At 38.3% G+C, this 72,089-nt stretch overlaps 1 protein-coding gene across 6 annotated transcripts; it reads right to left on the reverse strand.

The window, feature by feature from the left end:
* Positions 1–14,463: 14,463 nt before the first annotated feature.
* On the reverse strand, positions 14,464–45,808 carry LOC148037406 (uncharacterized). 6 transcript variants are annotated; one of them, XM_087676313.1, is made up of 11 exons: positions 45,487–45,808; positions 45,246–45,351; positions 45,054–45,130; positions 29,865–29,914; positions 29,685–29,755; positions 29,322–29,391; positions 29,154–29,221; positions 28,958–29,017; positions 17,163–17,297; positions 15,330–15,384; positions 14,464–15,207 (listed from the first exon to the last, which is right to left on the reverse strand). In XM_087676313.1, the coding sequence occupies exons 2-11, from the start codon at positions 45,291–45,293 to the stop codon at positions 15,029–15,031; spliced, it is 813 nt and encodes a 270-aa protein (XP_087532439.1). In that variant the 5' UTR covers positions 45,294–45,351; positions 45,487–45,808; the 3' UTR covers positions 14,464–15,028. The 6 variants fall into 6 exon arrangements, with proteins under 6 accessions (XP_087532439.1, XP_087532441.1, XP_087532438.1 ...); XM_087676312.1 differs by having other exon boundaries at positions 14,474–15,207; positions 15,327–15,384; positions 45,246–45,348; XM_087676311.1 differs by having other exon boundaries at positions 14,476–15,207; positions 15,327–15,384; positions 45,487–45,807.
* Between the last annotated feature and the right edge of the window lie 26,281 nt (positions 45,809–72,089).

Raw genomic sequence — 72,089 nt, forward strand, 5'->3', positions numbered from 1 at the left:
TGAAGCTCAAATGCAATGGTATGACCAACGCTTCCCAAGAAGCAAAGAGCAATGGTTGCCCTGCTATGAATTGAATGCAATGTCCTTCTCAAGAGACACAAATGCATTGCCTGCTCAAGCTCTTGCTCCAAGATGCCAAGCTCTGATACCAATTTGAAGTGCACAAACCACAAAGCTTCTATGGATGTAGCAACGCAGGTAAAGAGAGAGAGAGACAGTGACACAGTATATGTGGGTACAAAGATTGTACTGCTAAGGTTTTAGATAGGTGTGTGTGTGTGTGTGTGTGTGTGTGTGTGTGTGTGTGTGTGTGTGTGTGTGTGTGTGTGTGTGTGTGTGTGTGTGTGTGTGTGTGTGTGTGTGTGTGTGTGTGTGTGTGTGTGTGTGTGTGTGTGTAGTGCCCTAATGGGTGAGCACGGGCACGATGGCCCTTTATTCCCAATAGGAAGCCCCTAAATCTATCAATCAACATTGAGTATATCTTGACAAAGCATCAGTCAACTGTGAAGCATCCAAAGAAGAAGCTACCAAGATAAGATCATCAAATATATCATGCTACACTACATTAATCTCCTCAACCTTGATAGTAAACTTGTGCGCAATGCTGCAATCATCATTCTTGTCCTACACTTTACCATTTCCCTTTTCCTTATGCTTATCTTCGTGCATTTTATAGCATTGTGGCTGAATATGACATGCTTTCCCACAATAATAAGTAAGTCTAGACTTACGACTACAAGACTATCCTTCCATGTGTCCTAAACTGAGACTTGTTAGACTCTCTACCACAGCCATTTCCATCTTGTCAGCCTCTCACAGTCAATGCATAGGATGTACACGAAGCATTCACATTCTTTCTATTCACCTCTTCTATCAAGAGAGCACTCTCAACATCCCGCAATTTTTGTCGTATAGAAAGTGTCCCGCGACTCATGTAGAGTACCAAGCATAAAAAAGGATGTAAATAATCCTTAAACTCAATATCATGAGAAGCTAAATGGCTGATCATGGAGTGAAACTCATTTAAGTGTGTAGACATAAAAGTCCCTTCCTTCATGCGAAGGTCAACTGTTTTGGCCAATATATTTGAGATGTAAGACTCCACTTGTCATAAAGATTCTTAATCTATGTCCAAAGCTCATATGTAGTTTGATTTCCAATTACAACATTATAGTGAACTTGCTTAGAGAGTGATAAAATGATTGTGGACTTGCATAGCTCATCCAAATCCTCAGGTACAATGTTTTCGGGTTTGGCATCTCTATTTTTGAGTGGTCTAACTTGCAATTTCTGCACTAAAACTTGCCATATTTGGGTCTTCCAATAGCTATAATTGGTCCCATCCGGTCTCTCAATATTAAAAGAGACCAAGCAAGTACATAGAAGGGCAAGATGGGCTACTATAATACCCTGAAAATCAGCCCCAAAACCACTACTAATCAAGCAGGAGATATGAGATACTACCTAAGTAATGAGATGTCCACAAACGGTAAGCAAAAGAGTGTCAAGCCTAGGTGACTGCTCTCAAATAGAATGCATAGAATTGAAATGAGAGATTGCTATAATTTATCGCAGAAATATGTCAACAACCAATTGTGAGCAACTAAGAAAGAAGAAGCTAGGAATAACCGACAGTAAAGACTATTGCCTGCAATGTGTCAAAAACCATACATGCAATAGGCATAAACATCATGCATAGGGTAGGTCTCAAAGGTAAATGAAGAGAACTGTCAAATGCATAACCCATTGAGAAAAGCTTAGTACATTACCCAGAACATAAATACCATTGACTATTCCTTGACATACATAAGTATAAGGTCCAAGCCAAGAGATCAAATTATCCCACAATAGGATAACTTCATCCAATAAATATCAAGAGAGCATGTACATGTCACAATGAGTTCCAATATGTCATTGTAATAAGCTCAAGCTCAATTGCATAAACCAAATGCTATGTAGTATGTCCAAGTGCCAATGTGGCTCTGTACATAAAGTCAAATAGCTCTCACTAAAGCAAAAGTCGAATGACAAATGTGCAAGAAAAGCTCAAAACATCATGTGGATGACACTTGAGTATCCAAGATCCATGGAGCATACATTCGAAAGCATTGAATCTAAGTAGTCTACATAGACTCTGACTGTGATATCCAAGTAGCATCTAACAATAGGAATGATAGCCAATGTCAAAGCATCCAAGCTTTAATCCCAGCTTAGGATCATGTCATAAACATATCCATAGGCATACATGACAATCAAAGTATCGTTATATCCAATATGTGGTACCCGAGTAGCTTCAAAGTATAATGAGCATAATCTTTATTAGTCAATTGCTTGCTTTCCATTATGAATATCATAGATATGTTAGTCAAAATTGAGTGAATGCGAGCTCAATCAAAGCCCAAAATCATTCTAAGACATGTATCAAGCATCCCCAAGTGTCAATTAAACATTCATGCATCAATATCAAGCTCTGAGAAGCATCAAATGACAAGAGGCATATGCTTTTTCCAAATAAATGGCATTGAACCTCCCTATTATAGCAATGAAACCTTTGACAAATCTAATCCAAATGTGTGCCCAAATCATCCCAAAAGCATAACCATACCATCCAAGCATCAAAATAGTATCCCCAAAGTATCAAATATGCATTATGGAATTTACTATTTGCTATCTAAACTAGAATAGTTATGTTCTATGTGAAACATAGAACAAAAAGCTACACCTAATCAACTCTATAAGCATTGAGATTTGTAGATCTTGTCATGCTCTTTGTTTCTAGCTATAGAACGCCTAAATTTGATATCATATGCAAACATTATGGCCAAAATACGACAGTGCTATCAAGTTGCTATAGCTATCCATGACTTCTACAACATGCTTTGTATCTACCCAAAATTTGATAAAATGGCTGCTCCTAAGCTCAATAAGCACTCAACAAGGCTCACTAAGCCTTGGGAAGCTCCTCAACAAGCCCAAAGCAAGCTGGAACAAGTCAAAAGAAGGAAAGACTCAATGCATACCTTGAGAGAAAGAAAGAATGGTTGCTATGAAACCTTGAGTTGAAGCTTTGAATCTAGATTGAAACAAAGAATGAAGAAGCTCCTCGATTGGTTGGCTCTGATACCAATTGAAGGGAGCGAGCCCAGATCGGAGGTATGCAAGCGGAATCAAGAGCTATGGTGGAAGGAGCAAGAGAGAGAGAGAGAGAGAGAGAGAGAGAGAGAGAGAGAGAGAGAGAGAGAGAGAGAGAGAGAGGATGTGGAAACTCCAATAGTCACAATGTGTGATTGGCCTTCCCTTTATGTGACGAAAAGAATAAAGAATGAAGTGACAGTGATGGGTTCCCGCCACCTACAAAGTATAAGTGTGTGGGTATTGTCAGTGTAGTAATACACGGGCGGCTAGGCACAAGCACCTTTACCCCCAACACATTCAACCCATGTAACCATAGGATCAAGCTACTAACTTCTAGTATATGCCCACATGTCCTCATAACAAATGGAGGGTCTTCTAGGAATGACATATTCAATTTGAAAGGTGATCCTCCTCCTTACATCCAGCCTCCAAAATGTAATCTAAAAGTGAGCAGGATATGATAATGATTAGATACCATCATATTTGGAAGAACATGGAACTTACAATCATTAGCCACCATGCTCCATTGTTAGCACAATCACATCCAAATATGTTACTTTGTAAGTTCCTCCTTTGTGATGATTATGTCATGTGTAGTGGGCTTGATCGTGATCGTGGCCAAACTAGCACAACAACTATTTTCTTTAAAGGAGCATCTAGATCCATCCAAACTTCCATGTGACCAATCTTAACATATATCACAAGATTTCCCAAGAGAGCCCAACACCATAAGCATATTCATTCCCTTTGCAAGTGAGGTGTTGAGACAAACATGAGGCTTGTTATTTGGTGAGCAACTACTAGTGAGCATTACAAAATGAGGTGTTGAGGCAAATGTGGACCTTGTTATTTGGTGAGCAAGTGCTGATGAACAATTTTTCATTTTGGCAAGAAGATTACATTTCCTTTCACTAGAACAAACATTTGAATGAGTTTTTTTAATCTTCTCTTTCTACCTTTTCTATATTCCCCCTTTTGGCCCATCCAAAGTTGAAATACCTTTTTATATTCCTCCAATTTTTCCACCATAGATTTTCTCTTATCTCAATATTTTTGGCCTTTTGTCAATCTTTTTTGCATGTCTCTTTTTTCCACACTAATCACCCCCCTCAAACCCATTGATTGTTTTCTTTTTCTAAAGTCACATTCCAATCGCCTACAAGCAAGGTAGGTTGAGGTCCCAACTAGCTATAAACCCATGAACAATCATGAGCACTTTTTATAGAACTATTTGAGGCATAAATAGAAACTAGGGCCAGATTCTCTCCTCCTATTGGCATCTCCATAGCTAGCATGAACCTTTATAAATTGCCCATATAAGATTTGGCAGTGGTAGATCCTTTATAGGTACTAGGGTTTCCCCTTTACCTCTTGACCAACACTTTGCCAAAGACAAATATCTTGGCATCGCCAATCCATTTGATTCCTTAGTGGTACATTGTAGACTACCATCAGTTTCAATCAAATATTGACATAGTATCATAAAATAATTTGAAAAGCCATTGCGTATTGGTTAGCTTAACAATTTTATGATCTGAATGATTACTAAATGGCATGAGATCAATTCCTTTATTTGTGAGAAGTGGAGGAGGAATGAGCTTGCACAAGTATAAGGTGAATAAAATAGTTAACATGGAAAAAAATTTGGAACATCCATTGCATGACAAATCATCTAACAACTTTGCTATTGAAAATACTTCGGATTTGTTTATAATGAAGCCTAGGATGCATTCACATTACCTTAAGTTGTGAAGGATCACATTATGAAAGTCACTTTGTGGAAGTTAGTGATGCAATCTTTTGTAAAGAGAAGTTAAGGAGAGACAAAGGAGTATCCTATTAGGCCTCAAATACCTTTGGATTGTTTTTCATGCGATGTCCTTTTCTTACATGCCAGTCTATCTTTGATACTGTAAATTGAATGTTGATTTAAAAAATCATAACTTTTGGAGATTTAAAGAATTTATTGTAAAGGAATGATGATCTTTTGCTTTTGCTACCATCAAGATTGTTTTTATATTATAGTATCTCTCTCAATACTCTTTCCTTTATTGTTTACATCTTCATATTAGTTAGTAATTGTTTTTTTGTTTCTCTTTCAACTTGTTTTTTGGAGTTACACAAAGCCTTCTTATTATTTTGTATCTTGCAATTCAATATCTTGCCAAATTGAGCCTCTCCAAAGTTTGTTGCTATAGTTCTTGTTTTACTTCTATTAAGACTACTAAACATTTAGTTAGGACAACCTTTGTAAGTTTTTTTACACATTGTTAACTATGTTGCCTACATGCATGCATGGTGGTTGAATATGTCCCAACAAAAATATTTCCAAATTATTAATTTATATGTATGTATGCATACAAACACACATATGAATGAATGAATGAATGAATGTATGTATGTGTAACCATGTGTTACGTCATTAATACTCATAAATAAACCTAGATCCATTACTTGCATGTGTGTATGGATACACACATCATAACTTGTAAAAACCATATACTAACAAGATAAGCTAATGAGAAAAATCCAATGGGCCTTAACATGTGTATTACTATTTATTTCCACAATACAAAACTTAATCTTGGATAGGAAGTATTTTTGGTATTTGAAACTCTATCCAAAGTCCTAAGGTATTTTTTTTTTTCTTAAACTACCCATCATGCTCAAATTGGCCAAAATGTTTACTTGTCACTTGGCATCTATGAAATGTATTCTTATTTTGATAATGTGACTTGGATGCCCTATTGGGGTCAGAGTAACTATGCAATAGAGGTCTAGGTGGTTCTATGCCAAGCTAGAAGATAAAAAATGTAAATGGAACAAATTTCACTTTCCTTTCCAAAGGCAAGCTTATAGTTCTTAAGAGTATTCTTGCTACTACTATTGTTTATGTCGGTGCTTTACTTAGTTTTATAAAGGTTGCATGGTCAAAGATTGAAAAGTTTTTAAGGCGTTTCCTACAGTCCTTCAAAGAAAGAAAACCTAGCTCCAGATTGGCTAGGAAATCCTCACATCAAACAAACAAGATCGCGGCAATGTCCTTGACTCAAGACACTACATGACAATTCTAACAAGTTATGCTTGGAACTTGTGAGAAGAATAAACAAACCCCAACCTTGGGCATGCATTCCTATCAAAGGTTCAAGTTAGATAGATGTGGACTAGCAAGGTGTGCTTTGTTGCTCACAATCCCCATCAAAATACCTCAATCAAAAGGAGTTAAAGATCTTATAAAAGTATGGAGACTATTCGTGGAAGCGGCATCATGGTGGATAGTGGCAACTAACTCCTCCCCTTGGACATAATATATGGCTAATGTCTATGCATATGACCCTCAATTAGCACTTTCAAGAGGGACAACAGGATGGCTAAACAACTACATAATTGAGGGCTTCGAACATGGGAGGATATCTAGGACCCCGAGTAGAAGTGCTTTAGCGACATTGGCTGGATGGATCTACAATTCAATCTAATTGGAAGAGAGAACGATTGCATTTGTATCAAAAGGTCTACCTCTACTCAAGTCTCTAGAACCTCCAATTAGCAACATTTTATGGCATTGCAAAAAATGTTGATTGCATTATGCAGTCACCAAGAATTCCCATGCAGGTTCAGCTACAGTGGAAGAAACGGTGTGATTTCACAAGGAAGTCACCAAGAATTCCCATGCAAGTTTGGCTTAAGTGGAAGAAACTGTTTTCCCTTTCTAAGTTCACAACTTGGAAAAGGTACCTTAAGAGTCTAGAAGGCTACTCCATCCTATTGCGTGAATATACTCGCATGTAGGCTTATGATCAAGAAGCTTCCATTCATGGGCGCCTTGGCAATGAGGATGATAATCTCATTGTTGTGCCCCCTTTTGTAGGAAGCCGAGAAGACTGAGAAGCTTTGCTATGGCCACAACGGCCTTCTTTGGTGACCAAGGGTCCCTGAATGACATAAGCTTGAAAATTATCAGTATGTTGTGCATTAAACTCTCAAGTTCATTTGTCTTATGAGAAATGTTATGGAATTCGGTAGAGGTATCAAGCAGCTCCCTATGGAAAGTATCGAGGTCATTTTTGATGATTGCTTGGCCATACTTGAAAATTTCAAGCTGAAGTGCTAGATCTACATGTTTTTTTTGTAAGAAAATGGAATTTGTGAGCATCTAGGCTTTGATGCTGCATCTCAGGATCTTGTAATTATTTATCTTTTTCTATTAGTATAGAATTTCATCACATAATTAAAAAACTCTTTCCAAGCAACAAAAATGTCAAACCTCACAGTCTCTCTAAATGTAAAAAATTTACATCAATAAATTGACCAGAGATTTTTTGAATTAGAGCTAACTTTAGAAATGTCTAAAATTAGTGCTCTCTCTCTCTCTCTCTCTCTCTCTCTCTCTCTCTCTCTCTCTCTCTCTCTCTCTCTCTCTCTCTCATCACCAAGGAGACCGCCAAAAACTAAGTCATCTCTAACCACGATATCAACATGCTGTATAAGATCAAGCTGCACCAAAGAAGTCTGTTAATCTTCATAACATAAGAGTAAATGCTTGAGGTGGCTGCGAGTGACCCAAATATGCTAGCAATTCAAAATCTGAAAAGGTGAAACAAAATTTTCAGATGGGTCCAGTCAAACCATGATATTAGCTTTACCAAACACCCAATCAAGAGAGCACATCTAGGTCCCCACCACAACATGCCAAATGTTTAAGAGGAGGGCCCAAACCTTCCAAGAAAAAGGGCAAGGGATGAATCTATGATGGAAAGACTCAACCATAGTGGTACATAACAAACAATTCCCATTAAAAATACCCCTGCGGTGAAGGGCCGATGCAAGGGGAAGGCCCCCCCCATCAACATTCTCCAAATGAATACCTTACATTTGAATGGCATCTTATTGATCCATCCCTCCATTATTATCAAATTCCACTAGGCTTCAAATTTGTGCAATTCCCAAAGTGCATTGGCTTTGATGGTCAATCATGTACAACATCAATTCAAGAAATGATAAATTTGATTAAATGAAGAAGACCGAAGGGTCAAACGCCCTACAAGATCCCAATCTTGCAATTGACAATTAGAATCCAGGACAAGAAAGGATTGCTAGTCCTACAAAAGATCAAAGACTCTATCCCAAAGATCATCGTAGCCACAAGATACCCAAAAGGCACATCTGATAGTATGAAAGGACATCAGTGTGCCTCAGGGCAAGAGTGGTATCAACCCCACCAAGGTTGAAACCATGTGACTAAATTTAGGTCTCTTCTCCAATTTACCCTCCAAAGAAAGTAGACTAGACATCACTAGAATTTCCATCTGGAATGAATTTGCTACCTATCTATTCCCTACCGGATACCATTGGGCCTTGGTGGAAAGCACCATTTTCCACATGCACACCAAATGATTAAGAAGAACATACATGCCACCACAAACTCTAAATCTTCATATTACCATGTCAAATGTCCCAACCCTCAATAAAAGCATGGGCAAGAAGAGTCTAGGGGGTTTGGTCGATATGTTGAAATGGCAAGCTCAACATGTGCTGACATTGATGATAGACCACCTAGCTAGATGGGTTCGTACATCTACACTCAGCATATCGATGGTCATTATAATCCTCACATGGCTACTGACTTATCACTTATTATATTTATTTTGTTGCACCTACCTATAGCTGACATAGTTAGAGTACCAATCGATTAGTATAGTCAGTTATGCAATGTTTGAGTTAGTAGGCCACTTTCCTTTATGTTCTATATTATCTGTACTTTATGTACATTGTATTGTATGTAAAAGAAGAAGAAGAAACTAGAATGAAAATGTTTTGGCCTCCATCTCTCTTCTTGTGTTCTTGAGGGAGCTTCCTCTTTTGTGTATGCTATGTGTTTGGTGCAAGAGCTCAAGCAAGTCCCCCCACCACACAATTTGTGACATGGTATTAGAGCAACACCATTAAGAGAGGCTAGTTTTGAAGGCTAAAGTGAAGGAGAAGAAGTAAGCATTTGAGCAAGCAAGCAATGAGTAAAAAGCTCTCCTACTCTTCCACTCTTTCTCTTGGATAATGCATGTGGAGGCACCGAAAGTAGGGTAGAGTAAAAATCTCAAGTTGCCATATCGCTACTTTTTTGGTCATTTGAGGTTGTTTTGGGCTTTGTTTTAGACCCGCAGGGTTGCGGACAACAATTTTAAAGTATACTGTGATTTCAGTTGTATTGACCAAAAGTAGATGCAAAGGTTATAAATTTCGAATGTATAAGTTCTGAGGTATTTGTTTGAAAGCAAACATAAGTTTTATCTACTAACACATTATAGATTACATGTATTGTTGAGTAGTCGATGAAAAAGACTACTTGGTATATTACTGTGTGCTTGTTATGAAAGATTACAAAAGACTTGCTTGTTGTTTTGTATCAATTTTGTGATAATAGCAAAGAACAGTGGAAACCCCATCATTGAGAAGCTAGCCAAGAATAAAATAATCAAAGGCGTGGAAAGAATGGAATGCAAAAAAAGCATACTAAGGCATCATTGAGTCGTGAATCAGGGCAGCCGTCCGAGCTAAAAACATAGCATGTTGGGTGCTATCATCAACATGAACAATAGGAGAAAAGACACTAAGATAAGAAGATTAGAAATCTCCAACTCAAGCACAACGGAAAAGAGGATAAAAGCACAAACATAATGGGCCATAGACTTGGGTGTTCTTGTTTATCCCTAGAATAGCATGAACTAGACTATTTTGAAAAGTTTTAGAGAAAGTTTTGTTGTTGTATACTCAATCTCTAAACAGGGCTGAACTTTAGAGAACTCAAGATCTAGTGTTTTTAATGATATCATGGTACTTTCTTGTGCACAAAGCTCGCCCATCTTCAAGAGATAAATAAAACTAAATCCAAGTGGCCCAAGGATATAGTAAATAACTAAGTGTTTATGGGAAAAAATGATTGGCAGGTGGATATGAGAGTAGCCAATAGAGTGTAAAAAGCAAAGCGTAATAAGGCATCTTTAGTTTTGAATCAGAGCTGTCCTCCCAGCATTCTAGGAGCTAGAAACATAGCCTATTGGATACTATCATCAACATGAACAATAGGAAGAAAGGCAACAAGATAAAAAGATTGTAAATCTCCAACTCAAGCACAATGGAAGAGAGGATAAAAGCATAAAAATAGTGGACCATAAACTTGAGTGTTCTACAAAAGACAAAAATGTGATAAATACTCTATTTGTAGTCATTAATAAAACTATACTATGACATATTAGAAGTGCAAAAACTTTATATGCAACTTGGATAATTTTTAAGAACATGTTTTTAATAAATACAAAGGCACATAAGATTCTAGTCAAGCAAGAGTTGAATATTTTAAATTAAAAAATATCTATAAGTAAGTATATTTTAAAAGTGAGAAGCATTGGAGATGCTTTAGTAGCTATCGATACAATGTTTGATAATGATGATTTGGTTTCATCTACTTTGAGTGGCCTCAATAATATGAGAAGGCCTAGAAATCATTTATCACTTCTAGGCTTCACTTAGTAATGAATCCTTTAAGCACTTCTTGGCACCAGTTGTGCTCATAAGATGTGTAGGAGTATTACTTTGGGGTCTCCAAACTCTACGTGAGCCATCTTTGGTGTGCCCCATTCTATTGCATCTAAGCCAACCAAGAGTTCAAAGCCAGTGCACCATGAGCAATTACTTGTTGGAAATTTGTATATGCAACTATATATAAATTGCCTTTGGATTTCTCTTAAGATGTGTTCATATTGAGTTGTCTAGCCTCTTGTTATGCCAACATAACTATAAAGCATTTCACCCTTGAAGCATTTTACCTTGAAATGCCATATTTCAAGATTGCAAACATTTTTTAATAGAGGATAAGAGGAACAATCATTACATAAATGTATAAATAAACGCATTGTTAAAACTCCATATTTCATGTATTTTTGGTAGAGAGAGAGAGGATCTCACTTGATGTTTTTGTTTCATGTTGTGGGAAAAAGGTTTTGTGCAGGCAGATATGTCTTGGATATCTTAAAGTTATGTTTGCATCTCGAAATCCATGGAAGGTGGGGTTGTTTTGGATGTAGAGATCCATATGACAATCCTTCATTGGGCCTTATTTTAGGTGTTGTATATCATAGCATGAATCGCGTGGTGGGGAGACTTGCTTGAGCTATTGTGCCCAATACATACCATATACACAAGAGGAAGCTTACTCGAGAACATACGAAGAGAGATGAAGGCTAAAATATTTTTTTGTTGGTTTTTTTTTAACACAATATATAATGTTGACAAAGCATATATAAGATACAACATAAAGGAAAGTGATCTACATAGTTAAATAGTGCAAATTGACTAAACTAATTAAGCAACATTATAACTATGGTACTTGTAAATAGATGTAATAAACTAAATATAACAATTGATAAGTCAATGGTTATGTGAGTATCATGATGACCATTGACGTACTAAGTGTAGATGTGTGGATCCATCTAATCAGAAGGTCCATGAATGTTTGTACATATTGAGCTTGTTATCTTAATACATTCTCTCAAGCTTAATTATATCTTTGCAGCTTTAAGTAAGCTTCAAAATTTTTGAAGCGTTTTTGTATCCAATGCCTTTATGAAAATGTCAATTATATGATATTGTGTGTTGACATATACGAAGTCAAATCTCTACAATATACTTTTCGATCTTGTCGTGCCATATTTTAAGTGCTTGCTTTAGTCCTATAGAGTGTCTTCTTTAGTTTGCACATATATATGGGATGCTCTAAATTCTTATAATATATTGGTTGCTCCATCTACGTCTCTTCTTACAATTCACTATATCATATATTTTTTCATAATTTATATCTAGCAATTGAACTAAATGTCTCTTCATAATCTATATCATATGTTTGATCATAGCCTTTTACAACGAGCCTAGTCTTATACCCACTAGCATAACTATTTGCATTATACTTAATTTTATAGATTCACTTATGACCATTAGCTTTTTTGCTCTTAGACAATGGTACTAGATTCTAAGTCTTATTGGCTTTCAATGCAATCATCTCATCCATTGTTGTATCTTAATGAACATAATCAATAGTATCCTCAAAACAAGTGGATTTAATATCCTTAATCACCTTTATTATATAAATATTATGGTGAGTTGTATAACCTTCAAAATTTAATCTTTTAACAAGGTATTTGACCTTGCTAGACTTGCATATCACTCGATTACTTAGTGAAGCTTTTACATTACCATGTGCTTTTTATACACTTGGTGTTTTGAGTGAAAAAATACTAAGCTCATAATCTAAACTCTTTGAATCATTTGAATCTTCATTAAATTTCAAATGACTAGTAGATACATCACTATTATCTGATATTTTTTAATTCTCTTTGTCTTTACTTACAATACTGGTAGATGTACTTGAAGATATAAGATTGTTTCGTTTTCCAAATCAAATGACTAACTATAGATGTAGTACTAGATGATGTTTTTGATTCAGTAAGACTCTGTGATTCTTACTTTTTTTTCAATATATAACTATCATAATCATAATCATTATCCAGTACATCACCACTAGATGCATATCAACTCCTCATTAAAAATAATATCAATGCGCACTCTGAACTCACATGCGATAAGGCTATAACAACGATCTCTCTCTTACTTTAAATAATATCCAATAAAAACATATTTTTTAACCTTTGAATCAAGCTTCTTTTGTAGCTCATCTGACACATGAACAGATACAATACAATCAAATACTTTTAAGTGTGACACATTGAATTTTTTTCTTATATTATTCAAGGATCATTTTATGAATTAAAAATGTAAAATTTTTATTTATAATATTAAAAATACTATAAATAACTTCAATCAAAAAAATATTTTGATAAATTTTTTTTAATTATCAATGCTCGTATAACTTCTACAATGTTTACTTTTTTCTTTCTGCAATCCCATTTTGTTGTGAAATATATCTACAAGTAAATTATTTTTTAATTTAACAATATCTCAAAAAGTCACTGAACTTGTTAAATGTATTATTTCTTTCTATCTGAACATATATATCAATAATTTTAGTATTCAAGGTGAACATACGACTAACTCTACTTTCTTTTGCAATCGACTTGTACTTATTTATTAAAGTCTTTTATAAAATAATATTTTGTATTAAATCGAACTTGCATCTCTTGCTCTACCGTTTAGCTAACAATCATTAAATTCTTTGTGATTGATAATATATACAATACATTTGATACTCTTTATTCGATCATCATCATACAAGGATAATAAAACTTTTTCAATGTGTAAAATTGAATAGCATAAATCATCACCTATCTACGCATAGTCTAAACTTTGTAAATTTTACATCTCTTCAAATTATTCAACATGATCGATTATATATTTAGATATACTTGAATTAATATATCATATATTATAATGTGTTCCTTTTTTGTAATAATATTCATCATATGATGTATAACAAATACTTATCTTTATCTTTATTTTACTATAAAAATGATACATAATTTTATTTATAATATTGGACTGCAATATGACATTGTCACAATAATAATAAACAATATCATAATTGCTAAAATCTTTGTTTTACCATCCACCTCTTTCTCTAAAGCTTCCCTTGTCTCTAAGTTTTTATGACCTCTTAAAACTTGTATTTTACTAAACTGTTCATTTAATCTATTTTACTAATTATCACTAATACATCCCATATCATAGTCTCTTGAAAAAAATCTATCACATCCTCTTCCTAAACTTGAGTAAAATGCTTAGATATATTCACCACTTCTTTCAAATGATTCACCTTACATATTGATCTCTTTAGTAATCATAAAAGAGATTAACTTTTTAAAATTTAAAAATAATACATACATACATACATACATACATACATGCATATATATATATATATATATATATATATATATATATATATATATATATATATATATATATATATATATATATATATATATATATATATATATATATATACATATAAGTGATAAATGATTCTAAACCTTCTCATATTTTTTAAACCACTCAAAGTAGATGAAATCAAATTATCATTATCAAACATTGTATCAATAACTACTAAAACATCTCCAATACTTTTTCATCATCAAACATTATATCAATAACTACTAAAACATCTCCAATACTTTTCACTTTTAAAGCATACTTATTTATAAATATTTTTTAATTTAAAGTATTCAACTCTTGCTTGAGTAGAATCTTCTGTACCTTTGTATTTATTAAAAACATGTTTTTAAACATTATCCAAGCTGCATAAAGTTTTTACACTTCTAATATGTCCCAGCATAGTTTTATCAATGACTACAAACAGCCAATATATCACATTTTTGTGTTTTGTGAGAAACGGGTGTTGAGTTGATGTGCTTCTGTGAACCATCACCTTTTCTGTTTAGCCATGTTGCTGAGCCTTCATACATTCCTTGTTTCCTTGGAGTAATATAATTAGCCACTCATCTTAATTTAGAAAATATTTGTATCTAACGCTATACATTCTTCAAAGTCTGCTAATTCCTGGTGATACCTTTGTTTATATATAATTTACAAATCAATAGACTCACTTGCACAACAAGAAATTTGGTAGTTGTAGTGAGACTGTACCAATACTTTGATAACCTATTAACATGGCCATGCATGAACATTTGCATTGGAGACTGTATATCCTATGTAGCATTGGTTTTTATCAAATATATCCTATGTACCATTTTACATTGGGCACACAGCATATCTTACAAGCCCATTTGTAATACAGCAAATCTATGAGTATGAGAGACCTAGTTGAGTAGATTGCACTGAGTTAAGAAATTTCTGTATGTGCAGTCTCATGCAAATCAAAAGAGCATGGGAACTACGGTTTCCTAGTGAATCTAGAAGACGCTGTGCACCACTGGCTCTTGGTCGAAAAACTTGCGACAGAGAAAGGTTCACTTTTCAAAGATGGTGTTCGGGTACCAGGATAACATGGAGTAGGAATGGGATATTGTCCCTCCACAAATTCAGGGTGTAGCAACGCCATGTCTTTCAAACCTGTTATGTCCAGAATAAAAGCCAGTCTAAATAAATGCAGACCACAACATCCAACAAGAATTGAAGTCTGTAGTCAGATTTAATCTCAGTGGGTCATTGAAAGAGTTTCATGTATCTACCACCATTAAGCACAAAAATGTTGTTGACACCTTTCTCAGCAAATAGATTCCCAGTGCTCTGCACCAGATAAAATAGTTAGCCTACACCAACCAAGAACATGGAAAACCAACACCATGAGACAAATCAAGCATCTGCTTTGAATAGTCTGTAAAAGCACACAACTAAGCTGATTATAGATCTATCAATGAAACTCAACTACACACCACTCACTCAACTTCCAGAGATTGCAATGATCAATATAATCATTCAAAGACACAAACCATTTTGCTTTGCATAGCCATGAATACATCTTGTACCGATTTACCTAGATTCAGGAATCAGTGGTCTCAAGATGCCAAGATTTGTATGCACGTACACAACCACAATAAGAAACTCCAAGAACAAAAATCATCAGATTCTTCTGAGAGAACTGTGGTCTTAGAGATTCCATGGGCAGTTTCAAAAGAAGAAATGAGGCTTCTACCCACCCATCAATGCCATCGACTACCTGATTACCCAAAATTCTTACCCTACGCCGTGCATCGATATACATCTTCTGTCCAACCACTTGTACCAGCTGTCCTACTCAGCATACAATGACATCTATCTTGCGCATACATTATATCATCCTCATACACCATATTAAGAATTATGTTACAGCAAGCCTTGTAGACATCGAGTATAAGCCATTCATGGGTACTTAAGGGTTCAAATCCCCTTGGATTTGGGCTCACCCGTTTTTGTGCAGAGCACATGTAATTTCAGTGCTCAGGACCAACTGAAAATGGTCTCAAAATAGCTACCAATTTAGCTGCAATGGAAATCACAATGCCAATGAGATGTGTCCTATTATTTTCTTTTGCCCACAAGTCTGAAGTTACACTTTGTATGGATTGCACTGATAAATGTTTCTCTGCCCTGCAGACATTGTTTTTTCAAGTCCTATTTTTGGACTTATATGTCTTCTTTTCTTGCTAACTTGAAGTCCTTGTTGTCCACTTCTTTCACTAGCTATATTGACTCCAAAAGATCAAATTCAATTCACTTATATCTTCCTTTCTTCTTTTAACTCCAATGTCAAGCATCACTTCCTTTTGCTTGTCCAGCACTGATAAATGTTTCTCTGCCCTGCAGACATTGTTTTTTCAAGTCCTATTTTTGGACTTGTATGTCTTCTTCTTTTCTTACTAACTTGAAGTCCTTGTTGTCCACTTCTTTCACTAGCTATATTGACTCCAAAAGATCAAATTCAATTCACTTATATCTTCCTTTCTTCTTTTAACTCCAATGTCAAGCATCACTTCCTTTTGCTTGTCCAGCATAGCATAGAATGCGATTCTTTCTTGTGTAAATAAACCTGCATCGCATCGTAATCATCAAACCCTCTTTGCACGCTCATAATAAAACTGTCCTTTGCTTTCTTCTTAGCCATACATGAAAATCACATGTATCATCAACAAAATGTTAACAAACACTATGCCAACAAGATAGCCACAAAATCTAGGGGGGCAAGCCAGAATCTTATCTTTATGCATCAGCCTAAAACCCCAAGCAGAAATGGTATCCAAATGATGGCAAGTATCACAGACCAATGCAAAATTGTCGTAAATACATATAAACTTTACTGCAAATGGCAATCACAATGCCAACATAGTTCAATTGCCTCGCAAATTTTTTGTCAGCCTCTATGAGAATGGGACTGGAATCATCTGGAAAAACATGCCTGCCAGCTTCTCAGGGACATGCTGAACCTACTAAAGTTTAGCACAGGAGGCTTACTCAATTCAAGTCCAGAGCCTTAACTGAGACCTCGTGGAAAACCAAGAGGCCTTTTGCAAATGGTACTTAGAAGCCACCTGTTGAAGCTCGCAGCCTCCTAAATAAGCAACTGAAAGCATTTGCATTGTGAGGCTTGACTCAACATGGAAGCATGGAATATGAGGAGTGCTGTTTGGATAACTGCTGCATCCTGGATGCTGGTCTGTCTGCCCCTGCAATAGCCAGACTCCAAACTTGAATACGAGGGTGGGAGGTCTAGGAAGCAGGAGTCTTCTTTGTATGCTGAAAACCACTGTTTTTCAAACTGTAACCCTGCTTAATACGAAGCTACACCTACTTACTAACAAAAGATGAAAATAAGAGTCGGACGGTAGCTCATATATTCCACATTCATCCTTTGGTGACAATACCACATAGACATAAGAGACAGGACCTTACAAAAGCTAACTCTCATCAAAGCCCTTATTATACAGATCAATCACAAGCATATAACTCCTGTGACAAAAGGTTGTTAAAAGCAGCATGGCAGTTGATACCGTTTAAGGTGCAAGCTTCACGTGAACAAACGATGTTCGATTATAAAGAAGGGGATACCAATTCTGCCTAAGAACAACCAGCTACCATGGCGCAAACAGAAGGCAATGGAAATTCGACTAATCTTCAGCCAGTCATTGTGTACGTGTTTGACAAGGAAGAGCTAGAGGCATACATCAGAGATCAACTATGTGTTGAAAAACCACTTCTTCAATTTACACACTTCATTTAGGGTTTCACAATAACAGCCCCAAAAAGGACTGGTGTCCACATTTCGGACACTTTTTTAGTGGATACCCACACAGTGATGCGCCACCCTAAACAGCTTATGCCTATAAATATTACGCCCAAGAGTTCTTTCTCATAGACCTACAAATTTCTCTTTGTACCATGGAAAACATGACTCTCATAAGCAACCACACGGCCATCTTGCATTAAAACAGCCCCAATGCTATTTCCACACACATCACATTGCATAACAAATGACTTCCTCAGATCAAGCAACACAAGCATATAATCCGAAGTCATCTTTTCTTTTAATACATCAAATACTAAAATTTCCACTACTCTCCATCTGAATAGCATGTTCTTCTTCTACAAAGCATGCAATGGAGAAGCAATTTCAGCAAAGTTCCGTACATACTTCCTGTAGTAGGAACATAGACCCATAACGCTGCAGATCTCATGAACATTTCGAAGATGTGGCCATGAACGAATTGCCTCAACCTTAGTAAGATCCATACGAATGCCATCAGCCGATACAATGTGGCTCAAAAAGTGAATCTCATGCAAAAAGAATTCACTTTTCTTGTCATTAATCAACAACTGATGCCTGCACATCTCATGGAATACTATTGCCAAATGCTTGCGATGCTCAACCTCACATTCGTAAGCCCAAATGACATAACAAGAAACTCATACAAACCAAAAGATGTTCGGAAGGCTATCTTGGGTACATCTTCAAGCCTAACCCGAATTGGATAGCAAACACTTTTTAAATCTATATGACTGAAGATGGCTATCCCCTACAATCTATCCAAGATATCATCGATCCTAGGAATTGAAAATCTATTTTTTATCGTGATTTTGTTCAAAGCACGATAGTCAATGCACATACACCATAAACCATCCTTCTTCTGTACTAAAAGCATTGGAGAACAAAACAGAGATGAACGGGGCTGAATTAGCCCTTTCTCTAATAGCTCATTGACCTGACTCATAATCTCCTATTGGGCTGCACTAACTCTATAAGGTGGCTTATTAGGTGGGCTACTACCGAGGATCAAATCTATGCTATGATCCTTGGGCCTTTCAAGTGGCAAGTGTCCTGGAAGTGACTGAGAAAAGCAATCAGCATATATTTGCAAAAATGGCATGCGATAATTATCCAAACTAGTCACATTCCCAACATTTCCATTACCACTCTTATCCTTGGTGAAAACCAAGTAAGCTGAAAGATGATTTCTCATTACTTTGGAAATAGTAAAAAGCATATACAACAAGGATAGATTCCCCTTTCAATTTTACATCCAAAGTATAAACTTTGCCTCTATGGAAGAGGGTCACAATCTTATCATGAGCATCAATCAATGCATTCACACGATGGCACCAAGGCATACCAAGCAAAACATCACATCCTTTCAATGGAACAATCAAGAACTCTTCACTGTCCACATAACTCTGAATGTGCAAATGAAGCTTTCCAATGATAGGAGTGACAGGCTGTGTGTATCCCTTGCACGCCATACCCATCTCACCCATGGGCCCCATCTCATCCTCTCTGGTACCTAAACGGGCTGCCATATCAAGAGAGATGAAATTTGATTGTGCCTTGGGATCAAGAAAAACCAATGTGTGCTGATCTCTAATTTTGCCCCATGTCCTGCAAAGTTCAGTGCTATCATCATTGGGTTGATCTGCCACTACATCACACACTGAACCAGCAGTGGTTTTGTCTTTCTTTCCCTTATTATCATCCTTTTCAGCTTCCTATTCATTAGGACAATTGCATATCATGTGCCCTTTCTATTTACACTAAAGCATTTATTTGCAACCATCAGCTCCTTACGTCATGCATCATTTTTTCCACTCTTTCTCTGCAATCTGTTCCGCTTTCCAGTCCTATTTTTAGATATGCCTTGATTTTCAGCTTTATATTCAGATTTACCATTTTTCTCAGCCTTGGCCTTAGTGACATGTGACTTGGCATTGCTATCTTGGAATCCTGCATCCTTTCCACACAGCAATGTGTCGACTGTAGTAGCAATTTCTATAAGCTAAGACATGCTAGAAATAGTGGACTTAATGCAAAAATCCCAAATACCCTTTGGCAAACCACAAATATACTTCTCCACTTGCTCATGGAGGGATATTGTGCAATAAGAAGTAACTAGCAGCAATGCATCCCAAAACTTCTTATTATACTAATCCAAGTTACTGCAATCTTTGGAATTCAACTTATTCCAAGCTATCACAATGTCTACTTCAAAGGTACTTGTCAACCAATTTGAAGCAAACATTCGCTTGAATTGGACCCAAGTGGTAGGTGACTTCCCTTGAATAAGAAGTGTAGACCACCAGTGCAATGCATTTCCCTTCAAAAATGTGGTTGCCTTTCGTATCTTAGATGCCTCTATGAAGTTGCCTCTAGAATAGGCTGCATCTAGCTCCTAAATAAAAACATGTGCTTTCAACCTATCTTGTGCACCACTGAAAGGCTCAAACTTCACACTTTTGCCACCTTCATCATAGTCCTTCGACGAACCTATGTGAGTCAAGTTATCATAACTAGGTTGCTGCAAATAGGGTGCATTTGCTGTATTTACATGATAATCACCACTATGAGATTCTCCTACATGAACAGCACCAAATCCTTGTGCTTCGACAGTCCCTAGGGATGCAAATACATATCCATATGGCCTGCTTTGTGCCCCATGCATCATGCCTATGCTGCCATACATGGGATTAGGCATTCCACTTGCATTACCCAAATACATTGGGTGTTGTGTGCCATGCATTGGCTGCTGCATACCATAAGGATTTGAGCCATGCATTCCCGTATGGGATGCTTGTCCACCCATACCATGAAAAATGGTACCACCACCAAAAAATACTTGTCGTCACATGCTTGCATATGCATAATTACCTTGCTGTCCATGTTTCTATGGATTAGCACTACCAAGTTGGCCATGCATTTGCACTTGCTGCCCCACGTGTACCAATTGTTTGTGCTCATCAAGCATTTTGGGCTCTTCCAAAGAAGGCTTAGGCATTTCCTTCAATTCTTATGGCTATCCCGAAGTTATAGAAGGTGTCTTCTTATCTTTGCCTTTGCTGTCCTTCCTTGGGGCATTCACAAATCGAGAAAACTGGGGATCCTTTGCCAATTTAGTAAAAAGATTTGCTGTTGTACGCATTCGATCCTTGAACCTATCATTGAATTCTTCAGCCCCTTGCTGGTCATCAACCTCTTTATGCATTGAAGTGCCAACATTTGGATCATTTCCCACAATTTCAACTTCTTGTCCATACTGGGAACCATTACCAACATCAGTCATTGCATTTCCCCCCTCACCACATGATTGACCAAGGAGTGATGCATCCTCTTTACTTGATTCCATATCACCATGTGAAGACACACTTGTTGTAATTCACTACTAAGAACAATTTCAGCACTAATGCAATAGTCCCAAGCTGTAATCAAGTGCCACGGGCCCACCAATTCAAAGGATTTGATGGTATCTCGAAAATGAAACCATGAAACCAGCCTTCTTTTCGTATAAGGGTAGTAATTTCTTGATTACAACTTAGTTACAGCAACAATATTTATTACAAAACTCACAAATGCAAATTAACTCACAATCTTGGACAATGGACATCCTGTTGGCCCCAAAATTGGCGCCCCTTTCAATATTTCTTTAACTTGATTGAAGAGGAAGTTGGTGTACAATGGGATTTTCCCAATCCCTTTCGGTATTCCAACTCCCCTTGCTATCCAAAATGACCAGCAAGCCTTCAATCTGATTTGCCCCTTGATTCGGGCAGTCAATTGGCCTTCACCCACTTTGATGGCGATGAAAAATGCCCAAATTCATTGATTTGCTGGTCTCTGCACTTGAATTTGATTGAAAATAGCTTCAACCCTATTGAATCCAAGTCTTGGAGCTTCCAATTTCTGACACACTTTCCGAGGTTACTACTAAACCCTAGTTTCTACTGCAGATTAAGATTTACAATAGAGAAATATGAAATTTCTCAGCCTCTAGTGATTTCAATGCTATAATCTTCAGAGGAAGGCTATAGAAAGGCTGGGAGACGACAAAGAATGCTAAGGAGAGAGAAATTTCAGACTTTCAGCATTCATTATGGGGTGGTAATAATGGGACATGATATCTTTCTCCTTCTTCTATGGTCATCAACGCTCTAAACAACAATATTGACTCATGAAGATACTTTACTAACAGAATTTGTGGAGTAAGGGACCTATTTCAAGTAATTTGTGTTGGGGAGATTGATAAGATAAAGACTATCTGGTCTAACGAGAAGAAACCGGCCTTCTACATTGACCATGCATAGTGTTGTTATCATGTGAATCTAGAAAATAATTAATAGACTCAACGTTTATGAACAAGCTTACTAGAGTCAAAGGTGATTTTCTTGATCAAGAAATAGCGTGGAGGATTTCTATCAGCAAAGACTGAAGAAAGTCGTTCATTTACTCTTGTTGCCTTTTCTAAACAGCTTGTAGATTATGTCATCTACTGTTGGGAACCCACTTCCTATTGTCGCCTACAATAAATGTTGCCACCAACAGCCTAGATGTTGTTGCCTACAGTTTGGAGCTACTTAATGTTGATGAGATTATTCAAAATGCTGAATTGGTGAACATCACACTAAACTCTCTTCCAAAGTCATATCTAGGTTTTCACACCTCTTTGATGTTGTCATTAAGGGGGGGGGCAACAGCCCCTTACTTTTGTGGAGTTGAAAGGCCTCTTGTGGCAAGAGGAGCAAACTCGAAAGAATGTTGCATTGCAATCAGGTGATGTGGTTATGCTTTCGAAGTTTAAAGGCAAAGGTAAAGCTAGGCAAAATGCACAAAATCAGCAAAAGGGTAATGTTGGACATTCATCAAAGAAGGCTGTCCAAGACTCAAATAAGTCTAAAAAGAAGGAAAAATGCCATTATTGCAAGAAGCTTGGTCACCATATTGATGCGTACTAAAAGAGATTGGCCAAGGAGAAGAAGAAAGACTCCGGTTTGGCTGTCCAAGAGGCATCAGCCAACAAATTAGCAACTGGTGATGCTTTAATCAACTTGGTAGAGGAGGATTATGCATTTCTTACATGTAGTTATGATTCTTCTATGGCTGATTCAACATTTGGTACTGCTAAAACGTAGCAAACATGGTATTTTGACAATGGTGCTTTAACGCACATCATTTCCAAGAAGTGCTTGTTTACTTCTTTGCATTCAACCCCTATGGGAAGTATGTCGTATGTGCTAATAGCAACAATTATAATGTGTATGGCATTGAGACAATCACTATTACTGCTGCAGATGGTTCAAACTTAATGCTTCTCAATGTATTATTTGTGACTGACACTACAAATAACTTGTTATCTATTTTTTCCTTCAATATGCATGGCTTTCAAGTCATCTTTAAGGATGACAAATGTATTGTTAAAGATAGAGAGGGACACTATGCACTCAAGCTGTCCGATACCCTGTACAAGGGTTCATTCTTGTTAGACACTTATGGCAAACAATCTCATGATGCTCTCTGGCAATCACTAGTCTTACGCTCACTGTGCAGAATGCAAGGCTTCGGCATGCCCATTATGGACATATAAGCTTTGGAAGTTTGATGACCCTCCAAAGGTGTCATACAGCAGATGCATTGCTTCCAGTGGAGACTCCACCTCCTCATGCATGCAAGGAATATATTTTGAGCAAAATACACAAGTTTGCCTTCAAAAAGAATGGTGCAGTGCATGCTGTCATAAAAATGCATCATATTCACTCTGATGTTTGTGGTCCTATGAGGACACGTGCACTTAGGGGTCATCTTTACTTTGTTACATTTATTGATGACTACTCAAGGTTTACATGGATGTATGGGCTGAAGCCTAAATCTAATGTATTCATGCATTTTAAACACCTTGTGGCAAAGCTTGAGGTTGAAACTAGTTTAAAAGTGCAAACACTTCACACAGATAAAGGGGGGGAGTACATGTCTCGTGCATTTGAGACATATTTGTTGGATCGCGGCATTATGCATCAAGCCACTGTTAGAATGACTCCTTAGCAAAATGGAGTTGCTGAAAGGAAAAATCGCACTCTCATGAAAATGACTCGTAGTATGTTGAAAAGCAAGGAGCTGCCTCATAAATTTTGGTTAGAAGGGCTTCAGTGTGCCAATCATGTATTGAATTGTGCACCTACAAAGGCTTTGAAGATGATCACACCATTCGAAGCTTGACATGGCAAAAAACCCCAAAGTTGACTACTTTTGGGCATTTGATTACATAGCCTGCGTGCATGTTCTGAAAGAGCTTTGTGGGAAGCTTGATGATACAACTCTAAAATGCATTTTTATTGGCTACAGTCCGGAAAGCAAAGGCTATCGAATGTACGACCCGTGCACAAAGGTGTTTGTTAGTAGGGATGTCATATTTGCTGAAAATGCAGCACTTTCACATGACCACTTTCAAATGCCAGTCACACATGACATTGGTGATGTTTTTGAAGGCCTTTAACCACTTTCTTTGGAGTCTATGCCTGCTGCAAATGGCAAGACAGACCAGCAAGCTGTTGCTACTCCACATGCTCCCAAACAGCAAGGTATTGATGAGGTTTTGCCACATGCAGTGGAGGCAACAATTCAGCATACAAGGGCTGCTGTAAATACAACAAAAATAGTCCCGAGATGGTTGTCACAAACTCTCCAGGAGAGTAAAATGGATGCCCCATAACCTCAACATACTAGATGGGCTATTAGGCATGCAACACATGATGCAAGTGACGCACATTTGGTTGATATAACAGAAGTAGATGATTGTGATGAGCATGTTTTTATGAGCTCACTATTGGATGATGATGAGCCTACTTCCTTGGACGAAGCTCAACAAGATGTAAATTGGATGAAGACCATGCATGATGAGTTGGACTCCATTGCCACTAACCCTACATGGGATCTTGTGGATTTACCATCTGGCAAGAAGGCCATTGGCACAAAATGGGTTTTTAAACTCAACACAAGGCTAATGGTACAATTGACTAGTACAAAGCACGATTGGTAGCAAAAGGCTATGCATAGAAGAAGAGCATAGATTATAAGGAAATTTTTGCTCCTACATCCCATATGAGTCGTCGAAATAACAGGTATACTCTAATACCATGGCAAACTAAGTCACAATGTAGAGAAACGAAATAATTTGCAGAGAGTAACATATAGTGTGTACAGCAAACACAAAGAGAGAAGAGAAACCCAAAAACACAAGAAGAGCACGATGATGATACACCGAATCATGCTATGAGAAAAAAAGCTAATACAATAGAGCTGAAGCTCAGAAGATAATTGCATTGTTCTATATGAATCAGGAGATACCACCTGTGGAAATCTGCACAATGAAGGGAGTGAAACGCAATCCTTCAGGTAGTGGGCTATCAAAGTAATCACTGGAAGGTAAAGGACAATTGTTGAGAGAACGAACCACAGTCCTCTGATCCTGTTGGAGATGTAAAAGATGATCACCAGCTATTAAGAGAGCAAATTGTACTCCTCTGGTGCTGAGGACTGACCTGGGCAGCAAAACGCAAATCCCAAAGTGTCCGAGCTATCAAACACAGGGAGAGCAGCCCAGATGCTGACGCCAAGTGGATAATGATGACGCTAGATGATGGAAGATGAGCCGGGCTGCAAAAACACATGTGCCAGCAACCTCTATGCTGCAGACGAGTGATGTCAAGTGATGGAAGAGGAGCCAAGCTGCAAAAACACAAGTCCCAACAGCCCTTGTCATAGACAAGTGACGCCAAGTGATGGAGGAGGAGCCATGTTGCAAAAACGTAGGTCCCAACAGCCCCTATGATAGAGGAATGATGAAATAACGGATGCTAGGTTGTGTAGACTATTGCCAAAGGCTAGGGTGCTGTTGCCAAGCTGGAGATGTTGACAGCAGGCAAGGAGAAGACCTCCAAACTGAAAAACGCAAGTGAAGGTGGAGCCTAAAGAAAAAGGGTGCTGACACGAAGCAAAGAATGGTGACATTAGGTGAAAGATGCTCCAAACGCAAGGCCTAATACTGGAACAGAGCACCTAAAGCAGAAGAGGAAGGGTGAAGGCAACCACAAGCCACAAACCGCAATGTCCTCCTGAAGGAGTGTGAGGGCAATGGAAGGGGCTGGTACGAGAAGGGAAGTGGTAGTGGTGACCAAAGAAGGTGGTGAAGAATTATTGAAGAGAATGGTGAAGAATAAATGAAGTGACTGCCTATTTATAAGCATGTGAGCGACCACTGAAAAAGTGGCCAAAATATAAACACTAGTTATTTTGGGGCTATTAGTGCAAAACCCTAAATGAAGTGTTTAAACTGAAGAAGTGGGTTTCTCAACATGAGTATAGTGAGATGTGTGATTACTATGCCTGCAAATTGTGGCTAGAAAGAACATCAATTGGTCATTAAGATAGCATTCTTAAATGGGGATTTACATGAGCACATGGTGCGCAAGCTATGTAAAGCTCTTTATGGTCTCAAACAGACTCCTTGTGCATGGTACTCTACAATTGATGCTTATTTAGCCAGCAAAGGGTGTCAAAAATAGTCCAACTACTCCCACTCTATACATTAAGAATGAAGGGAGAGGCTTGCTGATTATCATTCTTTAAGTAGATGACATGCTGCTCATTGGACCTACAAAGGGAAATTTTGCAGATTTTAAGACTGAATTAAAACATGCACTTGCTATCTCAGATATGGGTTGTCTACACTATTATTTGGGGATTCAGTTCACCCAAAATCAACATGGCATCATCATGTCATAGTCACACTATGTGGATAAGCTATTATATAGGTTTAATATGCAAGATTGCTAACCTATGTGCACTTCCATAGAGCCAAGCTTAAAGATGTCTATGCATGATAGTGAAGGGATGCATGATGTTGCAATTTACAGCCAAGTTGGCTACCTTATTTACCTTTGCAACACACATCCTAACATTCAGTATGCAATATCTCAAGTAAGAAAATATATACACAACCCATGGACCATACATTGGTAAGCTATTAAGCAGATCTTCAAATACTTGCAAGGTACTCAATCATATGTATTATTATTTCCTAGGGGAGAGACTTGCACTTACAGGCTTACAATGATTCAGATTGGGCTAGTGATGCAAAAACTAGGCAATCTACTAGTAGACATTGTTTCTTTCTAGGCCGTTCATGCATTTCATAGCTAAGCGAGAAACAACCTACGGTGACTACCTCGTCTTGTGAGACTAAGCACAAGGCAACCTTCACCGCAACAGTGGGATGTATATGGCTGCGTAGATTGTTTGCTCATCTCCAGATTTCTTCAAAGGGTCCTACACCCATTCTTTCTAGAAATCAAGGTGCTATTGCAGTGGCACGGAATCCTACGTTTCATGCTCTCACAAAACACGTTGAGATACATTATCATTATATCAAAGAGAGATGCTATGCATGGAGAGATCACAAGAAAATGTTGCAAACATTTTCACCAAAGCACTTCCTCGTGAGAAGTTTGAGGCTTTTAAAAAGTCTCTAAACTTGCTATCCTTTGGTGATTGATCTTCTTGTACTTCTACCACATTGGCACTACAAGGGGGTGTTAGAATTTGCCAATTCTATGGGTAATGCCCAATGTTTTAGTTAGTTGGTTTGTAGTGTGAACACTACATTAATAAGTTGTGCCACCACTTCTAGAGTTAGTTCTAGAGTTAAATTAAATCTAGTTGAGACTTACTTAAGACCTATTGTACTTTCATTCTTTCATTCAAGCACTTGCAATCTTTTGAGTGTGAAACTGCTGCCCACTCTTGCTCATTGTCTTGTGTTCTCTCTCTCTCTCTCTCTCTCTCTCTCTCTCTCTAACAAGTGTAATGTCCCTGACATGGACCCCTCTAACTGCTGTCAACTGACCACGCACCATCTGCCATTGCGTCTTCTCACATCTCATTATCTCACACCCCCTAACATCATCCTTCACAACACCTCTTCTGATCTTGTATTTTGACTATTTAAGCAAGCATGAATAAACTGATGAGGGGGGGTTTGGCTTCTCCTTTGTCTCATTTGCACAGACCTCCACACACACACACACACACACACACACACACACAGAGAGAGAGAGAGCACACAGTTTATTTGTGAGCATTTTACAAGACACAAGACCATTGAAAAAAACCCTAAAATGGGCCACAGCTACCTCTATCCAGCACCAATTAAAGGCTAAACATAGTACATAACCGTAAGCAGGCAGATGCAGCATAGAGCAGGCAGACACAAGTAGAGCGGTGGTGCTGCTGCTGCTTGTGGCCTACAACCCTACAGGGTCAACAGGCAGCACATGTGGGTAGGGGCAGTAGGCAAAGGGCGGCAACAAGCAGAGAGGAGGCAAGGGGCTGATGGTAGCAGCAGGTTCAGGAGGCACAGAGCTCAATTTGAACTTAGCAGACATACTTGTGAACGCTGCCAATGACCCAATAGTCTCCTGCCTGGCTCATTACCGATGTCTGAATGAATTTAAAATAACAAGTCGCTGCAATCACATGTTCAGTTCGTCCTTAGCTTTCCAAAAATCAAATGCAAGGCTGTAACTCTCAAGCTCCACAGAAGAAGCCTCTTCTTCCAAACAATACAAAGAATTTTGGTGCTCCTATAAAACAGGGGAACACTTGAGATGGAGAAATTTTGTTCACAGAGGATGTTGCTAACTCAAGCGTCCCCAAACTCAGGGGCTAGGCATTTTATCATCAAAGGTGATGGCAGAGAACACTAATTGAAACCCACAAATTTGGCTAGATTCCAATGGTCCCTCCTTTATGATCATTTGTGATGCAGAATTCGAGCAGTTTTGCAGCAGGATTGGTATCCAGCTGCCTACAAGAGCCAGAAATTGGAATCTACAACTGGGAACCCCTGTGTCTTCTGTGCAATTGATAGTTAAGGTATATGCAAGCACAACACACCACACATCTTATACACAGCTGAGAGAGTGATATACAGACAGAGAAATCTCACATCTGAAAAGCAATTTTAATAATGTTTCTATGCAAATATCTCATATTAGCACGATGCAGGCTAAAGTATACCAGCAAAGAAAACCCATTTTCGTCATAAATGACAATGATTTTTTTTGGCTCCTTATTTATCTGCAGTTTCAAAAAATGGACAACAAAGAGACCATCAAACTTGGTGAATAGTCAGCAGACTGGTGGCCTGCAGTTTTATGAGCACCAATAAAATATCATTTTGGTGATTAGTACCAAGCTTGGATAGGACCCTTACAAAATTCAGTATCTCTAATGAGAAAATATTCACTGATCTCCTCAGTAATGGTGCTGGAAATGAGACAGCTGCCAAAGTAGAAAGCAAAAGAGACTTTTAACTTTTTATAAGTACATTATTAAACTGCAGAAGGAACTTAAATATATACTTCAAATAGGTTTTTTGTACCATCTTTCAACCGGCATCGGTGATAAGCATCATAATCTCTGACATCTAATAGAAGACAATCCACTTCACCCTGCTCACAAAGTGGCATTCAATGTGAAGTTACCAATACTGCTATGAGATTCTGTCAAGGAAGGAGAAAGCACCTCTGCACTTTGTGCCAAATTCTGTGTTATGGCTTTTTTGAGGTTAAGACAATACCATGTGAAGTATCTTTTTGTTCAAAAGAAAGAGCAATTTTGTGACTCTAAACCCCTCCATTTTTGGAAGTTGAGGAAGAACTTTTTTCACTGCTACTGTGGACTAAAGGAGATATCATCTGAAGCAGTTTAACCGGAGGTTTTACTGCCATGTTTCATGCATTACCTCATCAAGCAACCGAACCAATGTGGTTGGGGTGATGCGTCGAAAATATTCTTCCTTTTTGAAACGAGCATCTTGACATGTCAAAGAAGTACGAGTGTAATGCAAACAGAGAACATAACAGAATTCAGCATAAAGCTAATGAGGCCCCCTGTATTCAAGAGCCATACACTAGAAGGATACTAGCTTTTGATCCGGGAAATTTTTCATTCACCTTCAGCATGTTCAGACCACTGGAGATGAGAGGAAAAGTATGTTTCAACAAGGAAAATATAAAAGAGAATCTAGTATGATGCAAACATGCTACATGGACTTACAGGTAAAAGAGAATCAATAGAAAGCAAGAGAAACCAGTTAAATTGAAAGTACATTACGTATTAAACCAAAAGAGTCAGTACACCTACAGAACTTTTTGCTTGAATTCTTCTCAGCACTTGCAAGCTTTTCCAAAGATGCAGTTTATGGAAGAAGCTACTGAAACTTAAGAATTAACAAAAAGAGATAGAAACATAGATGCTCAACATTATGGAATGGCCACATCTCCTTTTGATACAGTTCCCAAAATCCCTCAGTATAAGATACTGAGCAAGCTCTTGCCAGAATTCTTCCAAAAAGACAGATAGTTCGTGCGTAAAATTTTATGCCTGTAGGTAGCATCAGTTTCTCCAGTAGGACACCGAATGTGCAGAGCAGGGGTACTTCAAGAAGATAGTGAAAATGTGACACAAAGCTGCAAATTTGAAATGTGCAATATCAAGCAGATTGTAGACCTCCAGATCGGTTGTTCATTCAGGCCTTGTAATAGACTTCTTTTTTGTGTCATATTTTGCTATTGTTTTGGAAGTCCCTTACAAGGCTAACATTGTACCTTGCCTCGGGATATTCGGTCCTGAGGGGGTTTACTAAAAAGAATCATCTCTTCTCTAGGAAAAAAAAAAAGCTGCATGAATTGGGAACGCAATCCAACATATCGGTCCTGAGGGGGTTTACTAAAAAGAATCATCTCTTCTCTAGGAAAAAAAAAAGCTGCATGAATTGGGAACGCAATCCAACATATGTCATGTCTTAATTTGGAAGTTCATGCTTGAATGCACTACGTCTTACAAGGTGAGTGTGTTGAGCTAAAAATGCATTAGCCTGACTTAAACACCCCCAAAACATGCTCACTAATGAAGAAAACCTTTTATTTTAAAAAGAAACATGATTCTAGAGAGCTACTGTGTCCACTGCAAAACCCTAATTTGGGTGCCCCAAACTTTCTATAAATATGCATGCAGCCCACCACTCTCCCCCAATCTTGTTTATGCAAGTTTCATGAGCCATAACTCTACTGCCCACACCCCGTTCGCGGAGGACATTGTGGTCAAAGCTTCCACCAGCCACCTACTACCATCTGGCACCTGATTCCACCCTTCCTCGCGTGTTTGCAGCTATCGCAAGGTCCCAAGAGCTGTCGCCTACAGTTTGGTGTTGTCATCATCAGCTAGCAATTGTCACCATGATCTTCTCTCTCCTCCAAATGTTGCGTTTGCAATTTCTAGCTATCACCCTGACATTCTCTCACCTCTGTCTGCTGCATTTGCACCTAGCAGTTGTTGCCCAATTTTTCTCTCTTCAAGTATCTGCGTTTTTAGTCTTTCTCTCTCCTGCACTACTGTTTGCATCAAATCCAGCCTTCCATGGCTGCATTTGTTGGTGTTTGACACTTGGAGGCTGCCTTTGATGTGATTCGGGATCCGTTCGGAGTACAACACACTCTACAGTTCATAACCTTTGCCTTGATCCCAGAGATACGAGAGTTCCAGATTCAGTATTCACTACATAGTGTATTTGCTGCATGGGCACTGTATATTTATTATTCATTCATGTCTCCGAGTTACTCTAACCCTAATCCTAACTGTGTTCTAAGTTTATCAGTCTGTGCTTTGTCGTACACTTAGTTTCATGCTTTTTGCGTTTAGACCATTTCTTCACATGGTATCAAAGCTAGGTACTCTCTGAAAACCTTGGCCTTTGATCGGAATGCTCATTCACCAAAGCAGGAACAACAAAAAGGTCAAATGACTTCAAACACATTTGCAACACCGCTCCAGTCTCCACAGCCAAACATGCACAAAAAAGATCAAGAGTGGGTCTCCCAACTGCTACTGCCTAATCTAGAATGGGCGGAGAACCATCAGACTATCAAGAAGTCCACAAACCATATCAATTTTCTGCCGTTGTGTATGATCTCATCCTTATGCATAGGGCTCAACAGGAGGTCAAAGGTAAGCTTGAGTTTTCTCCTTTAGATTCGGTGCACAAAACTAATGATCTTGCGGGACCTTCGGAATCTCCACTATGGATTGGCCATTTGCAAGTGGAACCTCGCTTAGATTACACATCACTTCCACAATACTTCTTTTCTCCAATGCCAGATACAAACCTTACTATTTCAGATTCTATGCCAACCGATTTTGTATTTTCTTGGATCGGGAGATGTTCATCAAGGAGAGACTCTTCAAAACAAGCTTTGGTTTGTGAGTAATGAGGAAGACAGGTATTTCTCCATGAACTCAAAACTAGGTAAGAAGCTAAAAGAAAAAAGTGTAAGTATTCCTACCCTTCCTTTTCCTTCAAATGATTTTATTTCTCATGGTCAATATGGAGTAGATGCATCTTCATCTAGTGCATTTAATGGATAAAATGAACCTACGATGTTTCCCACAACAACATCTATTAAAATCCATTTGGGATCCCACCCATCCCTCCCTTATCTTCCGCAACGCATTCCTTTTAGCCTCCATTAAGTGCACCTATGTTTCCACAATACACCACACGAGGAGATCCTCCATTAGGCACAACCTTTAGGACTCCTTTCTCTTATTCGAGTCATGTCCCTTTGATGGGAGTTCATCCTTCCACACACACACACTTTCGTGTTTTTCCCCTCCATGGCATTCTTCGAGTGTGAATAGTTTGGTACCGCAGTTTGCCTCTATGGCATTACCTAGTAGACCGTCCGATCATTCTGTAGTGCCACAACCGACATTTCGACAAGGCTATCGTGTCCCAATGCCTCAAACTACACTTATGGTATCATATGGATCTATATTTGTTTCGGTACCTTCGCAGCAATCTGCACCCATTGGACATCAACGGCCTATTTCTACCTATCCACCTTTACCCCCTCCTTATCCACTACCACCACCATCTTATTCTCCATCAATCCATCTTCCCAAACGCCTCATGGTTCTAGTTTCTCATCTGCCAAGCATGCATTTAATGACAAGACTTGTTTCAACGGGTCAAACTACACCACTTGGTCAAATTTGATTAGGCATATTTTAGACTCTCAAAACCTACGGGATTTAGTGTAGGGTTTGGAATCCCAACCTGATTCCACCCTTGTTCCATACGAGGTCATCAACTCATGGAAGACTCATAATGCCTCCACTATTGTCACGAGCTTATGCAAGGCTTGTTGCCTGAGTTTCACTCTCAGCTTCAGCATTTCAACTAGCATCCCAGCGTTGGGCACACTTGACTAACCGCTATACAGCTCAAGATAGGACCCGTCACATCAATTTGGATCATGAGCTCCAAAATTTCAAAATCACAAACAAGGATGACTTGAAAGTCAAGTTGGTTGAGTATTGGTCTCCTCACTGATTTCGCCACCATTGGGGCTCCTTAGTCCTCTGACGATCAAGTTACCCTGTTCCTTAACAAGCTGCCAACAAGAAAATATTTCCATTTTGTGCAGCAGGTGATTTCACAGTCTTGGATGCCCACACTTTATGAGTTTGAGTGTCAAATGTTGTATTACGCAAGGTTGTTTGATAAATTTCATAACATGTCCTCGATAGAGAGGGCTCTTGTTGCATCTTCTCAAAGAGGGTAACAAGGCAAGGGTACCCAAAACTCAAATCAAAATCAAAATCAAAATAGGGCTTGTAAATCCCAAGGAACCAATCAACCAATACTTAAACCAAGATGGCAAAATATACCTTTAAAAAATAGATATTGTCAACATTGTCAAAAGGCTAGCCATTATGACAATGAGTGTCGATCTAAGGCAAGAGGCACACAACCCAAATCCAACAATCGGACCCCCGCAACCCCCAACAAGGGAAGCAAGGTGGTGGCAACCCTTAGCAAGGGCAATGGAGAGGCCACACCCACTCTGCCACTGGTCAATCATCACAGTCGACGAATTATTCAACTCCAAAGGGTTTGTCTGATTGGTCTGCAAAGGCCCACATCATCTCCTTAGAGCCATTGGATGCAAGTCTCGTTCATATCTGCAAGTTGTCTCCTGATGAGGTGCCTGCAGCAAAGGCCCACTTATCACAAACAAGCACATCAATACTTATTTGGCTTACGAACAGTGGAGCTATCCATCACATGACTCCTCGAGTGAACGATTTTATTTCCCAAGCAGAGGCCCACTTGTCACAACCAAGCACGTCAATACTTGTTTGGTTTGAAGTTTCTTGAAATTATACTCTTATTACAAGAGATTCATTAAAGGGTTTGTGGTTGTTGGACCATTGCAATAGACCAAACCAGAGAAGAAAGCTTTTAAAGCTCTAAAGTTCTATATCAGCAAAGAACCTATTTTGATTATACCTAATTCGTCGAAACCTTTCTTATGAAATGTGATACTTTAAGAGACTGCATTGATGTAGTCTTAAACCAGGAAGAGCATGTAGTTGCTTATACAAGTGAAAGGTTGCAAAATGCAGAAAAGAATACTACTACCTATGAAAAGAAGTTAATGGCCATCATTCAATATTAAAAAGATTGGAGACACTATCTTTTATTCGAAAATTTTCCATCAAGACAGACCGTAACAATCTCAAACATTTTCTTAACCAACCAAAGATTTCTAAGACGCATTTTCGATGGGCCAATTATTTAGCTCAATTCAACTTTTGAAAATTACATATTTCTAGGAAGCAAAACAAGATAGCTGATGCCCAATCAACAAGACCTTAGCTTTATGCAATGTCCATGATTTATCATACAAACTTAACTAGTATGAGGGACGTATATGCTTCTGATAAAGATTTTAAAATCATCCGAGAGAGCTTACAACTTGGTAAAAGAGTAAACTCTTATGTATTAAAGATGGATTTTTTTTATGGAAAATAAGCTATATATCACTAAAGATTTTATGCCTTAAGTAATGAAAGAATGTCATGCAACTCCTTACATGGCTCATCATGGTATTTTAGCCACACCAAAGCACTTAAAATGTATTTCTTTTTGTCAAAGTCTTCGACGAGACATTGAGCAATTTATCAAAGAATGTCTTGTGTACCAAAAGATTAAGTTTGATCACCAAAAACTTGCGGGCTTTTGCAACCATTATCAATTCCAAGCCAACCTTGGAAAAGCATTGCTATGGATTTTATTTTTGGCTTGTCAAAATCAACCAACAACAATGATGACATATGGACTATTATTAACAAGTTTAGCAAACATGCTCATTTCATTTAATTCAAAAAGACTATCGAGTCTCAACATATGGTTAGAATATTTATTCAACAAATCTATAAGTATCATGGGTTACCACAATTCATCGTGGGTGATAGAGATCCACAGACCATAGTCTCTTTTGGCGAGCTCTTTTTGAAAATTTAGATACAAAGCTTACATTTTCATCTTTTTATTATCCTTAAACAGATGATCAAAGTAAGATAGTCAATCTCACAATATTGGATATGTTGAAGTGCTATTGCCATGAAGCCAACCAACAATGAAAAAAGTATTTATCTTTAGTAGAATATACCTATAACAACACAGGTCATGCTTCTACAAGTAAAGCACCATTTGAGATCATATATAAAAAACTACTTTTATTACATATTCTCAAAACAAAGAAGGAGATACTTCATACCGATGAGTTTATACGTGATAGGGATACAACTTTGCCCAAGTTAGATGAGCTATCCAAAGATCTCAAGAAAAACAAAAAAGAGCAATAAATAAGCATCGAAGATGATTGATTTTACAAGAAAGAGATTAGGTGTGGCTGAAATTTGACAAAGCTCGTCTAAGAAGCTCTAACAAGCCTTCATCCCAAGTCACAAAGCTCGCAACGAGAAATTATGAGCCATTTCAAGTCACTAAAAAGATTAATAATATTTGTTACAAGTTACAACTTCCAAAGCATTGAATAATTCACAATGCTTTTCATATCTATCTTTTGAAGCCTTATAATAGTCTTTCATATGATCAAGAAACGAGGAAGAAACATTTTTAGATAATTCCTTTTGAAATTTAAAAAGTACTCTCATTTAGATTCTAAATAGATGCCAAAAGAGTATTTTAAAGACTATCCAAAAATACTTGCAACGATGCTCGTGTACTTTGAAATGCAAATTATATTATTTAAGTGTTTCAAGATATAACTAAATGTTCATGATTCATTTTTTTATTTAAGTGTGGCCAATGGTCAAAACGCCCGATAATTATATTTGGGTCTTCCTTGATGAGATACCCAAGAGAAAATTAAAAGCTTAGTCGAGTAGTATGATTCACCAAAAAGCTCAGATAACTAAGTTTACACTCAGATAGGCACATTGACTAGAAACCCATATAATAAGCAGTTTCAAAAAGTGAAACCAAATGCTTGTGATCGAAGAAAAAAACCATGAACTAGTAAATCTATATAATGAAGCTCTCCAAAATCTAAATTTGGCGACTTTTAAATTTTAGGAGATTCATATTTTTTAAAGTTGCTCAAATTGAAATTCTGTTCATATCAAAGGCTTCGAAATTTCACAATGAACAATTTTGTCTTCAACACCTATCTCAAGTTCGTAACCATTTTAGAGGACTTTAGAGTATAAGGTTTAAAAGCTTCTTTCTCTATAAAAGTGATATATGGCATTTAGAAGAAAACATGTGTCATTTTGAAGAGACAAGTGTCCCAACACTTGTCATTTTAAATAAACACTCATCATTTATAGTCTCTACTTTTCACTTTTGAGCACCCAAGCCCCACACCTATATATTAAAGGTCTTTTTTTTCATTTGAAATAAGCTCTCATGCTAAAATTTCAACCATATGCTTTGTACTCTCTTATCTATCTCTCATTCGATAAGCACTTTCTACTTATTTTTATCTAATCCAAGCACTAAAGAAGACAAAAATCTTACTATCCACAGTTTATAGAAATTAGAATTTCAAAATCCTAATTTTCAAAATTGCAATGAATCAATCCTTTTGTACATGGTTTAAGCACTTGATGCTCGTGGTTTGTTTTGATAAATTCCTGTGAAGGAGAAGGAGTCGGTTCCCCTCTCAACGTGGTCTCTCTCTCTCTCTCTCTCTCTCTCTCTCTCTCTCTCTCTCTCTCTCTCTCCTAATTTTCATGATGATAATTCATTGAGTTGGTTAAGTTCAAAGTATTGTCATTCTCATATTCTTTCTTATGCTTACATCAAAAGTTCGAGTTCACCCTGTATTCCGCGTAAGTCATCTGAAAGAACGACTGGGGCCAGGTGAGTAGAGTTCCGCGGCTTGAGGATACTAATCATTATATTCCACTTTGAACCCAATTTGATTCTTGACCTTACGATCCCATCATACCATTTATCCCAAGTATTTGGTCAAGTGGTAAATTTGCCTAAAGACGAAGGCTACTTGGGAGTCGATATATTCACTGAAGTGTCTTTTTCCTCACTTAGTCCTTGAGAATATTACTGAGAACAGTAATAATTCACAAGGGGGAAAATGTCATGCCCCTGGACATTTGGATGGGTGCTAGTAACATTGGTTATGGTGGTTACAAAGTGACTTAGTACAAATGTTCTAAGGACACTTCAAGGTTAGGACAACTGAGTTTTATAAATAGGACTGAAGGTCCCATTGTACACATGAATTGTGTGATCACCACTCTTGGATTCTTGGCATGTTGGACGTATCCATACTTTGAAATGGTATGGGTTGGTAGTATAGGATGCCAACCCTTGAAATGTGATCATGACCTAAAGTACCGCTAGCTCCTAGGCTTAAGGTTGAGCTTATTTGGCCCTACGGCTGGGAGGTAAGTCTGATGTCCACTCCCTTTATAGTGAGTTTGACTTGTGTCGTGTCTCATGTACAGGTTGGATCCTAGGAAAACGTTTCAATCTTGTACACTCTTTCCATCATTTACGACATTAATTCATTCACTTCAAAATTCTCTTTCTTTTCTGTTTGTATTTTGTGTTTTTGTGTTTTTGCATTTTGCATTATTGTCTGAGTTATTGTTCTTTAGTCGTATTCGTGCATTTTGTATTTTCTCAGTGCAAACCCTAACATACCTTTACATGTGGGGGATGAGATGATGATGTATAAACTAAGCTAAGTTCCCAAATTGACAATGTCTATCAAAATGCATAAACAGGACACCACACAATGGGCGTCCTAGGATGAAATGGATAGACAAAAGGCCCAAATTGATCTTAAGGTGAATGATTGCTAAGGGTAGAGCTCTTAATGTTCCCCCACAGAATGAGTGATGGGGTTCACAAGCAAGAGATGACCATAATTTCTAAGCTTCATTGATTATTACCTGTCTTTTAGTGTCTTGGCTTTTGGGCAACTTTTGGCTGAGGTAATGGCCTCTTTTTTGCTATCCCAAAGTGGATCTATAATGGAAAGTTGAGATCAAGAATTAACTTGTAGAGAACCGATGTGGGAGCAAGGAAGTTCACATAACCAGTCTTCCTTCACAAATAGCATGGCAGAGGACTTGATTCAATTCAAATTACAGCAATAATTCACTAATCTGAAATAAATATATTACCACATTAATCCGGTACAATGAACATCCAATTGACCCTAAAACTGGCATCCCTTGCGGTATTTCTTCAACATGTATTGCCACAAATCTATGATACATTGAAATATAGTTGATCTCTCAACAAATTCAGATACTTGGGCTATTACCAATTACCAACAACATCAAGATCCAATTTGCCCCCCTTGATTTCGAGACAATTCAAACACAAATTAAATTGAGAACCCTATACATGGGGGTTCGCTATTTCTCAAGTTCTCTCAACAAAATTCAATTGTTTGAGCCATTAGAGGTGGAGATTCACAAAAAAAGTTAGGGTTTGACAGCTGCCTTGGAAAACATACTCAGGATTGAGAGCCCAAGACTCGAACTTAGTGATTGAAATTGAAAATTTTGAAGTAGACTCAATAGGCCAACTAGCCAATATCAAATTTGGGGCTATTGTCTCTCAAGGAGCACGACGAAGGCCAATCCCCGAGCAAGCCAAGGGACAAATTGGTTTGAAAGCTTATTGATCATTTATGACGAGACACAGATTAGCGAAGGAGATTAGAGAATCTCAATTGTACTCCGTCCATTTGCAAGTAAGGATAAAGAAATACCAGGAGGATATTAGTAAGCTAGACAACTCATGTGTGAATCTAAGCTATGCCATGAATGGCTAGATATTTTAGGCATTTTTTAATGGTCATTATGATGTATATTTGTTGACCGACCTACTGCTATTTTGGCATTGTTTTCTCTATTTATACCAGGCTCCCTCCTCATTCAAATCAACACTTATAAGTTCTGTGAATAGAGGAAGCTAGCAGTGTCAATGCCTATGAGCCAGTAACTCACTATTGTACATGTCATTCTTCTGAGTTCTCTTCTTTGAAATGTTCTTTTGTGCTTTTCTCTTTTGTCCTTGTTTCGGTTCTTGCTACTGTTTTCTACTGCTTCAAGTCTGCATTTTGGCTTTTTTGCTGCTGATTGGATCTGGTCTTGATTGTTGCAATTGATTTCCAACTTGGGAAACCATCTTCTACTACTTTTTGGCCTGGTTTCTGCTCTTTTCCTCAACATTTTGCAATCTACCATCAACATTTTGGGGACAGCACGCTTTGGCAATCTGTTTTTATGCAAACATTAATTGCAATTACTCACTATGTTTTAGCGTCAACCTCTGTCTTCTCATTGCTTGTGCTTGCGCAACGAAGCTATACTCCCATGGGATATTGATGATGACTTTTCCCGCGATTTGGGTGAAGCTGCAAATGTTGTACGAGGGTCCTTCACCTATGCTTTTGCCGTCACTCTTTATGGACAGCTACAACAAATGAAGTTCAAGCCCAAGGATACCATTCGATCTTTCTTACTTTGTGTCATACAAGTACAAGACCAGCTTCAACACATGCAATTTGCCCTTCCCGAGGCTCATCTTACAGGTACACTTTGGAGGTTAGCCAAAGGCAAGGAATCCATGGTCACATATGTTCAGAGACATTAATAAATGTGAACAGGAGGGTCACATGACTAAGGACAATCACAATAGGTAGCACGCTGAAAATTCAAAAAATCAAGGAGATCCCAAAGAAAAGAAGCCCAAAACATCTGTTGATTTGGTGCTAGATGTTGTTAGTGGTCAAACCAATAATGATGCTACTGAGTTAATCTTCTTTGACGATGGAGTAGGAGCCAACTTTATGGATTGTAATGTCTTGGTTGGTATGGCTCGGTGCCATCGTGTGCATGCAATGATTGATTCACATACTAAAGTGATCATTATTCAACATATGGACAAGGCCCATACCTTGGATGTAAAATTAAAAGATTGCTTTTCCCAAACATTATCAAGGCAACTACCATTTGAAAAGCAAGAAGATCGTAAGATAATAAGCCACCCTACAAGGTAAGTGCAGCCCAGCAAGAGGAGATAATGACTCAAGTGAATAAATTGTTGGAAAAAGAATTGATTCAACCTAGCTCATCTCCATTTTGTTCTAAAGTGCTTTTTGCTCTAAAGTGCTTTTCGTGCAAAAAAAGGATGAATCTAGCATATGTACATTGATTATCATGCTTTAAATAAAATCATGATAAATAATCAATTTCTAATCCCTCAGATCGATGATGTTATGGATCGATTGCAACAAGCAGCCATATTCAACCGCATAGCAGCTAAGAAACACGTTTCTTTGAATTTCAAACTTGCAAACCGTTTCTTAAAGTACAAAACGTTTCTAAAAGTAAAAAACGTGGGTGTTTTTTTTTTTTTTAAATTTAGTGAGTTGGAACCCAAAACATGGTTCTTTTGACAAAAACTATGGGGCAATATTAAACATGATGATAGTGTGTAATGACTCGTGAGGGCTCAAGATTTTGGACGAGAGACTAATTTTTTTGTGATTTTGTTTAGTTATTGAACTTTTTCAATCTAGTATCTATTCTTGTCTTGAGACTTAAATACTATACGACTTTAGTCTCATTTATGAGTTATTTATGATATATTCTGTTTCATTCTCGATTTTGACATTTTGTCAGTTTATTTTGAAATGAGAATCATGATGTTGCAACTTGACTTAGTCAATATTATAAATATGGCTATTTACATGTTAATTTCAATTTTCTTTGTATGATATGTATAAATCATAATGTTTGAGTTCTAAACTATAGTATAGCTTGTCCAAAGACTACTAACTTTGATAAAAGTGACAAGTCAATAATGGATCATGGATATATAACGTATAATGTATTATTCTCGATTGACTCTATTATCACTTAAGCTCAATTAGCCATTCTTTGTTTAAGAGAGAGTTTCATAGAGGTTTAAAACATCTTTCCCTAGTCAAAACTATTAAAAATCCCTATATAAAAAAACCCGCGTTTCTTATTTTACCCCCTCTTGAAAGAAACTTACGAAACACATTTTTGACGTTTCGTTTCTAAACATTTCTAACGTTTATGGCTACTGTATTCAACTGTCTAGATTTGAAATGTGGATATTGTTAAATTCGCATTTGATTGGAGGATGTGCCTAAGATAACTTTCAAGACATCTTTTGGGTTATATGAGTTTCTTATCGAGCCTTTTAGACTTACAAATATTTCTACCATATTGAATTGAATAATGGATCGCATCTTCATCTTCATACCCCATTGGGAATTTGTGAGCACTTTCTTTGATGGCATCATTGTCTATTCAAGAATGAGGCAAAGCACAGAATACATTTGGACATTGTATTTAATGACTTATATAAGCACAGGCTAGTTATAAATGACACGAAAAGCGAGTTTTTCTCGCATAAGATCCACTTTTTAAGACACGTTGTGTCAACTGATGGCATTCTATAGGCAAAGGTTCAAGCAATATCTTTATGGCCACTTTTAAACAATGTGCACAAGATCCGTAGTTTTTTAGGCCAATGTTCCTATTGTAGGAAATATGTGCACAACTTTGTTGAAATTACATCTCCACTCCATGCTTTGCAAAAGAAGAGTGTGCATTTTCAATGGACAACACTACAAATTTCAGGAAGCTAAAGGAAAAAAGAACTTCAAATCATGTGCTTATGTTGCCTCATCTAAGAAAGTCTTTTATTATTCAATGTGATGTATGTGGGAACAACATAAGGGCTGTTTTAATGTAGGATGGCCAAGTCGTGGTATATGAGAGTCATGTTCTTCATGGTACAAAAAGGAATTTGCAAGTCTACAAGAAAGAGTTGCTTGCTATAATTTATACACTTTCAATATAGAAACACTATCTTTTAGGAATTGATTTCACATTGCACTCTTTCTTGACTCGGACTAAGTTGTATGAGAAGCACATGAGATGGGCCAACTTCTTATCTTTGTTTCACTTTTAAATTATGCACATAGATGGGAAAAAGAATCTAGTGGATGACGCATTATCACATAAGCCTCAAATTTTGGCTATCAATATGGTATATCACACTCAGTTGGATGCCATAAAAGTTCACTATGCTACTGATTCAAACTTTGTGCATGTATATGATCAGCTTTGCAATGGCCAAAGGCATGAGCACTTTGTGCTTAAAAATGATTTTCTAATGATGCATGGACAACTGTGTGTTACAAAGCAATTAAGACCTAAGGTGATCACTAAGAGTCATGCTCCTCCTTATGTAGGGCATAGAGGGACTGATGCTACACTTAAAGCAGTAGAGCATTTCTTTTATTGACCTTTGAGACATGATATTGAATAATTTATCAAGACATCTAATGAGGAGGAAGATAAAGGTTGATCATATGGCATTATTATTTTCGCAACATGTGTTTAAGTACCAAAGTCCATCACAAATTATCAATATCCTCAGATGACCAATTGGTTGGAAGGGGTTACTTGAAAATATGGACACCACACTAAAATTTCATCATCATTTCATCCCCAAAAAGATAGTCCATCAAAAGAGGCAAATTCTAAAGTGCTTGATCTCTTAAGATGCTATGTATCTAACCATAAGTCACAGTGAGAGTAATATTTGCCTTTGGTAGAGTTTACATACAATAATATAGTACATAGTTCCACTAGCAAAGCTCCATTTGAGGTTATGGAAGATGGTAAGAAAGTGCCCCCTATTTTGCACACAAAGAATAAGATCTTTGAGACTGATTGATATGTAGAAAACATGGATGCATCATATTCAAAGGTTAAGTATGCTCTTCAAAGGTCTAAAAAGAAGCAAAAGAAGACACCTGATCACCATAGACACGCTTTACAGTTTACAAATGGCTATTATGCGTTGTTATGTTTTAAAAAGACAAGGCTGAAAACGATGAAAGATAGAAAGGAGTCATATCCAAAGCTGAGTATGAGATATTATAGGCTCTTCCAAGTATTGGAGAGGATTAGCAATGTTACTTATAGGTTAAAATTACCTCCATAGTGATAGATGCACAGTGTCTTTCATATGAGCTTGTTGAGACATTTTCATGTGGTGTGTCTGATGATGTATTTGTTGAAATTCAACCAAAGCTTGAGAAGCTAGATGAGATGTTGATACTTAAGCAAATTTTGACACATAAATAAATAAAGATCAAAGATAAAGTTTCCGAAAGATATTTGATGAAGTTTCAAAATTATTCACCAATGGATACTAAATGGATGGAAGAGGATGACTTGGTAGACCATCCTCAATTGTTATAGCTTTACCTCAAGGATTCAATTAGAGCCAACTTTGGATTGGTCTCAGTCAAGTTCAGCTAACCAAGGGTCCAAAGCATTACCTTATGCTCAAGAGGAAGGCAACACTTCCACTTCTCTAGTGATGGACAGCTCTCGTATATAGTGGATCTTAGATATATTTAGCATGCATCCAAGGTATTGTGCTAATAGTATGTCCAATATGAGGGTACTATTCAGTGTCCTAGTTAGTGATCTTAAAGGAACCATGCACATTCCACCAACCGTATTTGTCCTAACTATGATTTGATGATCCATGCCATGCAAGATAGGGAGTCGACATCAATAAAGAAAGTGTTGTAGTATGATCGTTGATGGAAGACCATGGAGCAAGAGTTGAAGTCTATTGAAAGGAACAGAACACGATATCTTGTCCCTTGGCCCGTTCATCACAAGGTGATTGGAGTCAAGTTGGTCTTTAAGATAAAAGTATCTTAATGATGGCACACTCAACAAACACAAGACGTAGTTGGTTGCAAGGATTTTGTGCAGAGACTAGGTGTTGACTTCCATTATACTTTTGCACCCACAACTTGTACGGCCACCATTTATATAGTATTAGCTCTTGTCAATCATAGGAGATGGCCAGTTTATTAGTTAGAAATCAAGTTTCTGTTCTTGAATGGCGACTTAAAGATGGAGATTCATGTAGAGCAACCCCTTAGCTTTTCTCCCTCAGATGGTAAGGTATCCAAGTTAAAGAAAGCCCTCTACGGCCATGCTTGGAATGAGAAGCTAGACTCGTTTCTTCGAGGCAAGTTAGGGTATAGATAAAACCAATTGTGTTGTAGCATCTTTTGCAAACCCACCATTTTGTCATGTATAGCCAAACAAAGTTCTCCTACCTTAGGACCTGTTCAGTGCCAAGTTACACAATCCCCTTGTTGCAACTGATGTGCATGTAATATAGCTGATGTAACTTGCCTAGGGCTTTTGAGCTCTGCCAACTATATCCACACCAGAGTAAAGTACTGCACTGGCCACCTAATAGATAAGCTCTTTTATGACATTTTGATCTACTGCACACAGCTGACATTCAATCTCAGGCCTAATTTTTAATATTGGCTTATGTGTCAAGTATGAAATAAGTCTAATATTCAATATTCCAGTGATTAAGCTGGAAACTGGAATGAAGCAAAAAATCCGTGTGAAGGATGTATGTACTTATGGTGTACAAACAAGTCATAGTTTTCAAAACTCCAGTGATTAAAAGGGAAACTATGGTAAAGATTCCAATCATTCAGGCACACACGTGTGTGGAATGTATGCATTGACACTTGGCAGACAAGTCATAGTTTATAATACTTTGGTGATTAATCAAGAGATCGGATAAAGTTTGATCACTCAGGCAAGCAAACCATACACGATATATGTATGCCGTTCGTCTATATAATGAAAAAGAAACTAATTGGACCTGTCAACAGAAGCCCTCACGTAATCATATTTGGAACGTAACCTTGATCTGCTTCTTTGAGACTCCGGCAAAGAAATCTACTTCAAGGTAGCCAGATGTTCATGAATCAGTGTAGCCACAACTTCGCGTTTAAGTGTTAGCACACTTTCAGATCAAACATTGCAGAACTTTCTGTAAACTAACAATTCTTACAAGTGAAGGGGCAGAGGGAACTCGGAAATGATTTACAGAAGGTCTCATAGTTCAGATTAAGGTGCGTGAACACCTCAGAAACACTTCTGCATAGCAGTTGACGCTACTATGGGCATAACACAAGCACGTCTTAGTTGTAATGTTAAATGAATACTAATGCGAAAGATGAGTAGCAATGATAACATTTTGAGCGGTCAGTGCAGAAAACTCAACCAACCGTACGGGACAAATTGCGACATACCACTAAACATGTTTTCGCACGAGTTCTTGCAGTTAGCAGAATCTGTAACCCTAAACCTTTCTTTGATCAGACTTGGAGTCCGTCATCGCCAGGTGATCAGCACTGAGATTGTTTGTGTGAAATACAAGCGCTCCGACCTGTGCGACGCACGTTGGCATGCACAGGGCGATCGATGCGAAAGAACAAAGCATTCTGCTTCGAGTAAACGCGCGAGACGCAGTTCTCACCACGAAGACCGGGGGGGCCTTATTTGTTCATTTTGCTTCGTTACTGCGCCTGTTCATTTATTCATGAAGGCGGGATTGTTAACATTCGATGGAGAAGCGACTGTCTGCCCTTTTTATAGGGCCTCCAAACATTTTCTTTCGAACGTAGGCTTCTTACACACCAAATCACGGCGGACACCCACTTTGTACGCTTCAACCAATCAAAACACTCATGAGTCATTAACGGGTTTGGGCATTCGCAGCTCTTTACACATTCCCGAGGACATGATCTATTGTTTACCTATTAAACAGGTAAACTCTTTGCCCATTTTTGGACGGGGAGTCTTCTTTGCCCACTTTGTAAAGTGACGAATTCTCTTCTTCTTTTTCTTCTTCTTCTCTCTCTCTCTCTCTCCTATTTTTTCTTCTTCTCTTTTTAAACTTTTTCTTTTCTCTTTCTTTTAAATTTTATCTTTCCTTTCTCTATAATCTCTCTCTGTTCAAATTCTCTCTTTTTTCTTCTTTTCTCTCTCCTTTTCTTTTCTCTCTCTCCCCCCTCTCTCCTCTGTTCTTTTTTATTTTCTTCTTCTCTCTCTCTCTCTCTCTCTCTCTCTCTCTCTCTCTCTCTTTTAAATTTTATATTTCTCCTCTCTATAATTCTCTTTTTCTCCGTTTTCCTTCTCTCTCCCTCCCTCTCTTTTTCTTTCTTTTTTGCGCTCTCTCTCTCTCTCTCTCTCTCTCTCTCTCTCTCTCTCTCTCTTTTTTAAATTTTATATTTCTCCTCTCTATAATTCTCTTTTTCTCCGTTTTTCTTCTCTCTCCCTCCCTCTCTTTTTCTTTCTTTTTTGCTCTCTCTCTCTCTCTCTCTCTCTCTCTCTCTCAAGTTTTTTTCTCTCGCTCTCTTTTCTCTCTATATCTTTTTTATTCTCTCTCCTATTTTCTCTCTTTCAAATTATATATTTTCTCTCTGTCTCTCTCTAAGTCAAAAATTATCTTTAAAAAGTTTTAATTTAAAAAAGACTATTCTCTTTTCTCTTTCCCCTCTCTCTCCGTCTTTTTCTCTTTCTTCTTTTTTTTTAATCCTTCTCCTTTTTCTTCTTATTCTATCTCCCTCCCAAAGTGTGTGAAAAACAATGTCCAAAAAACTTTAAACTAAAAAAAGATTTTAAAAAGATTTAGTTAAAAAATTAATTAATAGTTTAATCTAAGAGAGAGAGAGAGAGAAAACCTAGGCCCTACATATGAGAGAGAGGGGGAGGGGGAGAAGAAAAACGGTTCATTTAAAAAAGACTATTCTCTTTCCTCTTTTCCCCCCCCTCTCTCTTTGTCTTCTTCTTCTTTCTCTTCTCTCTCTCTCTCTCTCTCTCTCTCTCTCTCTCTCTCTCTCTCTCTCTCAAAGTGTGTGAAAAACTATGTTTAAAAAACTTTAAATTTAAAAAACCTTTAAAAATATTTAATTATAAGAAAAGTTTAAATTAAAAAGTTTAATCTAACACAGAGAGAGAAATTAAAAAAAACCTAGGCCCTACACATGAGAGAGAGGGGGGGGAGGAATTATATCCAAAAAAACTTTACATTTAAAATTTAAAAAATTAATTAATTTTTTAATTAAAAAAATTAATCTAAATGAGAGAGAGAGAAAAAAAACCTAGGCCCTACACATGAGAGAGAAGGGGGGAGGGGGAGAATAAACATGTTTAATTTAAAATTTTAAAAAATACTATTATATTTCCTCTTTCATCCCCTCCTCTCTCCGTCTTCTTCTTCTTCTTTTCTCTCTCTCTCTTCTTCCATCTCCCTCTCAAAGTGTGTCGAAAAACTTTAAATTAGAAAGAAATTTTTAAAATATTTAATTAAAAAGTTTAATCTAATTGTGAGAGAGAGACTTTTGATTTAGAAAGAAGTTTGATTTAATTGTGAGAGAGAGAGAGAGGGGGGGGGAGGGGGGAGGGGGGAGGGGGGAGGAATTTAATTAAAAATGGGAGGGGGTTTTAATTTTAAAAAGTGTGTAGCGGGGGAAGGGCTTTAATGAAAAAAGGAAGGGGGAAGAGAAAAAGAGAGATTACACGTGAGAAAGAGGGGAGGGGAGGGGGTTTTGATTGAAAAAGAGGGTAGGTTCGGGGCTTTCTAAACCTACAGTGAAAATAATATAGTAGTAAGATTAGAATTTTCAATGAAGGGTACATACACACTTGAACTATGCCAGACGTTTAGAGAGAACTATTCGAGATAGAGGCACATGCAAAATAAATTTCGGCTCACTAAGAAATCACGTGAAAAGGACAATGTGGCAGGAGTTAAATGGCTCTACAAAAGACTATCTATTGGCTACCTCACTAAACATGGTAATATTGTCTGTCAAGCACAAATTTAGAGCTTTATTAAGCTTTCAATTTGAAAAGTGCAAGGGCATCCTTCCATGTCAGCAATAAGAAAACAGAAAGTATTCGAACCCTACTCATGTACCCAAGGTGAGAGAGCATGGGCACATGGGCTACTCTGTCTCAGCTCAAAGAGGGGCTTCCCGTTGTTTCTAGTCCAAAAGCACAAAACAAAGACAAGCTAGCATCAAACAATTGGTTGCCTGACCTTACCTATCACCTACCTAATTTACATAATAACATTGTCAAAATCAAGCAAAGATTCACTGTTCAATATGCATTTCGACCTAAATTGTGCAAGGGTTTCCTTCCACATTTGCAATAGGGAGACAAAACCGTGCCAAACCCTACTCATGTGCCTAGTGTGTGATAGAGAGCCTAGGCACATAAGGCCTTCCATCCGGCAAACTAATAAGCTCCCAACTTATCAAAACATAATGGAGGGGCATGTGTCAACCCCCCCACAAAAAAAAAAACGAGTGCTATCAAATTTAAGGATACGTGGACCTATAAACAAGTCTATTACACAAAGCAATATATATTTTCTATGACCTTAGGGATTTGAACCTAAACAATGTCTATCAAAAAGGCCTTGCCTACCTAGGCTATAAATAAGCTAACACACACAAAACAAGCAAATCCTTAAATGTAAACATAAGAAAATATTCAAACAGATAGGCTAGGTAGGCCATACACACTCTCTTTCTTTTTTAAATGCCTAAAACAAACTTGCACATGAATCCCATGCATCTACACATAAAAACCAAAACAACTCTTAAATAAAACAATCAATTTCAATGTTCATCCATTTGGATCCTTTCCTACCTCTTCTTCTCCTTCCTTATCATTGCTTTGTTGACCCTCCTATTCTTCTTCACTTTCCTCCACATCCTCTTTGTTCACTACAACCCCAAACGATCTAATGGTAAAATCTCTAAATCAAGTCCCTCTTAATCCAGTTTTAGGGTCTATCCACTCTCTATGACCTTCTCGCATTGCCTTTCTGTCATTTGGGTATGGATGTACACAATCTCATGGTTCTACCTCTCCTTGCTTTGTTTAATGAAGTTGTGTGACACACAACATGTAACTACGATGCGAGGTGACAATAAATATCGAGTTGTGATATTCCTAAGAATGCACCACCTATTTTTCAAAATACCAAATGCATTCTCAATAACGACTCTATCCTTACTAACTTTACAAATGATTCAAGGTCAAATATTTTCACTTTATACTTGGAGGTCTGTACCAACATAAGGTCGAATGTTTTCACCCTGTCTTTGGATTATTGGCTCTTGTAACACCTCTTTCCTAATGAGCTGCTTGTATAGGGCAAACTCCTTAAAATCAATTGAATCATGTACATCTCCAAGGGCACTACATATAGCACTCCATAAGGTCTTCTTGGAGTCAAGTATACCCTATAACAACACTCTAAGAAAACCATGTCTCCATGCATAATGTGAGGGATTTCATATCCATTTCATTATCACTGAAGTCAAATGTGAGACCCATCTATTAGACCACACATGTTTGGCAAGGATATCAATGCTTTGAATTCTGAGATAATCCTACGTAAGTAGTCACTCGATGGAATAGTAAGGCCATGCCTTGTCAACATTCTTTTAGAACCAAGAATATCCATGATGGCCTCAATATACTTTCTAATGGTGTTGCATCCTAGCATAAAGATTTCCGCAATCACTTTGGTTGAGTGACCATGAGCAAAGCACCATAAGACATTGAGTATGGTGCTAGAGGCCTTCACAATAACTCTACCTTGAGTTGTTTACTAACAAGAATCTGTAATCTTTCTAACTCCCCATCTTGCTTGATCTTAAAACGTTTCCTCCCTTTTTTTTGGATCCCCTTCAATGGTTCAGATTGTGTTATACATTTCATGAAATCCCTTTGCTACCACTTGTGAAAAAGCCACTTTAGATTCTCCTTCTTTGATTTTACTTTTTTCTTGACCTTTTGCCATTTCATCCCAATGTCTTAATTTGTTTTCTCCTTCCCTTTCATTTGCGAGGAACTCTCTAAGACCACATCATCATCAACATCCTCACAAGGGGGTGTTTGCCATGTATTAGTATCATCATCAACATACTCCAACCATTTGTGGCGTGGAGCTCAAAATGTTAACATATTTGATGGTTATATGTAGGAACTAGGTCTATGGGAGTAGATAGATATGTGGATGGATAAGGATGGGTGAGTTATATCCCATAAGCAAAGAGAAGGGTATGTGTCCAAGCTAGGAACCCATAAAAGAATGTACTTGCCCAACCATCAAGTCAATTGATCTTCTTTTCTTGCATGCATTACTATCTAATGAATGGCTCTCTCTCACACCCTCCATAATTTAATCATGTGGTATCAAAGCCACATCCTTGAGGCTTGTGAGAATGAGTCATCCATGGCTACACTTGTCGTCCAAGTAAACTTTGGAGTGAAGGTTGAAGATTTAGGAGGCTACCATTCACCAAGTTATACTCTTCATTGTGACTATTACCCATTTCCAATTCATTGTTTGAAGGCTTCATTACATCAAGAATAGAAGGTGCAGCCATTAGAGATGTTGTGCAAGGTCTATGTACTTAAGAGCCTTGCTTAAGGGGAGCCAACTTGCCAACAAGGTGAGGGCTTGCTTGTGACATTAAGCTTAGGGTGCGGTTGTCTCAAAAGCTAGGAGATAGCTTCTATGTTTGTCAAATAGAGAAGGAAGAAGAGAATACTCAAGCTCGTTTTCTATTGATGTTGCTTTGAGAAGCACTCATTGCATTCAATTGTGGCAAAATTAGTTTGTCATCCCCACCATATCCACATCATTATGAATTGTTGTTTTTCCCTATTGACATTGTTTTCTTTTATTATTTAATAATATGTGTTATTAAGGTTACAAACTGCCATCCAAATAAACCCCCTGTCACATCTCTCCCATGCAAACTACTTTCTTCAACAACGTTCACATTGAACACCCTAGAACTAGTTATCGTAAATTAATTGTTCACATTGTTTCTTATTCTAAAATTGGATATTGTAAAAGGGAAGGTTTTATCCGTTGATACATATGCTTGTTGTGACTTCTAAAATATTTCCCTTCTTTGTATAGAGCTAGACACTGTTGGGAATTTGTTTATAAGCCCAATAAGACCTCTCCATTGATCAGCACGTCAACTCAAGGTATCATTGATAAAGTCATGGGATTCAAGTTCCACACTTCGCACAATCCAAAATGATGTATCAACTTATTTGAAAGAGCTCATGGGACATCATCATTGGGAGAGACGCAAAAACAAACTTGGGAGAAGACTATGAAGAAAGCAATGAGAAAGCATTGGATACATAGCGGAAAGTTTGGGTAATGAATGCATACATCATATTGATGGTATTCTAAGTGCAAAGACAACATGGGAGGAGCTCAACTAAGTTTTTGGCACCAAATCCAAGCACTTTACGGTGAAACTACTAATTCAACTCTATAACTCGAAGTCCAACCTAAAAGAAAATTTTACAAGTCGCTTGAACAAATATAAGGGTAAAATACAATGATTGGATGTTCTAAAACACACACTCGATGAAGATGAGTCCAATATTATTTCTTAGCAAGTTGTGATGTAGAAGGTTATGAAACTTATAGTTGAACATTGTCTAATATGGATGATTTGAAGCTACTTCACATTGAGGAATCCTTACGAGAGAGAGAGAACAAAATAAAATTGATTTCTACCACTCCTCACAACAATGTCTTCATAACTATAAGAAAAATGCTTAAATGCAAAAGCAAATATCAATATACATTTTGTAGACACTTGGTCATTTTGAAAGAATTTGCTATTCCAATCAAGCAAATTATGCAAGCAAGCCACTCCAAAATCATGACTTGCTTGATTCAAATGAATTCCATGATGTACCCAAGTCTAGTGGATATCTATTCGAAATAAAAAATTCCATAGTTGTATTGTCCACCTTTGGCACTAATGATACGGCCAAGGGGACAAATTCCCAAATCAATCCAAAGTCGTATGTTTACATCTCGATTATGTCACATCACATGCTTATGAGTATGGGGAACTTAGGAGGAGCAATGTTGTTTTGTAATCACACCACATCTTGAATGATAATGGCAATCATTGACCGTGCATCAAGGGGATGTGCTAATATATTTTATGCTTATGTATAGAAACTAGACCAATAAGAGTGGATAGATATGTGGATGGATAAGGTTGTGTAGGTTGTATTTTATAAGCAAAGACAAGAGCACGTATCCAAGCTAGAAAGTGATAAAAGAATGTACATGCTCATCCATCAAATCAATCAATCTTCTTTTGTTACATACATTCTTATGAATGGCTCTTTCTCATACCTCCATGACATTATTAGAAAGTAGCATCCATGGACTCATAGAATGGCCAACTAGGTGGCACTAACCCTATTTGCCATACTAGTTTCTTCTCGTTCTTGTATATGTTTTTTCAAAGTGCTATTTTTATTCTAAAATTGCTATGTATTCAATGGCCCTTCTATATCTCAATTTAGTAGCTAAAATAAGTATTGAAGGTAGGAAAGCCAATGCATACCTTAAATGGACTAAAATTTGGTGCCTCTTCTCAAACTGAGTGTAATGTTAATGAAGCACCTTGAATGCCTGCTCTAATACTAGTAAAAATGTGGAGCAAGAGTGGAAGCATAGCCAAAAGTATGAAAGAAGCAAGTGCTATGGAGGTAGCAAGAGAGAGCAAGATGATATTTGGGAACTCCAACGGTCATAATATGTAACTTGCCTTCCTTATTCAGTCATCATGTAAAGAATAAAGAATAAAGTGACAGTGATTGACAACTATCACTTGCAGTATATAGGTGTGCAAGCGATAAGTATAAGTAAATGTAGGCAGCCTTTAACCCCTAACAGAAAGATCACAACACTAATGTACTAATAAATATTATGAGTATATATACATGTGTCAAAGAGATAGGTCTCAAATCAAAATATTGAAGAAACTCAACTTTGCTAAGCAGGCTTACCACAATACTTTTGGGCTGAGGTAATTGCCACTATAATTAATTTGATTAATAGATTCCCACACATTGCTCATGGGGACTTGCAGATGGACATCTGTATGTAGTAATCTAAGAGCTTTGAGGACAAGATCAAGGAACATCTAGCGTGAAAGTTGAGGAAGAGTCTTTATGGTCTTAAGCAGGCACCTAGGGAATGATATTAGAATTTTGATACCTTTATAAATTCACAAGGTCACACTTATAGTAATGTGGATCCATGTCTTTACACGAAGAAGGTTCGTGATAGTAGCCTTATCATTTTGGTGCTATATGTTAATGACATGTTGATTGTTGGGAGTACCCCCATGATGAGTCACTTAGCTCAAAAAGAGCTTTGAGATAAATGACATGGGAATATACCTCTCACATACTGGGTATGCACATTATGTGCAATCACTCTAAAGGACTTCTCTACCTATCATAGAATAAGTATATTCATAAAGTCCTTGAATGGTTCTATGTGTAGGATGGTAAGCCTATTGGCTGACCATTACCTTCTTACGTGAAGGTTACTCAGGCATATTGTCCCCTATCAGATGATGAGAGGGCCAAGATGGCCAAGATCTCATATGTATCTGCAATTGGCAGCAGCTTGATGTATGCCATGATAGCCAGTAGACCTAACATAGCATTTGCAATGGGAGTTGTGGATTGTTGTATGGTAGCACCTAATAGGCAACATTCGGATGCCATGAAGTGTATCATGAGAGTTACCTTAAGGTCACTACAAATATCTGCATTTGTTATAGTGTCTGGGATACTACAGTCGTGGACTACATAGACACCAATTATGCAAGACATACAAATAATAGGAAGTCTACATTTAGCTATGTCTTCATCTTTACTAGAGGTGTTGTTCCTTGGATGTCCAAGGTGTAGAAATGCATGGCCTTGTCTACAACTGAGGCTAAGTACATTGTAGACACTGAGGCTTGTAAGGAGGCTCTATGACTAGGAAGGCTGAGTATATTGCAGCCACTAAGGCTTTCAAGGAGGCCTTATGGTTAGGCTATACGGTGGCAGACATTAGTATGATTATGACTCATACATTGCATTCAAATTGTATGAGTACTATTCAATTGTCATGTAATCAGATCTTTTATGTGAAGACCAAGCACATTGAGGTTTGTTATCACTTCATTAAAGAGGTGATTGAGGACAAGCAAATAGAGCTTATTAAGATCTTGATTGATGAGAATCTTGTAGATTTGCTCACTAAAAGTCTCCTAGTAGAACATTATGCACTCCTTAGAAAGATGATGGGTATAGGATGAGATGACCTCTATTCCTCATCTTGTTTTACTTCTATGTACACTTTGTATTTTGTCACCTTTTTCTTGTTTTCTGCATACTTAGACACATTTTCTTTTAATTAGGAGATTGTTGGGGGTTAAAGGCCGCATGTGCTAAGCTGCCTACATTTACTTGTACTTATCACCCACACATCTATACACTGCAAGTGGCAGTTGCCCATCACTGTCACTTTATTATTTATTCTTTACATGACAGTAGAATCAGGGAAGGTAAGTCACACATTGTTACTGTTGGAGTTCCCACACACTCTCTTGCTCTCTTGCTCTCTTACTTGAACCTTCGTAGCTCTTGAATCTAATGAAGACTCATTTTTCAAATGCATTTGTTATTTTGTTAGGCTCATCTTGGAACATGGTAGCACCTTCTAATGTCAAACAAATCATCCTTGCAACATTTGATAACATGTGGATGCACCAATAAATGATACAGAACTAGGTACATATCCCTCGTGTTGAGCATATACTCGTATAATAGCTTCTTGGAGATCATATATGTACTCGATTTTCACATTAAATGGGCAACCACATTTTTTTTAGATTCTCAATCTACATATTTGGGATCCCTTTCAAGCTACACTACTACCATGATGGTATTGGATATTCCACTATTGTCTTGGATGGACCATGCTTTTGGAGATCATATATGTACTCAATTTGCACCTTAAATGGGAAACCACATTTTTTTAAGATTCTCAATCTACATATTTGGGATCCCTTTCAAGCTACCCTACTCTAGACCAATTCCAAGAGAGCTTGATATGTTAAAATAGGTATTGTCCATCTATAAGGTGCTCTTGTAATGTTTTGAACTTATTGCTTTAATGTTGAAAGACATTCCTTATGTTGTAAATAGTCACTACAAGGATACAGAGGCATAGCGACGGCACTTTTCGACGCAAAATAGCGGTGTCACTATTAATGCAATACTAATAGCGACGCAAATAGGGACGGTGCTGAGACGAAAAATGCGGGCCAAAATCCCAGCACGTTATTTTGCGCGAATAAACGAAAGAGAGAGCGAAATGGAGAGCGAACTCCATCTTGCATTTGAGAGGAAGAGGGAGAGAACGAGAGAAAGAGGGAGAAGGAAAGCTTCTCACTGCCGTCGCCGCCGTTCGCGAAGAAGACGAGGCGGAGGGTGAAGAGGAGCCGCTGAATCCATCCTTGGGCCTTTACGGTGAGTGCATTGTTCCTTCTTGCTTTGTTTTTGTTTTTTCTCTTTTTCTTTTACTTGTTTTTGTTAAAAATCATGTGTATTGAGAGAGGGAGAGGAAATGAGAGAGGAAGAGGGAGAGGGAGGGAGAGGTTATTGCTATTGTTATTGTTGTTTTATTTCTTTTTTTTTTAAATTGTGTTGTTGTTGTTGTGGTAGTCATAGTAGTAGTAGTAGTGGTAGCAGTAGCAGTAGCGGTAGCTGTTTTTGTGGTAGTCGTGGTAGTGGTAGTGGTAGTTGTTGTTTAATTTTTTATTTTCTTGTTTGTTATTGTTGTGGTAGTCGTAGTAGTAGTAGTGGTAATGGTAGTGATAGTAGTAGTTGTTGTTTAATTTCTTCTCTTCTAGTTTGTTGTTGTTGTGGTAGTGGTAGTCGTGGTCGTAGTCGTGATTGTAGTAGTTTTCTTGTTTGTTATTGTTGTTGTTGTAGTAGTTTTTTTTTTCCTTATTTATTGTTGTTTAGTTTTCTTGTTTTTTTTGTTGTTGTTCTTATTGTTGTTGTAGTTTTTTCTTATTTTCTTGTTTGTTGTTATTGTAGTGGTAGTTGTTGTTATTGTTATTGTTGTTTTTTCTTATTTTCTTATTTATTGTAGTGGTAATGGTTTGTTGTTGTGGTAGTCGTGGTTATGGTAGTGGTGGTGGTGGTGGTTTTCTTGTTTATTGTTGTTGTTGTTATTGTTGTTGTAGTTTTTTTTCTTTTCTTGTTTATTGTTGATTCATTTTCTTATTTGTTGTTGTTGTAGTAGTTTTTTCTTCTTTTTTTGTTTGTTGTTGTTGTTGATTTTTCTTATATTCTTGTTTATTGTAGTGGTAGTGGCAGTAGTAGAGAGACAGAGTTGTTATGGTAGTCATAGTTGTGGTCGTAGTCGTGATTGTAGTAGTGGTACTAGTAGTAGTAATAGTAGTTTTCTTGTTTGTTGTTGTTGTTGTAGTAGTAGTTTTTTTTTTTCTTTTCTTGTTTATTGTTGTTTAGTTTTCTTGTATTTTGTTGTTGTTGTTGTTGTTGTAGAAGTAATAGTAGTTTTTTCTTCTTTTCTTGTTTGTTGTTACTGTAGTAGTAGTAGTAGTTATTGTTGTTGTTGTTGTTTTTTTTCTCTTGTTTATTATAGTGGTAGTGGTAGTGATAGTGGCGGTGGCAGTGGTTTGTCGAGGTCATGGTCGTGGTCGTGGTCGTGGTTGTAGTCGTGGTCGTAGTCGTAGTCATAGTCGTCATAGTCGTGGTTGTAGTAGTAGTAGTGGTTTTCTTGTTTGTTGTTGTTATTGTTGTTGTAGTAGTAATAGTTTTTTTTTTTGTTTTCTTGTTTATTGTTGTTTAGTTTTCTTGCTTACTGTTGTTGTAGTAGTGGTAGTAGTAGTAGTTTTTTCTTCTTTTCTTATTTGTTGTTGTTGTTGTAGTAGTAGTTGTTGTTGTTTTTTTCTTCTTCTTTTCTTGTTTATTGTAGTGATAGTGGTAGTGGTAGAGAGAGAGAGATGTTTTGTTAAAGGAAATGAGAGAGGGAGAGGAAGAGAAAAAGGAAGAAGGAATGAGAGAGAGGGAATAAGCATATAGCATAATAAGAAAGAGAAAGAGAGAGGGAGATGGAAGGAATGGATAAAAAACAAAGAGAGAGTGGTGGCGAGGTCCGGTGCAATACCACGAGATAGGAAACACTCCGACATACATTAATTTGTGGGTGGGTGGAGACTTTACATACGTTAATTTTTGTTGAGTTATAAGAGAAGAAATCCCTTCTCAAACAATTTAAGAAAGAAAAAAAAGAATGATAATAAAAACAAATTGTTTGTCGTAACGTAGACAAAATGGAAAACGATGAAGGTCGTGATGTTCAAGATCGCGAGGCGTATCTTAATCAGCATATCCCATGTCCTTGCTCTCAATGTAAGCTCGCAATTAGACGAAAATGTCGATTGTCTATAGAACACGTACGATGCTTTGGCGAGTTTCAATCTGAGATCATTGATTAGGCGATCTTAGATTTTGAGCAAATGGTAAAAAAAGTTTATATCAATCATGCATTGTATTCGCAAGCTAATTGAATACTATATAGAAGAAGATTGGGCGTAGCTGTCAAATTTTCTATCCAGGGAGGTGACGTCTCATCCCAAGGAGGAGTGCGCCCTTTGCAGCCAATTAGAAGAGTTCGTGGGCGTGCGATGGATGAAGTGCCTAAGCCAATCCACCACTTGGAAAGTACTATCCAATCTATACCGTCAATACCAGAGGAGACATGTAGCCTCCGAGATTTACCTACAATCTTGGAGCCTGAGATTGATTGATGCATTGATACCTATGGATGTCGAGACTTCTGATCCGCTTAGAGAGGAAGCATCCATACCATTATATGATGGGTGTCGAGTATCTCGCCTGAAGACACTGCTTGCACTCTTAAGTGTGCAAGCAAAATACGAGTGGAGCGATGTGAGTGTGACCGAGTTGTTCAGATACCTTGTACATACTCTTCGTTGATTTTTTTTTTGTACCATTATAAAAAACAATTGTGCTTTTTCAATGTGTTTTATTAATTATTTTCAAGTTACTAAAGTATCATATATTATCACTCGGAGATACCATACCTGAGTCTCGTGATGATGAACGACATGTTTTACAAAAGCTTGGCATGGACTACAACATCATCCATGCATGTATTAATGATTGCATTCTGTTTCGAGGAGAATACGAGACTATGGAGACATGTCCAAAGTGTGGTGCTCACAGGTATCGACATGACTTGCTAAGGCAAACCATCCCTCAAAAAGTTCTTAGACACTTTTCGCTTATCCCCCACATAAACCACATGTTTCATACGTCTGGCATGGCGAGCTTGACAACGTGGCATGCGCAGAATAGGTCCATGGATGGAGTTCAACGAATATCAATGGATTCACGCGCATGGACCCACATTGACTCTACCTTCCCAAGCTTTGCCCTAGAGCCAAGGAATCTTCGGCTTGGTCTTGCAATGGATGGTGTGAACCCATTCAGTCTGCGCTCAACTTCTTACAATGTGTGGCCTATAGTCCTTGTCAACTACAATATCCCTCCATCGCTTTCTATGAAGAAAGGACATCTCATCCTTAGTTTACTCGTTCCCGGCTGCTAAAAAGTTAAAAATATGGACGTGTATCTTTGTCCATTAGTCGATGAGCTTGAGATTTTGTGGGAGGAGGGGGTCACCGTGCAAGATATGAGCAAGCGCGATGGTCAACGGTCCGCTAATATTCGAGCCATTCTCATATGGACAATGCATGACTTTCTGAGATTCGGAGAGTGCTCAGGTAAGTAGGCTTCCGTTCTTGTTGGTAATATCTATCATAGCTCATTCAAGTTTGTATTCACTAGATAGAGGTGTTAGGACATGTCTGGTTACCTCTGGCTATCATGCATGTCCATTGCACGGGCCACAGTTAGACTCCCGAAGGTTACGAACCATGAAGAAGATGGTATATCAAGGACACACCGCTTTCTTGGTAGAGGATCATGAGCTCAAGAAAGGTTTTCTTAGACGACCTCCAGCACATATGAATGCTCAAAGCTGGTACGAGCTGAAAATGTTTATACGAAGTCACATCCAAATGGAATGCGACGATTCTCAATTTTCTACGAGTTGCCATATTGGACCCACTTACAAATCAACCACTTGTTGGATCCCATGCATATTTTCAAGAATGTGGGCAGCTTGCTATGGGATCACATCACAGGAAAGAGAGACACTATAGGGGCACGAATGGATTTGAAGGAGGTAGGCAAGATGGAGGCGCTTTGGTCGCACTCAAGTACTGATGGTCGCTTGCAGCTACCTCGCGCTGCTTGGGCTTTGTCCACTAAAGAAGAGCGCATTGTGAAGTGAATAGTCAAGTCTATCCACACTCCGACGGGTATGATGCGTTCTCTTAGGTTTGCGTTTTCTAAAGACAACCAATTATCAGGGCTAAAATCCCATGATTGGCATAAGTTATGTCAGGTTTGTACTACGAATGGATTGTAAGTGACCTGCGTATTTTGCTATTTGAAGTGTAGTCATTGTTCATAATGATTTCTCATTTGTGGCAGTTTGTACTACCGATCGTGATCGCAGGATGCCTTACTCCAGAAATACGCGGGGCAATTTACAAGTTATCGACTTTAGTGCAATGGATCTCACATAAGGAGATTAAGACGTCCTCTATTGAATCTGCGAGGCGGGGAGCAGTGGAGACGGTCTGTCTCTTTGAGAAATAGCTGCCTACCAGCATGCTCACGATACAAATCCACCTTCTTGTGTATCTTGTAGATGAAGTGGAGATTGCTGGACATGTCTATACGTGATGGATGTGTAGGGAAAGGTTAGGCACGGAGATCGAGGCAAACAATCGTTATGTGCAATAAAAGAGATAAAGAGAGTGCGAGAGAGTAGAGTAGAGAGTGAACACGTTTTTCGGTATAATGACGAGTGTACCACTTTAGGTTTTTAGATAGATATATGTATAAAAGTACAATGTGCTAAGGGTGTGTTCACACCTGTGCGCATATAAAAGGCACAATGGCCCTTTATTCCCAACAACCTCCCACCTAAAGGCAATGTGCCTTAAGAGGAGAAAAGAATTAGCTAAGTCTAAGTATGTATAGAGCTGAAATAAATATATCTATCCAACTCCCATCATTTGTCGGCAATGATCAAGCTGCTCTACTAGAAGACCCTTTGTGAGAAGGTTTGCAGGGTTATCATCTGTATGCACTTTGACAAGCTCAATGCTCTTGTTGTCAAGTACATCTCTAATGAAGTGGTACTTCACCTGTATGTGCTTTGTCTTTGCATGAAAGACTAGATTCCGTGCTAGCGTGATAGCACTCTGACTATCACAATGGAGAACATGTAACTCTGAGATGCCAAGTTCTCCCACCAGACGTGAAAGCCATAAAGCCTCCTTACATGCCTCAATGGCAGCCACATACTCTGCCTCTGTAGTAGACAATGCAACACACTTTTGTAGCCTGGAGATACAAGAGACTGCTCCTCCTGTGAAAGTAAACACATACCTAGAAGTGGACTTCCTGCAGTCCGCATGACCAGCATACTCTGCATCCGTAAAGCCAACAACAAATGCCTTCTGCTTTCCAAAGCAGATGCACAACTCCTTTGTGCCTTTGAGGTATCTCATAATACCTTTCACTGCATCCTAATGCTTCTTGCCAAGGGTTGCCATGTATTTGCTAACCACTCCCATTGCAAAAGCAATGTCAGGACGTGTAGCAACCATAGCATACATCAAACTGCCAACGACTGAAGCATATGATATCTTGGCCAATTCAGCCTTCTCATCATCAGATGTAGGGCTGTCCTCTGCACTGAGTTTCACATATGAAGACAAAGGAATCCCAATTGTTTTCCCCCCCTCCATATTGAAACGCTGCAAAACTTTGGAGATATACTCCTGCCGAGATAGATAGAGTAAGCCTTTCAATCTATCTTTGAGTATTTGCATGCCACGAATGTGATTTGCATTACCCAAATCCTTCATGTCAAAGCTACCATGAAGACTTTGCTTCAATGAATCCAAGGCATGAGTATCCCTGCCAGCAATCAACATGTCATCTACATACAAAACCAATATAATTAGGCTATCATGCTGCCTTCTTGGTGTACAAGCAGTGATCCACTTGACTTCTATGAAAGCCTTGGGTCTGCATGAATGTATCAAACTTATGATACCATTCTCTTGGTGCTTGTTTCAGCCCATACAAACTCCTTTTGAGTTTATATACCATTTTTTCCTTCTCTTGTTCAAGAAACCCTTCAGGCTGCTGCATATATATGTTTTCATTCAGATCACCATGTAAAAACACAGTCTTTACATCCATTTGTATGAGCTCCATATCGTCAACAACAACCAAGGCCCAAATGGTTCTTAATGTAGTAATCTTGACTACAGGAGAGAAAATCTCATCAAAATCAATTCCATGCTCTTGCTTATACCCCTTTGCAACCAATCTTGCTTTGTACTTTGGTGAGAAACTAGAAAGAAGTGACCTTCATTTTGTAAACCCATTTGCATGGAAGGATTTTTTGCCCTTTAGGCAACTGCACCAAGTCCCAAGTGCCATTTTTTTCAAGAGATTCCATCTCTGACAGCATTGCTTTATACCATATCTTGCTGTCCTGTCTGTCCATTGCTTCCTTAAAGCAAGACGGTTCATCACAGTCTGTCAACCTGACATAATTAGCCACATTAATTACACCAAGAACAAACCTGTCAGGTTGTCTAGTAGCCCTAGACGATCTCCTAACCCAATGGGCATTTCAGCTTGCCAATCAGCATTAATAGCTTGTTGTCCTGGCTGTTCCTGCATATGCAATGGCTCATTTCCATTGGCAATAGCTGGCTGATCATTTTCAACATCATTTTTTGCATTTACAGGCTCATTTAGAGCATGTATTTGTTGCTGTACAACGGACACATTTTGCTGTCCAAAAGGCATTTCTTCTTGGAATACAACCATACAGACCTCCTCAGTCTTTTCGGGTTGTTTGTGCATGCGATCTTCCCAGAAGATAACGTCATTGCTGCGTACTACTTTCCTTTTCTCGAGATCCCACAATTTATACCCCATTTCACCCTTGTCACCATATCCTAGAAAAATGCATTTACAGGACTTTGGCTCAAGTTTGCTCTGTTTTTCTTTACGAATATGCACAAAAGTCTCGTAGCCAAACACTTTCAGATGAGCATATGAAGGTGGCTTGCCCGACCACGCTTCTTGGGGAACTCCCCACTCCCCCCCCCCCCCCAAGACCTGTTTAGTGACCGATTAATCAAGTGAATGGCTGTTATAATAGCCTCTGCCCAAAAACCATGGGGTAATGCAGCATGAGACAGCATCGTACGGACCTTATCCTGTATGGTCCAATTCATACGCTCTGCAACTCCATTTTGGGGTGGATTATGAGGGGCAGTGAGCTCTCTCTTTATCCCTTTGTTGTCACAAAATGCGGAAAGACTTTGGACACATATTCCCCACCATTGTCAGAGCGAAGACACTTAAGTGTCTTATCTATCTGTCTAAGTTTCAGTCAATGCCAAGATTTTTTTAAACTTGTCAAGCACTTCATCCTTGCTATGAATAGGGTAAACCCATACTTTCCGTGTAGCATCATCGACAAAGGTGACAAAATATTTCTTTCCCCCTAAAGATAATCTTTTCCCCTACTTTCTGTGTAGCATCATCGACAAAGTTGACAAAATATTTCTTTCCCCCTAAATATAATCTTGGCATTTGACATACATCCGAATGTACTAACTCTAGAGGAGAAGATTTCAAAGAAAGAGACTTTTTGTGAGACGTCTGTGCATGTTTGCCATAAATACAATGATCATAGTGCTCAAAATCAGCATATTGAAGACAAGGCAAGTAACCCAAACGAGAAAGCACTTTCATTCCTATTTGACTCATGTGTCCCAACCGGCCATGCCACAAAGAAACGCTTGGCTACTCGGTCATGTCAACAACATGGTCACGCACACTAGATACATAAAGTGGATACAAAGTATCACTCTTGCAACCTTTTGCAATAACCCTAGATCCCTTATAGATCTTCCATTTTCCATCACCAAAGGTGGTATAAAAACCATCATCATCTAGCTGCCTTGTGCTAATCAAGATCTTCTTGAGCTGAGGTACATGCCGTACATGCTGAAGTGTAAAGATAGAGCCATGCTGAAACTGTAACTGCACACTGCCAGTACCTACAATCTCACATGCATAGTTGTTCCCAAGATGGACAACACCATGTCGACCCCCTGTATAGGCGAAAAACCACTCACAATGAGGGGTGACATGAAAGAAAGCACCTGAATCGAGAATCCAGGTATGCATGTCATCATCTGTATCTATAAGTAAAGCATGTGCACTAGAATGTGAAGAGACAAAGAGTACATCACTCCCACTGTCACTATCATGAGTGACTACATTCACCTCTTCAATTTTTACACTACTCTTCTTAGGCTGGCTGTCCTTCTTCTTTTTCTTGCAATCATCTGTCTTCTTGTCTTTTCCTTTCTCTTTCTTCCATTTGTAGTAGTCACGTTTAAAGTGACCCTTCTTGCCACAATGATGGCATTCAACATCTTTGCCACGTGATTTACTGTGTCCCTTGCCATCATATTTGCCCTTTTGCTGTGATCTGCTATTAGTATGCAAAGCACTGGAAGACTTACTGGATACATTATTCTGCCAATTCATCTCTTCCATAAGTAGAGCACTCTCTATATCAACATACAAAAGGATCACATTAGAATTGCTCATAGTAGTCCTGAATGTATCCCAACTCTCTGGTAGAGTGCAAATCAAGAAAGTAGCCTTGAATTCCTCATCAATCATGAACTTCAAGGCAACCAACTGGCTGAAAATGGAGTTAAACTCACTCAAGTGAGTAGACATTGCTGTACCTTCTTTCATGCGCAAATCCATAAGCTTTTTCAGCCAATACACTTTGCTTGCAGCACTCTTCTGTGCATATAGTTCTTCCAGTCTAGTCCATATAGCATATGCAGAATCCAAACCTTCAATGTTAAAGAGCAAGGCATCAAAAATCGATAGCTCTATGGTTGAGTGTGCAAGCTCATTCAACTCATCCCAATTGTCCTTATCCATGTCCACAAGCTTTGCCCCTTTAGTTTTGATTGGCTTTGCCTGCTTCTTTTGTAACAGGATATTTTAGTAGTGTTTTTGCCACACTACAAATTTTTGTGCGCCTTCAAGCTTCTTTATATGCATCAAATTATTGCTGTCATTGCTGCCAGCCATGGTTTTCAGCCTAAATGTGACAAAAAGACGAGCAAATGCATGCTCAAACTGTCACCTAAGTGACCAAGGTACAAACAAGTACTAATTAGCAATAAATGACCACGCAGAAGTACATATTTTAGATCTGTAATTAAGTTTTCAGAAGCATCAAACCAAGTGCTACAGCATTATCCAACTGATTATAGTTGTTCCAAAGGGCATGTGCATCACATTACATGAGAAATCCCAAAATTGTATCTGCAATTTCTGTTGTACATGTACCCACGGGCATAAAATTTAACACGAACGGTCAAAAGCCCCAAAATTTTGTGCTCAAAGCGTCAAACACACATTTGCATTTCCTCTATCATGCATAGGACTGTCCAATTTCGCCTAAATAAAGCAATTTCAGCAAAACCCCCAAATTTTGCCAAGTGTTGATGTCTAGATTGCGCAGAATTCAATCTGCATGTACATAAAGTGACCAAATGCTACACAAATTTTGCCCAAATCGCAAAAGCCCCAAATTGCACGGGGTCCAACGTGCCTCAATGTCGAGAAATTGGGTCAATTTCAGCCCAATTTGTGCATGTACATGAAAAGCCCCAAATGTTGGGGACAAAATGTCACAAATTCCTGCAATTTTTGAGACAAATTTTCTTGTCCTGCATCACATTTTCCAAATCTAGGGAAAAGCCCCAAATTTTTGGGCCAAATGTTGAGAAATTCACTTAAATGAGCAATATTTCAACAATTTTGGCGAAATTCCCAATTCAAATGCGCACAATGTCTGCAATTCCAATGCAGATGCCTCAATTTTTCACAAACAGTGCTTAGTTTGGCAAAGCCCCAAATTTCTAGGCCAAAATTACACAAATTTAAGATTTTATGCTTACACGTGCGAAACCCCGTCAGTGGGTATAAGGAATTTTCAAAAAAAGGATTGAAATTTTTTAAAATTTTAATGGGTCAGTTGACCTACCAGGCGTCGCCGTGAGCCTGGAACCCCGCCAGACTGGTCGCGCTCGTCAGCGCCATTGTCGCCTATCGCGTGCAGCTGTCACCTATCACCGTGGTCCATGCTGGACTCCCGACCAGTTGCACTCCGTTACCTGTCACGCAGCTAGCCCGTCACCTATCTGACTATTACTCACCAGGAATCTGCCAGCGACTCCTGCTCGCACCTGACAACCCACGATGCCTGCAGCTCACGACTAGCTCGTTACTGACTGCAGCTTACACCTGTGACTCTCCTGTTCGCCTTTGAGCTCTCGTCACCACGCTGGTCTTCTGCCTCAACCTGACGACTGTCTGCAGCGCCTTACGCTCTGATATCAATTTGTAGGGAAAGGTTAGGCACGGAGATCGAGGCAGACAATCGTTACGTACATTAAGAGAGACAGAGAGAGTGCAAGAGAGCAGAGTAGAGAGTGAATACGTTTTTTGGTACAATGACAAGTGTACCACTTTAGGTTTTTAGATAGATATATGTATGAAAGTACAATGTGCTAAGGTTGTGTTCACACTCGTGCACATATAAAAGGCACAATGGCCCTTTATTCCCAACAGGATATTCTTCTTGGAGTGCTTCATGAAAACCCTGAACGGCTTGTGTGACAACGAGCTCGGCCAGAAGGTAGCATGGCTGAGGGTTGGTTGGTGTCTGAGGTGCCAATGCATATTTCACAATGGCTACCAACTATGGATTCAGACAACAGTATGTTATGGTTGCTGAAGGACGATGATAGATTGACCGGAGATGTGGTGGTTGGAAATGGGGTAGAAAAAAGAATGGATGCTGCAATGGAGGAGAAAGTCAATTGCTTCTGTATGTTGCACCATGCCTCTATGGAGACGTGGCTCGCTAGGTACCAGGAAGCTAGGTTAGATCGAGAGGAAGTGCGATCAGAATTTCGACGTAGTATATACCATTGACCGATTCGATATCCCAAGGGCATGGAGGAGATGCCGCAGTTTATGTCAATGCGATGGTTGCATGGATCTTTGACCGCAAAGGAGCGGAGGTCTCAATAGAGGAGTGGGAATTCTCGAGGAGATGTAGTCCAAAGGTGATGACGTGTTTAGGGTTTGTCGTATCTATATTTTATATGCAACAACTAATTGAGTGTTTCAATGTACAGTATAAAATATATAGTGCAACGTGGTTGCGCGGATAGCATTTTCGCGTGGAGCGTATTGACAAAATGTGCTCCACAATATATTGTGGTATCATGGAAAGGTTTGAGCAAGAGAGCCGACGATGAGCAACAGATCCAAACACTCCTTAGAGTATTATCTTGCTGGTGTAAAATTCTTTCAGGCACAAGGAACTCTTCTGTTTCTTCTATGCCATGTAAATCTTCCTTGATTGGTTCCATCGGAGGTTCTCCAATATAGGGACGTAGCAAACTTATATGGAAAGCATTATGAATGTTCCAATGACTTGGTAGATCCAAACAAAAAGTCACATCATTTATCATATCTATGATCTTGAAAGGGCCATAATAGCGATTAGAAAGCTTCATCACTTTACCCTTTTGACCTTTCTGCTTCTTCAAGTGAGCCTTCTCAAACTTAAGAAGAACATACTGTCCCAACTTGAGATCTAACTTACGACGATGCTTATTTGCTTCACGTTTATGCTTCTCTTGTGTCCTTTGGATAGCAGCTTTTACTTGAGTGAAAGTTGTATCAATGTCTCTAACAAACTCATCTACTGCAAATATCTTATCCTTCGTAAGAAGAATGGGTGGTAAATGAGGCTTACCATAGATGATCTCAAAGGGTGCCTTACTAGTACTAGAGTGCACCGTATTATTGTATGCAAACTCTACTAAAGGCAAATACTTTTCCCATTCTCTTTGATTATGAGAGACATAGGATTTCAAAAGGTCCAAAATAGTAGAATTAACACTTTCACTCTACCCATCCGTTTGAGGATGATAAGAGGATGAAAGCTTTAACTTTGTCCCGAGGTTCTTGAAGAGAGCTTGCCAAAAGAGGTTGGTCATGCGAGGATCTTGATCACTTATAATGGACTTAGGCATGCCATGATGCTTGAAAATATGAGCAATGAATAGCTTAGCCATATGATTGGCTTCGATTGTCTTTCGGACAGGTATAAAGTGAGCTTGCTTACTGAGTCTATTAATGATACTCCTGATTGCATCATTGCCTGCTTGTGTGCGAGGAAGCTCCATGATAAAGTCCATGGCTATACTTCCCCAAGGTTCATTGGGAATAGGTAATGGCTTCAGTAGACCATGTGGTTTATGCGTGTCATACTTTACTTTTTGGCATATCTTGCACTCGCGAACATATCTTTCAATGTCAGCTCTAAGAGTGGGCCAAAAGAAATATCTTTCCAATGCTTGAGTAGTGGGTAGAATACCCCTATGTCCAGCATATGGAGGTGCATGTGCTTCATCCGTTACCTTGTGTCGCAATGGTAATGCTACACAAATTGCTTGATGATGATACAAATAACTATCTCAAATTGACTAAGGTGTAATCAACTGACCTGAGTTAAGCTGATCCCATATGGTTGAGAAGTCGGAATCGGTTGCATACATTTTGGGTAAATCCATGAACTCATTATGGTAAACAGTTATGATTGCATTCACTTGAGGTCACCATGATAGAGCATCTGCTACCACATTCTTAGTTCCAAATGTGTGAAGTATTTGAAAATGAAACATAGATAAGAAATTTGCCCAATGCATCTGTTTCTCTGAGAGCTTCTTCTGAGTGAGGAAGTATCTTAGACTTTGGTGATCTGTTTTAATAACAAAATCTGCACCAAGTAAATAGTGTTTCCATATTTGAAGAGCATGTACCACCACCATAAGCTCTTTCTCATATACTGGAGCATGTAGCTCATGGTCGTTGAGGTGTCGGCTCTCAAATGTTACTGCATGATGCTCTTGGTTAAGCACAACTCCAATGCAATCCCTAGAAGTATTGCAGTGAACTTCAAAAGGTTTTTGAAGATCCAGAACTATGAGAACTGGTTCTTGAGTCACAAGAAATTTAATTCTTTCAAAGGCTTGTAGTTGCCTTGATCCCCAGCAAAAAGGCATTTGCTTCTTAGTAAGGTCATGTAGAGGAGATGCAACATACGCAAAACCTCATATGAACCTCCTATAGTATGAACATAGGCCCAAGAAACTTCTAACTTCATGTAAAGAAGTAGGTGCAGGCCATTCAACAATGGCTTGAATCTTCTCAAGATCCATTCTCACCAAATTGTGAGAAACAATATGGCCTAAGTAATGAATTTTCAAAAGAAAAAATTAACTCTTCTTAGCATTGACATGTAGTCTATGCTTGCAAAGCTCTTGAAAAACAATAGATATATGTTTTCTATGCTCTTCTTTAGACCGTGAAAATATTAGAATGTCATCAAACAAGACACCTGTGAACTTTGAGTGAGGTCTGAAAATTCTCTCCATCATCCGATTGAATGTGGCAGGTGCATTAGTCAAACCAAATGGCATGACTAAGAACTCGTATAGTCCAAATGTCGTACAAAAAGCTATCTTATGAACATCTTCAGGTGCTATTCGTATCTGGTGATAGCCGCTCTTGAGATCAATGTGACTAAAGATACTAGCCCCTTGCAACTTATCCAAGATATCATCTATCCTTGGGATAGGAAAATGATTCTTGATTGTAATCTTGTTCAAAGATCTTTAGTCTATGCACATACGGAAGAACCGTCTTTCTTTTGAACAAGTAAGATTGGAGAGCAGTATGGAGAAGAGCTAGGTTGAACTAACCCTTTTTCCAACAATTCGTTTACTTGTGTTAGGATCTCCTCTTGCTTACTTGCACTTACCTCGGTAAGGCGGTTGGTTAGGTGGTGAATTGCTTGGGATAAGATCAATTGTGTGATCTTCCATGCGCTTAGGAGGTAACTCTCCTGGGAGTGAATCACTAAAATAATCTTCATATTGTTTAACAAAATCATGTCTAGCTTGATCAATTAAAGAGAGGGGTTCTTTTAAAGTCTGAGACTTAGAAGAATTAGTTGGTATTGTGTGTTCATTAGAGGCACCAAGTGCCCTTGAATCATTAGTTTCTTTTGACTCTCTCACAAAAATCATGTACGCAGAAATAGCTTTCTTCATTTCTTTAGAAATGCTAACATGACTAACCATTGGCACAGGCCAATCTCCAGCATCAACAATGCATACTATGTTCCGACCCTTGAATTGAAATGCAAGGGTCTTCTTAACAAAATCGGGAAGAGGTCTAATCTTCTAATGCCAAGGCATGCCTAAGATAACATCACAATTACCTATGGGTGCAAGTAGAAAAGATTCTTGGTCGCAGTAATCCCCAATTCTAAGATTCAACTTCCCTTGAATAGGAGTAGAATTGGTTGTAAGTCCTTCAAATGCCGAATCTGATCTAATTGGTGTTCCCAATCGATCCGGTGGAATTTGTAGCCTTTCAACAGTATCTGCTAACACAAAATTATATGTGGACCCAGGATCAAAGAGTATCAAAACTCGTTGATTGTTGAGTGTCCCCCAATCCTTTAAGAGTTGTCTTTTCTTCTCATTTGAATGAGTGTTAGCTTGCACATCTAGAATAGAATTTGAGGATGGCGGAGGAGGATCTTTAACCACATTTGCTTCCTTCCTTTTGTGAGGACAATCAAACTTCATATGCCCTAACTCACCACAAAGAAAGCACCTTCCTTCCTCTTTGTACTTTTGTGTCTCAGAGGGTGAGAGATACTTGCCCTTCTTCTTGTTACCCTCCGGCTTTGAATATTGGTCATGGGTAAAGGTAGGTCTTCTTCGATTAGTCCCATCTCTTGGTTGATCATAGAGCTGCTCTTTTCTAGCTTTATAAGAACTCATCTCTAACTTTCGAGATGTACGAGGTGTATGCAAACTTTCAACTACTATGATGGCAGACTCCACCATGTGAGATACGGTTTCATGTGGATACACCTTCATGGTTTTGTGTAAACGAGGGAGTAGGCTAGCTTCAAACTTCCTTTTCTTCTCTTCATCGCTGATCTCCATGAAAGGAGTAACCTTGAGAAGAGTAAACCAAAAATTGTCCACATAACTAGTGACCTTTTCATGCTCTTTCTGGCCTAGCCAATCCCACTCCTTCTTGACATCGCAAGAACTGAGTATAAAACTTCTTCTTGAACTTTTTCCAAGTTGTAGGTCTCCTTCCCTCCAAAATGAGAGTCAACCACCAATTGCTAGTGGTGTCTTTTAAGTGCATGCCTACATGCTTGAGCTTGGACTTTTATGAGAAATTACCATCAGAGAAAGAAACTTCAAATTGCCTGACAAAGGCTAATGCCTTAGCATGATCTCTCTTACCGGAGTAAGAGTCAAACTTTATGTCCTTATCCCCAGGCTTGAAAGTCTTAGTCTTCTTAAGCTTGCTCCTCTTATGGTCCCTCTTTGTTTGTTTGTAGATTGCAGGAGACTTAGAGCCAAGAGAGTAGAAACTAGAAGATGACGATGAGAAGGAGGAACTTGAGTAATCAGGGGAGTAGCTAGATGCTGAGAGAGATGACTCTCTCCTTATCCGCCTCACTCGAGGTGAGGTCTTTTTGCTCTTCTTGACTCGAGAACCCTTCTTTCTTCTAGGAAGCTTCTCAGCAATTAGATGCTTTGCATCTTCACCATCAATTGGTGCAATGGTGTTTCCTCCAGTATCTCCATCTTTTGGAGGATTCGGTCCTTCATAAGTAGCTTCTTCCCTTACCCTTAAGCTATCAATCAATTGATGTACTTCGGGAATCTCTAACAAGCTATGATATTTTGTCAATAGAGCCTGTAATTACTCACTTGTAGGTGCTTCATCAGTTGCCATCTTTACCTTCTTCTTGCAAGGATCACCTTTACTTTGAGAAAAGCAAAGAGACCTGCTTTGATACCATTGTTATAGAATCTGAGATACATGCTTGACTTTCTTATATATTTAAAATATATATGGTGAATATTATGTTGGGACAGAGGAGAATAGATGAGAGAAAATAAAGATGTAGAGAGAGAGGGGTAGAGAAATTGGCAACACACTAGGGACTGAAAGATGGGCCAATCCCCCCCCTTGTGGAGTTATATTATTGACAAGGAGCAAGCTCCTCCGTTACACATAAGCTAGTTCTTACTTGTAGATCTTGGAAACAAGATCACGGTTCCTTGCACGGTATACAACCGGCTAACACTTGCACAACTTGGAAGTTGGCACCTTTTGATTCTTCTCGAGTCTCCTTCTCTTCTAAACAATATGTGTAGGGCTCTCCTCTTGGCGCTTGATTTCAACAGAGCTTCCGCAGCACTTGCACCTTCTCTTCCCCTCTTGGAACTTGATTTCGGCAAAGCTTCCGCAACACTTGCATCTTCTCTTCTCCTCTTGAAACTTGATTTCAGCAGAGCTTCCACAAGCACTTGCACCTTCTCTTCTCCTCTTGGATACATGCAAAGTGATGCTTCCTTCACCTATCCCTTACACCCAAGGAGAGCCTTCTCTTTTATAGGCTCTCAAGAGCTTCTCTTCTTGGAGAGAGAGTTGAGTTTATCTTTATGCAAGATGTGGTTGTTCCACTCTGCAGCACCAATTTCGAGATATCTCTTTGTGCATTGTTTGGATGAAAAACGTCCAACACAAAAGTTATAGATCTCAC

Source organism: Lygodium microphyllum, chromosome 4, assembly GCF_053477565.2.
Source record: "Lygodium microphyllum isolate KBCC chromosome 4, Lygodium_microphyllum_v1.1.10, whole genome shotgun sequence".
Taxonomy (NCBI): domain Eukaryota; kingdom Viridiplantae; phylum Streptophyta; class Polypodiopsida; order Schizaeales; family Lygodiaceae; genus Lygodium; species Lygodium microphyllum.

Coding starts and splice junctions, on each gene's coding strand:
- LOC148037406 (XM_087676312.1), bottom strand. CDS start 45,293: ATGAGACCTTCTGTAAATCATTTCCGAGTTCCCTCTGCCCCTTCACTT. Junction 29,915..45,053: donor GTGAGGGCTTCTGTTGACAG/GTCCAATTAGTT, acceptor TCTCATCTCCAG/TGGTCTGAACATGCTGAAGG. Junction 15,385..17,162: donor GAGGCTGCGAGCTTCAACAG/GTGGCTTCTAAG, acceptor TATCTGGTGCAG/AGCACTGGGAATCTATTTGC.